Source organism: Marmota flaviventris, chromosome 1 (genome assembly GCF_047511675.1).
Source record: "Marmota flaviventris isolate mMarFla1 chromosome 1, mMarFla1.hap1, whole genome shotgun sequence".
NCBI classification, from domain to species: Eukaryota; Metazoa; Chordata; class Mammalia; order Rodentia; family Sciuridae; genus Marmota; species Marmota flaviventris.
The window spans coordinates 12232840-12304192 of NC_092498.1; the positions used below are offsets into that span (position 1 = coordinate 12232840).

Consider the following 71353-nt stretch of genomic DNA (forward strand, 5'->3'; position numbering starts at 1 on the left):
GTTTGTATGAAGTCCTCTGTGTAGCAACTGTTCCATGATAGGGACTGAGACAAATGTGGAAGGCCTGGCTTCCTAGTCCTTGCCTTGCATTGAAATCAGGAGTTCATTCAAGTTATTTTTATGTTATTTACTAGCTGTATGTCCTAGTGCATGTTTTATAACTCCTCTGACCCTTGAAACCCCATTTTTCAATGAGGGTAATAATACTTAATAAGGCTGAAAGCCTGAGAGAGCTAACAGAGGTAAGGCATTTGGAACAGATGGAAATATATCTGTCATTCAGATATTACTTTACTTCCTTCCTCAGCTTCTCTGGATTACCCCACCACCTCACCCTAATTTAACTCTGGAAATACTGGGCATGGGGCATGTCATAAAATGTTGCCAGAAGACTCAAATTCTGTTACCCATTTCTTCATTGGGAAAGGCTTACCATAGCCCGACTCCCCTCTGGATTCAAGTCCCCATTTTTGATGTCCAGGCAGAAATGCGGTTCCTGACACATGGTGGGCGCTGGGAAATGCTGGTCAAATGAATGAATGGGTCTGATGTAGAGCCATAAGTCCTGAGAGAGTTGCTTAGGGGAGTGTCCAGTTGTTTTCATAGAAAACATTATCATCATCAGGGTGAGCAAAGCAGACATCATAGGCAGGGGGTGGAGTAAGAGGCTCCCTTTTGGGGGTTGCCCTCAAGCTCTGCAGATCAGGAGCAGTGGATATGACCCGCGGTCCCCGAAGCCGAAGGCTGATCAGAACTCTTCCAGGGCTTCCTCCTGGGGTCATAGCCCCCTCTGAGCCCACTCGTCTTTCCAGTCTATGTGTCACGGGCCTTTCTGATTGGCTAGGTTGTCCCCCATCAAGTTCTGGGGGGATTACAACACTGCTGTAAGGGGGTGGTTGATCCAGCTGTTGGGGGTGGCTCTCTGATTCCAACACTACCATGGCCTCTTCATATGTTGGCACCTCAAAAGCTTCATTGTCCCTGAGGGAGAAGAAATAAGGTCATTAGTGGCTTCCTGAAAGGACCCCTTTTCCCCTTTCCTGTTTGCAATCCAGACCCCTCTACTGGTCCTTAACCCTTGCTCTCATTAGTACCAGTGAAGGAGGAAAGCAGAGTCTCTTAGAGTCTAAAGGTGTAGAGGAAGGATGGTCCCAGTGTGTATTCCTGTCATCCACCCACACCTTCACTCACCGTGCATTGCTTGGGGTCTCTGGGCTCTCTGTCTGCATTGATCGGAGCCCCCGTTCCAGAAAACAGGCCAGGAGGGAGGCAAACAAGAAGAAGCCAGCCAAGGTGAGAAAAAAATAAGCAACAGGGGCGATGTCTGGCCGTATGCTCAGTAAAGCCAGCCCCAGGAGTAGGGAGGCACAACTCAGGGAGAGAAGTGGTTTCTCCAGTCTCCCCCACAATTGGCTTGGCACCATGGCCCTGCCCAGAATGCCTGCAAAGAGATACACAGCTATGGTGTGTAACTAGAAATTGGGATCATGGCTGTACCAGGTAAACAAATTATATTCCTCGGGTGGGTTCCATGTGCTTCAATCTCAAATAATGACCTGCAGGATCCCCTCCAAGTCCACAGTTCTCTCTAGGTTATCATGTGGCAGGAAACCAGCCCAAGAGTTCTGACTTCCAGCATTCAAGTGAGTTTATTGTGTCTTGGCTCTGCCTGCATTCCTTTCTCCTTACCTGTAGTCTCCCTTCCATCTTCCCTGTAAACCATCCAGAATCCAGTGCAGGCCACCCTGCCACGGCCTCAGTGCACACCGGCATCTCTGGAATCCAGGTGATTCTGGAATCCAGGTGATGGGGCAGGCCTGCCTTTCTCCATTATTGCACCTGTTGGACCTCCACCCTTTCTTTGTTTCTCCAGCTAGAGGCTTTCAGTCTGATCCAGTTGGAAAGAGAAGGGGTATATCACTTACCCTGTCTGTCCCGGTTATCTTCCAATGTCCCCACAGTCAGCCATGCTCTAGTAAAGAGAGAAAGTACACATTGACGCAGCAGAGCCACAGGGACACAATTATGTGAGAAAGAATCTTACAAAGGCCTGGTAGGGGACAAGGCCCTGATCACTCTTGTCCTCTTTGACCCCATATCTGCCAGACACCACTCCATCCCCAACTCACTAAACTGGGGTTTCAAGTTTCTGCTAGGAGTCAGAACAGGGGCAGCAAGTTTAGCAGACAAGGGAAAACTTTTCTCTCACAGTAACAATCCTGAAGCAGTCCATATCCCCAAACCAGCCTGCCAATTTCCTGAAGTTTATATAGCAAAATGTTATAGACCCCCTCCTGACACACCAGTCCAATTCCTCAACCCCAGCCCCGCCCCCCAAGCGGCCTCAGGAGTTCCTGCTCACCTGTTTCCATAGACTGCAGGAAGCAGGTCTGTGTGTGGGGTGGGGGTGGGGCGGGGTGCTGGGGGAAGGAGGCGGAGTCCACTGGCCCCACCCTCTCTTCTGCCCCAATCCCTTTGTCCTGCCCAGTCTTCCTCCTCCCCTCTCCCACCAAGGCTGACCTCCTACTATCCCCACCTGGATTTCCTTTCCACCTATCCATACAAAGTCTTGATGAGCGGGCTCCCCCATCCTAGTGATCTTTGTACTTAGGACCCAAAGTAGAATTAACCTTTCTCTTCTTTTCAATGCACTGGAAGTTAATCAGCCTGGGCAGTTTGCCTTTTATTTAGGTAATTTATTTTCTGCCTGTCTTTCTGACCAGAGTGGTTGTTTTGTTTCTTATTTCACCTTTGTGGACCACAAGGTGCTTGGCACTTAGTGAGCCATGGTGTGTGCTTGGAGTGGGTGCATAGCTTCTGCTGTTGTTGCTGCAGACTGCCTCTTTCCTGCCAACCTGTCAGAGGGGGGTGTGTGTGTGTGTGTATGTGTGTGTGTTTCTTGGCCTGTTTAACTCTTGATTCTTCAAAATTCACTTAGGGGTGATACCTGCTTTGGAGCCTGTCTGCACTGTATAGCCACATCATTTTTTTATTCCTTTATCTGGGCCTTTTCCTGGTTATATACTTTTCTTCCACTGTTCCTTAAGGAGAGTTATTAGTTTCAGTCATCTTTGAAACCCTGAAACTAGTACAGTTCCTGTCACAGGGTAGGTATGAGCTCAGTAGAGTTGATTCCAGTATCAGAAGCCACCTTGCTTGAGGCCTCATGACACTCTGTGGATCCAAAGCCACTCCTTAGCTTTGGGTCAGGCAGCAAGTCTCTGTGAGGGAGGTGCTGGGAAATGGAGAGTGGCTGGAGCCTATAATGTCCTGGAGCCACTCAAGACTGGACTCTTTTCCTTCTGCCTGTTAGCTGGGAATAAAGGGGGAAGCTGCAGACAGAGGGGCACAAATATAATCCACAGCCCCCAGGGACAGTTGTGGGGGTCTAGCCAGGCTGCTGTAGCAGAGGGTACGTGGAGTGTTCACCCCAGGGCTGCAAATGTTCCAGCCTACTGTTTTCCAGTCCCAAAGAAAGAGTTTGGAAGACTCAACAGAGAGGTTTTGGACATTTTATAACTTACTCCTTAGCAGCGGCCATGGTGATGTAACGGAGGGATGCATGTGCCTACAGCCAGGGGAATATGCACGATAGGCTGCAGCCCACTGCACAGGTGGTTTTCCCCAGATGTATTATGAGTACATTCCTTTATTTCACAATCCTCTCTTCAGATGCTCTCCTAAAGATAGAAGATAAGAAAATGGCCAATTTCCCCCTGTCTATTTCCTGAGGTATCACATTCCTTAGAGACTTTATCTTACTGCAAGCTTTCCTGGGCACTGATCAGTGTTTAACCCAACAGTGGTGTTTGTTTGTTTGTTTGTGTGTGTGTGTGTGTGTGTGTGTGTGTGTGTGTGTGAGAGAGAGAGAGAGAGAGAGAGAGAGAGAGAGAGAGAGAGAATATGGATATGTGTGCAGTATTAGCTTCATTTCCTTTGTCTCAGATCATTATGGGAAGAGGGAAGAGACCACCAGACAATAAGGGAAGGTTAGGGACACATAAGGCAGGAGGGGAAGTTAAGACTGCAGCTGTGCACCAGGATGCTAACTTTCCATCATCTACTTAAGACCGAACAACCGGAGATCCTAATGCTGAGGCCACTGGCTTCTTCTGAAAGGATATTGGTGGTCATAGCTATTTATCTGTGTAGAAACAATTGATTGGACCCACATACGAAGATCCTTAATAATAAACATGAAGGGTAAGTCTGATCATCATTTTCATTTTACAGAGGAGGAAACCAGTTCAGAGAAAAATGCATGATTTATTTAGTTAGAACCAAATTCAGAGCCGTGACCTTTTAATTCAGACAGATTTTCTGCTCCACAATTATCTTATTTCTTCCAAAGAACCATAAATCCTCCAATAATGGAGGAAAACTGTGTGCCAGCGCCCTCACTACTAGTTTCAGTATCATACAATGCTCCCTAAGAGAAAATGTGAACAATGGTGTTTGGGCAGTTGCCTCAGCTCAGGTGTACAGTAGGACGTCACCAAAAGCTCTTCTGAAACTTGAGAAAGTGAGTGTGGTTGTTGCTGAGCAGCCGCAACAACAAAAGCACCATTTGTTAGAAATGCCTTCAGATGGTAGCAAAAGTCCCACATGTGTGCTCCCTAAAAATACCAGCAAACAGAAGGCATTGGGGTTAAGCACGTGTGTTTTGGAGATGGCCAAACCTGGTTTTAAACAGCTCATTTCTGCAAGTTGTGTGCCCTTGCTTAAGTTACATAACCTTTTGAGCTTCAGTTTCTAATCCCTAAATTGGGGAAATTAAGCCCAAGCTTACTGCCCCCTTTCTATTTGTATTCCTCACCTTGGTGAACTGCAGGTTTTTGGTTTGAATGTAAGGGGCACATCTGTATGAGACCAGGGTGGGGGACCATCCTGTGACTGGGCACCTGATGTCACATGGAACATTTGTTTGTTAACATTGCACATGACCTGGTGCTCACCTCCAAGAGTCCCTACCCAGGAAAGGTAACATTTGATCTTGATCTTTGGGGTTTTTGTGATGTGGGTAGGGAGATAAAACACCATATGAAAGAAATAATGATTGAGGACAGTATCGGAGATTGTATCTTGTGGATATTAATAAATCTTGAAGAACATAAAAGTTAGAGATTACTAAAATATAATTATTTTATTTAGTTAAAAATAATTTAAGTTGTAGTATAAAATTTAATAGTTAACAAGATTATAGTTGAAAGCAAGTCTCCTTATAGTGCTAAACTGGTCTCTTGGATCCCTTCCCCAGAGGAAGTTTCCTGGTGTTTTCTAGGTAACTGTGTTCACACTACCCTGACAGAGACCATGAGTATGCAAAAGCAATATGTAGATAGGAATGGCGGCACACATCTGTAATCTCAGCAGCTGGGTGGGGAGAATGGAGAGGTTTTGAACTAGCCTTAGCAACTTAATAAGGCCCTCAGCAACTTCTCAAGACCCTGTCTCAAAATAATAATAATACAAAAAAGAGGCTGGGGATATGGGCTCAGTGGTTGAGTGCCCCTGGGTACCAGGAAAAAAAAACACACACACACATACAGAAAAGAATTTTGTAGTGTATCCACGACCTAATCTTGCAATTAACATTATATGTACTTGCTTTATTATGTGTTTCTCCTTCTATCTATGCCTTTGTTCATTCATCAATGTATCTTTTTTTTTTGATGGGGGGAGTACTGGAGATTGAACTCTGAGGCACTCAATCACTGAGCAACATACCCAGCCCTATTTTGTATTTTATTTAGAGACAGGGTCTCACTGAGTTGCTTAACACCTCGCTTTTGCTGAGGTTGGCTTTGAACTCTCCATCCTCCTGTTTCAGCCTCCTGTGCCTCTGGGATTACAGGTGTATGCCACCACACCCGGCTCATCAATATATCTTAATCCTTAGTACATTTCAAAGAAGTCTGCAGACGTAAGCACACTTCTGCCTAAATACTTCAGCATGCACAAAAATTGAGTTCAATATTTGCTTTGAAGTAACATCAGTGTAGAACAAAGCATACAGATTTTAAGTAGCTCATGCTCCAAATTTTGACAAAGGCATACACTTGTGTGACCTCAACTCCATTTAAAATGTGAAACATTATTATTGCCCAGAAAGTTTCTTCATATCCCTTCCCAGTCAATTCCATATGCAAATATTATTTTTTCCAACTTTTGAAATACATTTTTATATTATAAAACATGTATTTGATTTTATTGTGTGTGTGTGTGTGTGTGTGTGTGTGTGTGTGGTGGGGGTTGAACCCAGGGCCTTGTGCTTGAGAGATTTTATTGTATTTTAGGAAACATCTATTAATGTGTTTAATGACTTTCCAGCTGATAACCATTTAGATTGTTTTCAGGATTCTGCAATTAATATTTTTCTCCATTTGTCTTTATTTACATGTATATATAAGAAACATTTCTCAAAGTGAGGCTTTTGATAGGTATGACCAAATTCAAAGAAGGTGTAGCTGGCCACACTTCTGCTGCTGGGGCCCTGCTTCCTCATGCTCTGAGGGAAGGAGTTGACAAATTTTTATCCTGCACTGGCGATGTGGACAATCTAAGGGGTGCATTCAAGAGGCAGCTCAGAGAGGAATCTCACTCACTGGGAGCTACAGACCAGAGAGGACAGATGCCTGTACAACTAACTGTAAGACAAAGTTCCAAGTGACCGGGGCTGGGAGTGAGGCACAGGTGCTACTGGGATTCAGAGAGGACACTGAGTGCTGGGAAGGGTGGGGATGGGGAATGTGCCAGGGAGGAAGCAGGGTTTGTCCACACTCCTTTTATGCATGGCTCGGTAATAGGCATGGGGCAGGGAATAAATACTTGTCAAATATTTTATTGGTAATTAGTGAATACTTACTGATTTAATGAGTCATGATCTTCTGATCCCTTGGTTTCCCCTTAATTGACACACACCCTATTCAAATCTTTTCCAGTCTGGCACAAGCTAAAGCCAGCCACACCCTTGAACATGGGCTTGGCTATAAAAAGGAGTTAGGATTATTTCTTTAGAGGTGGTAACCTAGGAAAATATCAAATAATGATTAAAAACAGACTTACATATTAGTGATTTATTTAAACTGAGATTCAAATTTTTTAAAAAAATATAGATTTTGAACTGTGGACTGAGTCTGGAGTACTCTACCACTGAGCTATATCCCTGGTCCTTTTTATTTTTTATTTTGAGACAATGTCTCCCTAAGTTGCTGAGACTGGCCTTGAACTTGCAATCATCCTACCTCAGCCTCCTGGGATTGCAGGCATGTGCTACCGCGCCTAGCTGAAATAAATAAAAATTTCTTATTTATAGTACATATTTTATTCATTTATTTAAAACATATAGTACATGTTTTAGTTAGCTTTTTTGTTGCTGCAACTGAAAGACCCAACTAGAACAACTGTAGAGGACAAAAAGTTTATTTGGGGGCTCACAGTTTCAGAGGTCTTAGTCCACAGAAGTCCTGTGCTATTCCTCGGGGCTTGAGGTGAGGAAGAACATCATGGTGAAAGAGTGTGGGAGGAAGCAGCTCACATGGTGATCAGGAAGTAGAGAGAGATTACACTCTCCACATACAAAATATATACCCCAAAGCCACGTCCCAATCCCTACCTCCTCCAGCGACAACCACCACTTCAGTTGCCACTGTTAGTCTCTATCAGAAGATTAATTCACTGATTAGGTTAAGGCTCACATAACCCAATTATTTCTCCTCTGAACCTTCTTGCATTGTCTCACTTGGAAGCTTTTGAGGGACACCTCACATCCAAACCATAACAGTAGAAAAACATCACTGTTCAAATGGCAGCACATGAAGCCAGCTGCCCATTCCATTGCAGTTCTCTAGATTTGTATCATGTAAATGCTTTCCATGCCTTTATAATAAATTAGTGATATTTAAACAATTAAATGATATTTAAAAAATTCAAAAGGTGTGTGTCTGATCCAAGCCAAGGTTTTACTTTTCCCCAAGATTAAAGAGACTCTCTTAGCTGGGATTAAGGGGATGGGACAATTAAGCAATGGTCCAGTTGGCCTCCCAGCCTCTGCTGGCCTCTGGCCACCTTTCAGTGCTTCTACTTTTGCTTGTGCATAGGAATAGCAGTTGAATGAAACTCCTTCGAGAAGGAAAATGATGGGTAATGGGTGTCCAATGCTTACTTCCACACAGACTCCCACTATCACTCATCTGCCCTGCTTTCCCAGCAGCAGCATTTCCGGCACTCTCCATTTGACTTTTCAACTTTGTAACTTCATCCTCCTCTCCTGCGACCTTGCAGTCTCCTCCTCCTTGCTACCTCCATCTCTGTTTTGCTTCTCTCCCTGACTCTCTTCCCTCTTCTTTGCTCCATTTATTCAGGAAGCATTTTCTCAGCATGTATGATGTGCTTACAGGATCAGCTACAGCCACAGAATGTGTGAGATTTAGTGCAAAATGAAAAATTCAGGACTGCATGTTAAAAATTATGAAGAATTTCAAGACAGTGACTGCAAGGGTAAAGCCACTTGCAAGGCCATGTGAATGTGTAGGCTGCAAGCCTGTGAAGCTGGTCTGTGCGCATAATACTGTGGGGATAAGGCAAAACATGGAGCATCACAAAATTATAATCTCATTACATCCTTTTTTTTTCCTGACAGTACTTATGTAACATTTTAATACCTTTAATTATGTTGCAAATTGTTGTGTGTATTTATAAGGCACAATGTGATATTTTAATATAGTACATTATTCCATATCTTGGCAAACTGGTTAGTTACAAAGTTTATGTGGCTTCGTCCTCTGTCCCTGACAGAGACAAACAGGCGACTGACTAAGGAAAGGAGGGGATTGTTTCCCCAGGTCTGCCCCACAACTGTCCAACAGGAGGCTAAAGAGCAGGGTGGGTTGTCCTGAAAGAGCTCTTTTTGCTCCACTCCTACAGTAGACAGGATGTGATTGTAGGACTGAGGGTATGGCAACACCACCAGCAGACTCAGACATAGAAAGGTTTTGCCTGATGGTATTAGGTTTATTTTGTGGGATAGCAGAATTTGGGGCTTTCATAAGGCACTTATAAGGCATAGAATTAAAGGTAACCACAGCTAAGGAGAGGCCCACTCCCCATTATCCCTGGGGACAGGTGTAAGAGAGCACCTTTGGGGCCACAGAGGACACCCTGCCAGAGAGAGAAATCCAAGTCCAGTGCTCCAATAGTGTGGCAGGAGAGAGGTGTGACAATAGGCCTGCTTGTTGATACCAAGAGCCTGCAGGACAATCTTAAAGTCTGGCATTCAGGGTTGGAGGCACAGGGCCCATCCACTTCTCTCCTGCATGAAGAAAATCACAGATGTCTACACCCTATTTTCAAGTGAGTTGGCAGAGAAGTTGGCCCACGGGGGTTTTCCAGGAAGCCAAAAGGCTTCCTTCTCTTCCATGGGGGGTGGTGGTGGCACCTCCCACCCCGTTTGACCTTGAGCAGCACTGACTATCCAAGGCTTCCTGTTGGATGTGCCAAGAATATTTTGCTCTGAACCCTTCTGTCTAGTCAACTGATATAACAGAAGTGGGGCTGGAATCAAAGGCTGCGGGAACTTGAACTTACCCAGCAGGTATGCCAGCAACTCCATTCGGTCAGAGCCAAATAGCACGTGAGTTTGGCCATCCACATGGGCCACGGTGACAGGCAGTCCGAAGGCCTGAGAAAGCAGTTAGTAGTGCAGGGGGCAAGGTGGACCAGGTGTTTATTAGTCTGGGGTGGAAGGCTATAGTAACTTTTATTAGGGACCATAGAAGCAAAGCCACCAAACAAATGTTTGAAAAGAGGCTCCATGATGCAAGGCACCTTCTCTGCTTCTATAGCACAGAGGCTCTGAATTTCTCTCAACATGTTCCTTCCCCACCTATCTTGGGCTCAGGCAGAGGAAGAGAGGAAAGGATTGCCTGGGAGAGCTAAGAAGGACTCATGAGGACAGGGGGCTTTTGGGTAGGAACCCCATGCTCAGAGATTCTCAGGCTGTACCTTCAGGATGGGGCTTGGGAACACACAGTCACTCACCCCATATTTACAGGCCACCTCTGTGACCTCCCTGAGCTTCTTTTTCACCTCGGCTGTGGAGATCATCTCCAGAAGGCCTTGGGCTTGCTCTGCAGATAGACCTGCCTTCTCTGCAGCCTGAGGGGACATGAGGGAATATAACTGTTGGCACTATGAAGGTGAAGCTCCATAGAAAATTCTGGTTGTTCTTTTTCTTCCTCCAAGCTTTCCTGGCAATGTCTTGACCCACCCATCAGTGGTGGTCAATTCTTGTCAAGAGAAACTCTTCTTTCTCTAAAATCTTCACAAAAGTGAAAAGAGCAGAGGGCACAGAATCATACTCACAGAAACTAAATGCCAGAGAGCATCTTAGAAATCAACTAATCCTACCTCTTCCCTTCAGGAATGAATTACAAATTACTAGCTCAGAGGCAGAGGCTGTTGGCAGCAACACTAGATTCCAAGTCCCTAGAATTTAAGTCCTGTCACCATGGCCCATGTGGTTCCTTCCTTTCTTGGATTTCCTGAATATCTCATGCTGCTTTTTTGTTTGTTTTGCAGTGCAGGGGATGGAAGCCTGGGCCTGAAGCATGCTAGACAACTGCTCTACCACCAAGGTACACACTCAGCTCTCATGCTGTTTTGAATCAGTGGCTGGATTCTAATTCCCATGGAACTATTCAGAACTCTGGAATAAGGTCATGGCTACAGCTACGTACTTGGCTTCAAGAGAATGATAAAGACTTCAGTTTAAGGGTGGTTGTTAAGGTTTGGGATCAGTGATTCTTACCTCTTGAGCTGCACATTAAAATCTCCTGGGAGTTTAAAAAAAATTCTAATGTATAATCCATCCCCCAGTCTCTATTGGAATTTCTGGGAATAGGGTGGCACTCAGTTGTTCTATGTATTGTTAATGTACTGCTTAGGTTGAGAAGCACTGCAACCTGACTTCACGAAGTCCATGCTAAAGACTCATCATCTTTGACAGGTTAAATAAGAGAACGTGTCCAGGACCAAACAAATGTTCAACAATAAGGGAATGGATAAGTAAACAGAAAGGTCACTGGGTGGAATGCTAGAGACAATAAACAACACCTTCAAAAAGTTAAGGTTGGAGCAGAAAATGATAAGTAAAAAAAGCAGGTTAAAAATATGCATATACTTTTCAGGAACAAAGAAAGACATCAGCAGATGTATTGACTGATCTTTGTTACATTTAACTGGTATGATTCACCACCATTTGTTAGGTATGAATATGCATCATCTATCTTCTGTAAGCTGGAGGAAAAATACTGTTCTGAATTTCCTGACTTAATCCTAAAGAACATTTTACTTTAAAGCCCCTGTGTCTGTCTGGCATCGATGCTTCAAGCTCTTCACTCAGTGTCTATATAATTCTGGCACTTGTCAGTTATCCCTTTTTGTCTTTTTAAAGTCTCCTGCTTTCTACTCTGCATGTATTGGGGTCCTTGGAGATTTGTGAATACTCCATCCTTCCCCATCTGGAATTCTAATACTGATCATCTCTTTCCCACTGACTTCTTTCATCAAATACATTATATCCACGGTTGCCCATTTTGCATTTCCTCTTGCAACCATGAGAATTTTTTCTGTTTTGGTGCAGATTGAACCCAGGGCCTCAAGCAGGCTAAGCACACATTCTACTACTGAGCTATACCCAGCCTCTGAGACATTCTTTTAAGAATCCTCCTCATTCCAGCTTTCTGGTAATTTGTTCCCTTAAACACAGATACTCTTTCTCTCCAAACCTCTCGGGCCTTTCCCATGCAGTATGAAAAATACTGTGTTCTTCCCTCTCAAGTGCCAGCTGTTCTCAGGTTCTCTACAATTGTACTGGGGATGGAGTCAGGGTACTCACAGCCAGGATGCTCTGGGGCTCTGAGATGTCTTGGTCCTAGGAAGAAGAGAATACTCAGCAGGAAGCAGTGTGGCAGGAGAGAGGTGTGACAACAGGGAAGGGCACGATCAGAATTCAAGAAATGGGCCTCAAAAGGGTCAGATCCTCCAGAGTTCCTCCACCCCCCACCCCCAGTGAATTCCCAGATTCCTGCCCTCACCCGTGACCAGACTCGCATCCATAGCTCCCTGGACACCTTCTCCAGCATCTCTGGGTTCTCCATTTTCACAGCAGTAAGGAATCGCATGGCAGATACACTTCCTGTGGGCAGAGGCATTCAGAGATAGGGCTCCTCTCCTTTGTATCAGGATGGAGGACCAGCTATTCTGATGTCCCCAAGGCTCTATCACCTGCAGCCTTTCACCAAGTTTCCCATGACCAACTTGCCCTGCTCAGTCTAAGTCCCCATGACCTTTAGCTCACCCTGCTCTGATCCTGAAGTTTCCTAAGGATGCTTCACTTAAGTTAGTCTCCAGAGTCCCTCCTTCCTGGCCCTCTGATCTCCAGCTGCTCTGCTCTCCACTTGATTCCCCACATGCAGCCCACTCTTGTTACCTTTTTCAATAATCACAGAGAAGAAATCCTTGGGGAATCTGAGGGGAACCTGGAAATGCTGTTTCAGGAGACTGAGTTCACTTTTCAAGTACTGTCCTTTGCGAGGAAGCAGACCTGGGGGCTTGTTTCCTGGCAGTGGAGAATTGTACATGCTGAGAGAAGACCTAAGAGTCCCAGGCTTGGAGGATCCCTCCCTGGGTGAAGGGCAGAGGGTAAATTACTAGCTGCAGGTGCCAATATAAAGATTTGGTTGAGGACAGCTCCTCCAGACCACTGAGATCAGCCCTCCTGCAACACCCCCGCCCAGCCTACCCCAAATGCTTCTCCTTTCCTACCGCTGTCTTTCATGATTCCTGCAATGAGAGTGGGCTGCAACTGTAGCTTGATGTTCCAGATCTTCTGATACCTGCACAGGACCTACTGGTGCAGAGGAGGTGAGCCAGTGTGACCACAGAAAAAGTGACATGCTGAAGGAAAGGGATGGGGCTGGCTCAGTGCAACCAACTAACGGGCAGAGCAATGGTGTTAAGAGCACTGAATTGTTTGGTGATAAGATCAAAACACTCTCCAGTCCTAGAAATCCATTCCATGATCTTTGTTCCTGTGGATGGTTTCCATCCCGTTCTTGATTATTTGGAGTTTGCCCCCGTTCTTTCTCACTATTGTGGAAAGCAACTGTACCATCTTAGGAAATAAAGACTCCACTTGGAAATTAGGACTGCGACTCTATTTAAAAGCACACAGTGAACTTCAATCAGGTGCGCTCTCTGTCCTAACCCCAAGGGCAGTTCCAGGAATTTTTGGAGGCCTCTGCTCCACTGCTCTGCGCTCGCGCTACCCCCTGCCCTCGCCCTTCAGGCTCTCCCACTGTCACCTCGAAGCACAGCCAGGAGTACGGGGACAGGACATCGTAGAAGAGCTCCAGGGTGCGCGGCAAGGGCCCCATGCTGCAGCGAAGGAGACCAAAAGCGAGGCGGACTGCAGCTGGAGTAAAGGCTGCGAGAGAGCACCTTTGCTCCTTGGCCCCAGGCTCCGCCCGCTTTGCTTTTTTGGGCCCGCCCTTCGACCCGCCCACCGCGGTGGAGAGACGTTCCTGGGGCCCAATGGGGCGAATCGCGAAGGATTTCGCCTCGGCTTCGTGCAGAGTGCACCCGAAGAAGACCCGCGCGAGGATTGAGAGGGGTGGGGCTGGCACCTGCAGTCTCCGCCCCGTATGAGGTGGAGGCCGGGGCGCAGAGGGTGGTGTGAGACGTTTGTGGGGTCGCCCAATTACCTGTGCTCATTTAGCGAACCACTAGACCCCTCCGAACCTCATTCCTCCAGCAAATGGGATCTACTTAATGACTTAAGAGTTGTGAGAAATGAAGGCATGCCAATAAACGTTAGCTGTATATTGTTACATGGCAGTTGCATGAACATCTTAGGACTGGTGCCTTGTAGAAGTTCCCCGTTACACATTTTCTTGTGTTGCCTTTATCAAAAATTAGCACAATGGCTAGAACATAATTGACAACATAATAGTCCTCTCTTATCCACCCTCCCAATACATTTAAGATCCCCAGGGAAATAACTGAAATCGAAGGTGCAGATTGAAGGTCACTGTGTGCTTTTAAATGGGATAGAGTACCAAAACCTATCTGTTTTTTCCTGTACAAACATAATTATGATTTTAATTTGTAACTTAGGCACAGAAATTAGCAGCAATAATAGAATAATCAAAACAAAATACTGCACTAAAAGTATGCACTTTGGAACCATTATTAAGTAAAATAAGTATTACTTGAACTTAAGCACTTCAGTACTACAACCTAGATGGCTAAGTGACCAAGAGGTGGGTGATATATACAGTGGGGATACCATGGACAAAGAAAGGGATGATTCACATCAAAGTGGGAAAGGTGCATGATTTTATCAAGCTACTCAGAAAGACTGGCCATATAAAACTTATGAATTTTATTTGTTTCTAGATTTTCCCCTTAGTATTTTTGGACACCAGTAGACTATGGCAGAAATGAAACTCTAGAAAATGAAACTATGGATAAGAGAAGGAGGACTCTGCAGGCCCAATTAGCCCACCTAAGTGGCCTGGGAAAGAAAATATAATTACAGCTTCCAGAAGACCCCAGCAGATTTTGAGAATATAAATTGCAGAGTTGAAACTCTGTGTGTCAAGAACCTGGTATCTTTGATCATAAGATCATTGAAAAGCTCACTAAATGAGCAGCAAAAAAATGAAGGGAATTTTTACATTCTTCTGAGTGTGTAACAGAGAGACTGGTAGGGGATGAGGAAGACTCACTCATTATCCCACAGTAATTATAGGGACAATGGGGAATGATCTGCCCTATTTTTATCAGCTAACATGTCATGTCTTAAATGAGAATTTCATATACTGCATTGAAACAGCATTTTAAAAAAATCTTATTTAACTTTATTAAAACTATTTTGAACATTACTAATTTAGAAATTAGAGCACACACAGTAAAAATACAGCTTCTCGTGTATTCATTAGCACATAACTACAGCCTATCAGAATCCAAAAAGCCAATCTCTACTTCTATATGAAATATGTTATAATTTGTATCTGGAATGTCTTCCAAAGGTCCATGTGCTCAAAGTGTGGTAACTAGCTTAGCACTATTGAGAGGTGGTATTCTGAGTGCTGAGGAATATAAGCACCTGGCTAATTATTTGATGTGGGAGTGAAAAAACAAAACAAAAAAAAAAGTTGCTCATTTTAGTCCTTTAGATATAAAACAAAGAATAGGATAACTGGGTCAAATGGTGGTTCCATTCCAAGTTTTGTTTTTTTTTTTTTTTTTTTTTTTGAATCTCCATATTGCTTTCCAGAGTGGTTGCACCAGTTTGCAGTCTCAACAGCAATGTATTAGTGTACTTTTTCCCTCACATCCACACCAATATTTATTGTTACTTGTATTTATTTATTTTTCTTTTTATTTTGTGGTGCTGGGGATTGAACCCAGGGCCTTGTGCATGCTAGGCAAGCACTCTACCAACTGAGCTACATCCCCAGCCTGTTACTTGTATTCTTGATAATGGCCATTCCGACTGGAGTGAGATGGAATCTCAGTGTAGTTTAATTTGCATTTCTGATTGCTAGAGATGTTGAACATTTTTTTCATATATTTGATGACCAATCATGTTTCTTCTTCTGTGAAGAGCCTGTTAAGTTCCTTTGCCCATTTATTGATTGGATCATTTGTTTTTTGATGTTAAGTTTTTTGAGTTCTTTGTATATCCTGTTGATTAATGCTCTTTCTGAGGTGCAGATGGCAAAGATTTTCTCCCATTTTGTAGGCTCTCTCAGTTCTTGATTATTTCCTTTGCTGTGAAGAAGTTTTTTAGTTTGATACTATCCCATTTACTGGTTTTTAATATACAGTGGTGCAGCCATATCAATGTTTATAGCAGCTCAATTCACAATAGCTAAGCTATGGAATCAACCTAGGTGCCCTTCAACAAAAGAATTAATAAAGAAAATGTGGTATATATACACAATGGATTATTATATAGCCATAAAGAAGAATGAAATTGTGGCATTTGCTGGTAAATGGATGGAACTGGAGACTATCATGCTAAGTGAAATAAGTCAATCTTCCCAAACCAAAGGCTAAATGTTCTCTCTGCTATGTGGATTCTAACACACAATAGGGCAGGGGAATAGAAGTTCATTGGATTAGACAAAGGGGAATGAAAGGAAGGGGGGATGGGATTAGGAAAGACAGTAGAATGAATCAGTCATGACTTTCCTATGTATATGAATACATGACCAGTGTAACTCCTTATCATGTATAGCCACAAGAATGGGATCCTATTTAGGATAAGTTATACTCCACATATGTATAATATGCCAAAATACACTCTACTATCATGCATACATAAAAACAATAAATAAAAAATTTTTTTTTCTAAGTTGGTTGGCAAATCCAATATAAAGTGTGTGTATGTGTACTGAAGAGAGGGTTTAAGACAACGAGAATAAACCCAGGAACAGCTCCCCAGAGAAAGTGACCAAACGAAGAGTTGAATGGTAGGTGGGAGATAGACCGTTGAATGTAAGTTAGGTATGCTGCAAATATAGGATAGTATAGACTGGAAAGTTATAAATTACAAAATTTATTTTTTTATAGTTCTAGAGGTTGGGAATTCAAGATCAAGACACCAGCAGATTTGGTGTCCAGTGAGAACCCGCCTTCCGGTTCTCATTTTGTTCTCACATGGAGGAAGGGAAAAGGAAGCTCTCCAGGGTCTCCTAATCACACTCATCCCATTCCTGAGAGGTCCTCATGGCCCAGTCACCTCCCAAAGCCCTCACTTCCCGATGCCAGCACCTGGGGAATGAGGATTTCAACATAACAAAATTTGGGGCAGGGGACACAAACATCCATGACAGAAAGAGTGTGTGTGTGGTGGGGGGAGCAGGTGAACATCCCACATAGAGCCAGCAACATGTGCAAAAACCCATTTCTGGGGTCTGGAGGAACTGACAAGGGCTCTTTAGCTGCAGGACTGAGAGGGCAGTACAGGAGATGAGGCTGGACCCGGGGCAGGTAAAGGGTGGTCATGTGACAGAGTCTCTGGTTGAATGACCTCAAGCTTCGTGATTTTATAAACATTTCACAGAAAAGAAGGAATTCCATTGCTTAAGTTGTTAGAAGTGCTTCCTGTGGAGCAGAAAAACATACAGGAACTGTTAGTAATGTATTCCTGTGATGAATCACACCACCACAAATATATATATATATATATATATATATTATTTAGCAAACATACACAGAGTTTGCTACATTTAAGACACTGTTCCAAGTGCTTTGTAAATAACAAGCTTATGAGATAGGTACTACTTTTTGTCAGCAGCTTTATTTCTTTATTGTGGTACTGGGTATGGAGCCTAGGGTCTCATACATGCTAGAAAAGTGCTCTATCACTGAGCTACATGTCCAGCCCTTTAGCAGCTATATTTATTTACTGTAAACACTTCCATTCAATGGATTTTAGTATACTGATACATTTGTGCAGCCTTCGCCACAATTTAATCTTAGGATATTTCCATCAACCCCCAAGTCCCCTGTGCCAGCTTGCATTCAATCCCACTCCCAGCCCCAGCCCCAGGAAATCACTGATTTGCTGTTTCTATAGATTTGCCTTTTGTAGCCATTTCATATAAATATATTTAAATTTCATATATTAAATTTCACATAAATATACAGTTTTTGCATCTGGCTTCTTTCACTTAGCAATATTGCTTTTGAAATTCATCAGTGTGGAAGCATACACCAGTTGTTATTTATTTATTTATTTACATTTTATTGGTGAAAAATATCCCATTGTATTAATTTATTCATCTACTAGCCAGAGGATGGACATTTTAGTGTTCTAGTTATTGACCATTATGAACAATGCTGTGAATATTTGCATACAAATCTCGGTGTGGGCATATGTTTGTATTTTTCTGGATAGATACCTAGGAGTGGGATTAGCAAGCAGATTTGATGATAGGTTTGTCTTAATTAAAAAAACAACAAAAGGATAGACTTCTCCAAAGTCTCTGTTCAGATAGTTAGCATCACCATCATCTCCACTTTATGGATGGGGAAATTATGAGACCTTAAAGCCTGTGAGTGATGAGGGTGTGAACTGAATCTTTGAGATCCTGATTCAACCTCTGCCGATTTAACACAAAACTTTGGTGACCACTTCCTTTGTTTGGAATTTTCAATTTCTAAGAACAAATCTTGTCTTCTTCCCTCATCTCATCTTGGTTTCAGAAGTGTTAAAGAACATGTCATTCAGTTCTGTCTTGGGGGTGGGGATTGTGCCTGTAGGAATTCCTGCTGTGTTTGTTTTCTTCTTTGGTCCCAATGTGGATTCCTACGCAAATTTCAGGCCACTTGAGAATTTTTATTTTCATGCTCTTTCCAGGAGGAAAATGAACAAACCTAGCAAGTGTTTTCCATTTGATCACTCCAGTGATCAAATCCCCCTTCTTGTATCAAGAACAATCTTCTTGGGGCAAAATAAATAACATTCTAGGTGCTGACTTAGTGTGGTTTCTTTCCAATGCAGCAGCTGGTGGCCTGTGGTGCTCATGCCAAGGACAGCATGTGGGCTGACTGTCAGGGGCCCATGAACCAGTTGCTCAAAGGACATTTTGCCTCTGGCTGGTAATTACCTCCTCATGATTTTAAAGGTTGCATCAGCCACCTTCTGCTTTCAAGATTTGAGCTGATTACCATGCTCACATCCTCATTTTGCTGAGGATTGCAGAAGAGTGAGGCAGCTCCACTCTCCAGGTTCTGAACAAAGCAGCCAGGAAATACATTTTCAGGCCTTTAGCTCAACTTTCACATGACCCATGGATGATATGCAGGGGAATTGCTTTTGCAGAGACAGGGCTACCTGCAGAGAAGGCTCAGGCAAGGCCCCTGCAGAGGCCCCACTGGGGTCTTTGAGTTTCAGTTGTATATTCTTAGGGCCTGGGTGTTTTTTAGGTATCCAGACTCTGAGAGTATAACTTGCCACAAATTACACAGGCTAGGAACACAACTGGGATCCTGATTCGGGCTCCAAATCTTAAGCTGTGAATCAAGCTGCTTCCAAGATTCTTGCTCTCCAGAACGCCTTTGTGAGTCTCCAGGCTAGCTGTAGGGCCCTCTCTTGTGTTTTCTTGCCATCTGTGCCTTCTCTTATGACAGACCTTGCCATATGATATTGAAATTGTCAGCATCCTCCACTGTACTATAAACTTGGGTAGGGGGGATGACAGGCACGTGTGTTATTGACCTGTAGTACAGAGTTTGGTTATTCATTCCCTTTAATTCACAGCTCGTATGATACAGGTCTGTACCCTTTTAAAAATCTTTTCCTTTACACTGTGATATCCCCCTTATATTATTATCAATAACAACAAAGACACAGGCATAGTTTAAGCAACTTCTATTAGCTCAGTTGGTCCTTCAAGGGTCCCATAAAGTAGTTGCCATGATTAACTCCCATTTTTCAGTCAATGGAACTGATTTATAGAAAGGTTAAGGAATTTGTACATGGTGTCAGAGTGAGTTGGCAGGGCCAGGATCTGAATTCAAGTGGTCCCTCTCTGGAAGCCACACTTCTACCTTCTATGCTGTATCATGACATAGATGCTGTTGCGTGTGATTGGTGACAACCTTGGGCATGATCATTACCTCCTAAAATGCACTGTGAGAAGCTGTCTATAAATACAGATGGCACTGGACTTCAGGTCTTGTTCTGCCTCTTGTGTTTTTCACTTGACACTTTCACCTCATTGCTATTGACACGTTTATCTCACTATTTCTGACTGTTATGTCCTATTTTATCCTGGCCATGAGCTTCAACTCACTTCCTCCACAAAGAACAATGCAAGGAGATCCCCTCATGAACCTGTGCTGGATTTTCTTCTGGGAGCACATTCAGGAGTGGATCTCTGAGTTAAGATCTATGTGAATACATTATTTCACCAGTGCTGATAAGTCGCTGCCAGAACTATGGTACTGTGTGGCACTCTGGTCAGAAACACCAAGGTTTTCCTTTCTTCCCATTCTCACCAACACTTGGTAATTTCTGGCTATTCTGAGGAATGTAAAATGGTACAGTAGTCCCTTCTCATCCACAGAGGATATATACCAGGACTCCCAAATGGGCGTCTGAAACTGCAAATAGTCCTGAGCCTTATATATACTATTCTTTTTCCTAATGGACATATCTATGATAAAGTTTAACTTACAATTTAGATGCAGTATGAGATTAGCAACCATAAGTGATGATAAAATAGAATAATTATAAAAATATACCATAATAAAAGTTATGTGAACATTCTCTCTCTCTCAGAATCTCTTACTATACTGTTCTCAACCTTGACTGGGAGTAATGAAACTTTAGAAAATGAAACCCTGGATAAAAGGTGATGACTGTATCTTATTGTTGTTTTAATTTGCATATTTCTGGTTACAAGTAGGCATGAACACTTCTTCTGTTTGCTGGTCAACTGGGTTTCCTCTGCCTACTTATGCGTGTGCGTGCACGCGCGCGTGCATGCACACCACACCCCCCCCCACTATTTTCCTTGTATAGCCTAGCTGGTGGTTTCATAGAGTTCAGATATCATTATGTCTTCTTCCTCTCCTTTCACTGAATGGAAATCCAGTCTTTGCCTTATGATGAGCACTTTTGGGATTTTTATTTTGTTTTGCTTTTGTTTTTTTGATTTTTTAAATTGTAGATTGACATGATACTTTTAATTAATTAATTAATTAATTTTTATGTGGCGCTGAGGATCGAACCCAGTGCCTCACATGTGCTAGGCAAGCACTCCATCACTGATCCACAATCCCAGTCCACTTTTGGGATTTGGTACAGTAAGTCATTCCCAACCCCTTGGTTACAAAGTTATTTATGTTTTCTTCTATTAGTTTATAACTTTGTTCTTTACATTTAGATCTTTTATTTATTTGGATTTACCTCTGCATAAAGTTCAAGGATGAGATCCAGCTTGGTCTCTTTCTAAATAGTGAGCCCCAGTGCTCAGTCCCACTTAGCAATTTGTCCTTTATCCACTTTTATGGGCGACATATCTTCAGTTCTCATGGATAAGTGAGTCAGTCTATATACCTACTTTCTTGTTATCTTTGTTTATAATTTGCTGTATCTTAATATCTGGTAGTGATATTCACTATTCAAGAACTCCTATTCTTCTACGTAAGTTTTAGAGTAGGTTGTTGGGTTCATCAAAAAGTAAATATTTTATTTCTAGGAAGATTGAGTAGATTTTTTGATAGGAAATTCCTTGCTTCTTTATGATTCTTATTTGCCTTTATGTCCTCTATGCCTGTATCCAACATTATATCTCAGACATACAGTTGCTTAATAAATATTTATAGAATTGGACTATTGTTGAACTGATTGATGATGTCCTTTCAGTGGCTAGTGAGAAATGTAATAATGCAAATCAGCATTGAAGCCATCTTGTTTTCTTTTGAGGAAGGGGAACCAGAGGAGGAGAGCAAAGCCAGGAAGTGGACCCCTTGAGGAATGAATATGGCTTTGGTTTTAATTTTTATTATAACTCAAGGAGACCAGCGATTTTTGATTGAAAATAGCTTTTGCTTAGAGATTTAGAAGTGGCCATATGAAAGGGCCAGTAGCACATAACTTTCCTATGTTCACTTCAATTATTACAGAGGGAAAATGTTGTGAGTTAATTCATATAATCAAATCGTGGCTTGTTAAAAAGTTGAGTTGCTGATACCTCTACAGAAAAGATCATAAATCAGTTCAACAATAGTTCAGAGGTGGGCGCCATCTAGTGGCTATGAGCCCAAACACTACCACTGGCTCCTCAGTACTGAATAACAGGATGCATTTTAAAATACTTCCTAATTGCAGGGCACTATTCTAAGAATTTTTCGCATTACCATTACCCTGTAAAACATTGTTTATTATTATCCCTATTTTAAAAATGAGGAAGTTTAGACTTAGAAGAGTTAGGCAACTTGCCAGGATCACAGAGCTATGATCTGTGATTTAGATTGTTGAAATCTAGACAGTGTAGCTCTAGAATAAATATGTTCAAGGTTTCTGCCATTGTGTCTGGAAAAGAGACAGTGGTGTGTTGGAGTTGACTCCGACCATCTAGAGAGAGATGACTGGTGTGATTTCTTCCAATTCCCTAATCAGCACCGTCGTGTGGGTAGTTTGAATTCCGACATGGTAGAATTATTTACACAGTGGAAATCAGAAAACTTTACACATTGGAAAGTCTCAAACTAAAGGCAAGAGGGAAATATAAGCAATCATGAGGGTAATGAACATCTTTCCAATGAAAGGTGGTTTGAAGAGAGGATCCCAGAACAGATGTGCCGAGAGATGCAGAAAAATAGAACTGATAAGTGAGAGAGTTGATGGAGAGAAGGGAGACGGAGGAAGAAAAGAAAAGCTGGGGGAAGAGGAGAGGAGGAGACTCTCTGATGGTTGTCCAGTTTTCATGAATCTCAGTCTTATTTCCTGAAATTTCCTAGATGAGGTTCCATGAAATCCTCGGAATGACATTGGTAATCCATGCTTTTGCTGCTCTGCATTGATTTCTATTTTTTTGCAACCAAATGATCCACATTAAAGACATTGCTGAATTTGAGGAAATGTATAGATCTTTCCATCACAAGGATGGTACATATCAGATAGTGTGTGTTTCAAAGACGGATCTCAGCATCTAATTAACTGTGATAGGAACTAAAATTTAACTGGAAGCAAAAGAAGCCACAAAATCTTTTGGGCTAGAGCTACTAGAAATATTTGAAACATATAATAACCCTTATAGAAAGCCTTCAGTACTTAGTACTGGCTAAGTGTTGATGGGTGTTAAGCTGAGTAACAGATACATAGGGATCAGTGCACAATTTCTTCTGTTTTGTGTATGTTTGAAAATTTCCAAGATTAAAATAAAGAAAAAAATGATTATATTCAGTCGAGTGGATAAAATAAAAAATCAAGACCTGTCAGCAAAGGTAGACCAGAAATGCATGTGGAGGGCTTTGCATGCTAGTGGGAAGGTCTATGGGTAGTAGGAAGTCTTCAGAAGATTTTGAGCAGGTGGTATGTGGGTGAGTGTAGGTGAGTGTGCAAGTGTGAGTGTATAGTCCAAATTCTTTTTTTTGTGTGCACATCTCCTGCTCTTAAAAAAATGGATCTGGGATGAAGTTCATAGCTGCAGTTGAAAGGTCATACTTGAATCTGAACATAGCTTCAGTTATCTGAATGGTGCTAGGGTGACCAACTGTCCTGGGTGGTCCAGCACAGAGGGGTTTACTGGGACATAGAACCAACTTCTTCAGATCAGGACTTTGTCTGACATATTGTTTAGCTACTTAGCCATTAAAACCAAAATCAAAACAAAAAATGGAAACAAAAATTTCTGCTATCCAGTGCAGTTATATGAAAAATACCAAATATATAAATTGAATTCATATTCTTGGATATTAGAATACAGGCATAAGAATGAATTGTTTAAAAAACCCATGAGGGCTGGGGTTGTGGCTCAGCGGTAGATCGCTTGTCTAGCGCATGTGGGGTTCTAGGTTTGATTCTCAGCACCACATAAAAATAATAAATAAATAAAATAAAGGTATTGTATCCAGATACAACTAAAAAATTTTAAAAATAAAAAAAGTCCACAAAAGGTAAAATGTAAAGGCAAAGGCATTCTAATTGTTTAACTTTTTTTTATTGTTAGTTAAGGAAAAGGTTAAAACAATCTCTTACTCTTTGGAGATAGCTTTTATTCTGACATTTCACAAAACATCCAAGAAATCTTAATCAAAACACATAAATATCAAACACAAATACATAGCTGACTTAATATACTCCAGAGAAAATCATTTTAGCCAACTTACTCATCTTGTGATCTTAATTAATGTACTAATCTCCCTTGGCATTTGTTATGCTGTGCTGAGCAAGGTCCTGGGCTAAGGCTGTGGAGACTCGAAAAGCTGAGATAAATAGTCTTCCAAGGAGATAGTGAACAGTTTCTTTTTGTCTGAAGGATGCAGATCTGTAGAGCAGATCTTGGGCTGCTGGGACTTTAAGGCTCATTCATCAAGGTGCTTTGGGCACTGACTGACCTGAGCGTTGTTTTGTCTTCTCCAGGAAACCTCAGTCAGAGCTGGAACAGTCACGTGGCTTTTCTTGTCTTGTACCGCATCACCTTATGGCCCTGCTTACCTTGGGCTTAGCCATCTCCTGTTGCTATTGTCACACATTCAACAAAGGCAGAGAAATACTCACCCACTTTTCCCCGCGGAGCTACTGCAGTGGAGTGGGCCATCTTGATGGGTCCAAGAAGGGCAGGGGTTGGGGTGAGGGGATAAGACATGGCTCCACTTAACTCCAACCTCTGCAAAGGATACAAAATCCAGCCTCCCTCATCCACACCCCTGCAGAATCCCTCTGACAGATATTCCATTGTTCCTGGGGAGCAGATTAAGGCTGCGAGGAAAAGCTGGGAGGAGGCCCCAGAGCCCTGTGCAGATCTGACCTCCAAGGGACTGGTCTGATTTACCAAGGCATTTTCTGGGCCTTTGAATCCAAAGGTGAGCAAATTATCCTTACTGCATATGAGCAGAGTATGAGTATGAGGGGCTATTCCACTGAGAAGGGAGGAGGGAGCAGTGGCCCTTGGGGCCTTGATCTGTCCAGGAGTCTCACTGGTGCCTCCTCCCCCCGTAAACGTTGTTTCACTCTTGGTCCCAGATGCACTCAGGCCCACCAGCTGCAATCAATCTATCATCCAGCAACTGGTTTGAATAATCCACAGGTTCATTTGCAGTCCCTGAGGGCTCCAGGCAGGAGATGCAAAGGGCAGCTTTCCCTAGAGAGGTCTGACTGTAATGGGACCCTTTTCTGTTTTGCATCCTCAGGCTCCAGTGAGAGTCTCTGAAGATGCTCAGTGGAAATTTTTTCTCACATTCCCTACCTCTTCTGACTGGTTCAGTAAGAAGAAGAGATTCTGCCCTGAGTTCTCCCCTCCCCACCATGAAGGAGCTAAAGGAAAAAGACCAGGACGAGGGAAAAAAAAATTTTTTTTTTGAGGTTAAACATTTTTATGTGAGCATTTTTTGCAGTTTAAGATACATCTCTGACTCCATAGCACAAAATTTGGAATATTTCCTACTTTGTAATTTTATCAGTTGCTGTTCCCCACACTATGTACGTAGTCTTGGAGGGAGAAATTTTGGTTGATTTAATCTTTGAATGAACACATCCACTTTTGTGTTGATGAATGAATACATGCACTAATCTTTGTATGATGGTCTGTAGTTTATTATACACTTCTATATCGTTACCTTTAAGCCTCACAGAAACCTTGTGAATGGATGTTATTTTCTTGCACTTGACATAAAGGATTTGCTGAACCTCTTGACCATGTTCTGCCACCAAATCTACAGGACTGTAAAAGTCCAGCTCTTTGTGTGCCTCTGCCCAGTCTGGGTGGGCTCTGGCCTTTTCACATTTGGCTTACTTTGAATGTCCTCAGTTTCCCTTTAGAGTCCAAACACTAACATTTATTGACAGTTTCCTCTGGGCCAGACACTGTGTACTAAATGCTTTAGCTCACTCATCTCTTGGACTGAGATTACCTTAGGAGGTAGACATTAGTATCATTGTGATTTTCATTTTACAGATGTAGAAACTGAGGCTCAAGGAGATGCAATATCACGCCCATGACTCAGAGCCAGGACTCAAACCTAGGGACTGCATAGAGTTGAGGGTAGGGAGGAGCAGCTACCCAAGGAGCCTGTGGGTTTTCCCTTTGATCTTTCACTTTAGAGAGTTCTTCCCTGAATGGCCTCTCCCTGTCAAGTCACAGACAAACCCATAATGGTTGTGGATTCTTGTTCTCTTTGAATTGTCTTTAAGACCACTTTTCTCTTATTTTCCTCTAAAGCAACTGAGAGAAGGTCGAAAATTCATAGGACATCTTATTAAGAGAAATGAAAATCAAGTGAGAGATCAACCAGAACATTTAAAAAAGGCTATTTTTCTCTCATGGAAGTTGATTGACAGGTGAGTGTCCCAAGATGGAGCACCTTTGCAATGCCACATCCCAAACTGGTAAAGGTCGCACCCAGAAATGTTCCCCTTGAAGGCTCTCGTATGACCTTTTGTTTCCATGTGTGTAGAGATAATGCCCAAAGGACTAGGACCAGTGTCAGTAGAGAGTTTCTGACAAACAGCCAAGAGTGACGTCAGCACTTAATACCTGATACCTTCCCTTTCTGTTTCTTCTGCTCCAACCTCTCTCTCCCAACCTTGCTGCCACTTCCTGCCATTTCCTGTCCAGACCTGCCCTTCCTGGGCCACATCCCAGGCTCTAGAATGCTCCTGTTCTCCTTCCATCAACAGAAACTGTGTCAGTGTCTGTAACATCTTACTTTTTCCCAGAGCACGCTTGAAGTGAGCATTTCCCCCAAACTCTTGCCTCTCTTACATTAGGTAACTCTTCCCCAGTTTAGAAAGGGGTGCAGAGAGCTCCTGCAGCTTCTAATCAATCAGGACTGGCTCCTCGGCCTTTCTATCCTCCATTCTGCTCCTATAAACCAATCTTTCTTAGTAGGTAAGAAATTTCCATTCCTCTCAGATCGCTCCTAAAAATTCTTCTCTCCAGAGTGTCTGGGAAAACCCAGTCAGAACGGAAGTGTTCCTCTCTTAGTGTCTCTTTTTCCTTCCCCTCCATCATTTGCTTCTGACTCCTGCCCTTGGTTACTCTTCCCCTCCCCTAACACAAGATTTGTTTTAGGTGGGCTGACCTGGTAGCCCCAAGTAAAGGACAATTGGGAAAATTGAAAAAGAGATGTCATGCAGAGGAAACTCAAAGACAAGCAGAAATCACAGTGACATTTTATCAGACACTGGGATAATTAGAAGGGGAAGGTGATGTTGGATTGGAGGTTTACCTAGTGCCCCTCAAGTCACAGGTCTTAGATCAGCTCTGGCTGCCCTCACCTGTGGGAGTTCCACCAGGTGGACCTCTACACTGCATCTTCAGCAACCAAGAGTCCCTCAGCTTGTCCACATGGAGTACAGATGTACAGAGAGACTTCATCAGTGAATCGTCCTTCACGCTAGAAACTTCACCTTCCCTGGGTGTTGAGGGAGTCTCCTGCAAGGATCCTGGGTCCACAGCAAGCCAGGCTTTTCATTTGGTTATGAACTTTCATCCAAAAAAATCTGAGTTTTGTTTTCATTTAGGACTTCTGATTTCTATTTAAAGTCAATGAATTTGGAGACCAAGTATTCTGGCCTTTTCTGGACACTTAGTTGGGCTTTACAGAAAGGAAGAAAGAGAATTGGAGAGAACTTCATCTAGCTGAAGGCAGGGTGACCACAGTGACAATGAGAATGTTGTCCTTGAAGCTCTTGTCAGTTCTCTCTTCGATGCCTTAGGCTGTTGCAAACAATGGGATGATATTTCTTCATAATAAACACAGAGAGGGATTATCCATTTTCTCATCTTGGCAGGGGTCTCATTAAAGTAATGGCAACTTCAAACCAATTTTCTGTTTTTCTCTGTGCTGCATTAGATACTCTTAGTGAGGATGGATGCTCTTTTGTCAGCAGGTGTTGTTAGGAAAAAAAAGCATATTTCTGTATTCTTTAGGAATTGGAATGAAACTTCAAAATCTAATTTGTCTTACTGTAATAGCTATACTAACCTTAAATAGTCACATAAATAAGTATCATTTTATGAAAACTATATGTTTTCACAAATACTTTACTTTCCAATTAAAAAGTCTCAGGGCATTTGAATTATAAAGGGATGTATGTGTGTGAGACAGGGGGAGAAAGACAAATGGAGAAGAGACAGAGTGTGGTATGTGTGAGTTATTTTTGCAATTTATGGATGTAAAGAAGTCTCTTAAATACATGCTTGGGGACTCAGGAGCTCAAAACTTAGTCTTTTTGCTTCCAAGCTCATATTTTCTTTAGGGAACTGCCTTAGCCTGTTATGAGGGTAGCTTTCTTTTTACATTTTCTTTAGTAATTATGAGTTGTAAAAATACCTAATAAAAGAAGTGCTAGAGTTCCTAGTTTTTGAGTTCCAAGATATCTAGGGTTGAGTGTCTTATTTTGTGAATGACCCTTTGAGACAATGCTGATGATCCCTCATTCTGAAGAGTGACAGTAAAGAAGAAAGTTTTCCTTCTGCTCCAAAGGCCGCTCCCAGGGAAGCTGCCCTGACCCCATCAACTATTTCAAAGTGACCCAGAGCCAGTCACCTGGAGGCACAGGTGCCCCTTCATTGCCACAGACTCAGGTGCTGAGCACAGTAGACACTCATGCTCTGGCCTCTTTCTGCTCACTTCATTCTTTCCCCTTCATTCTTCTTTTCCTCTCTTCTCACTTTGACATTTCCATGGAAAAATGAAATGTTCAGTTGACCCTCCACTTCCCCACCTGCCATCTTTCATTTTGCCTTGGTCTCCAAGCACCTTCCCTCCATCATTGGTCTCTACACGCTTGCTCATCACTATCTCTGGAAACTCCTGGGATCCAAATGCTACCCTGTCACTCCACTGACAGTGTGCATGGCCTCTGCTTCAGTCAGATCCAAAGCCTCTTTCTGCACTCTGCACTCTCCTTGGAGCCTCTGCACCCTTGGTGGTCTTGGCCAGCCTTTCTTCCCTGGATCCCATTTCTCTGTAGTTTTCTAGTTTCTCTTCTACCTCTTGGACTGCATGCGGTCCCCTTCACTAGTCCCCTTGTCCCTATCTGTGGGTTAGTCAGTGGTCTACAGTAGGTTGACCACATACTTTTTCATCCAGATCAAAATGTCCTTGACAATTAAATGGTGTTCAATGGACAGCACACCACAGAACGTGTTCCAAGTGGATTGAAATGTCTGCTTGCCCACTCCTTAAGGCTTAGAGGAGGGGACAGTGAAGAGCTGAGGGCAGGATGCCAACGGACCCCATTAGGCACTTTCAGAAGTCCACCATTGCATGGCTTAGCTCCTTCTGCTTAGAGTCTCAATTCAGCTTTACATTCACAAGATAATTCAGTTACCCGAGAAGAAGTGTCAGCAGGTTTGGGGGATAAAAAATGGGAGAGAGAGAGATCTAGGCGAGGAAAAGGCAGAGCTCATTGGGCCAGAACTTGTCATCTCTCTGGGCTCTGGTCACTGGGGCTACCCTTTAAAGTAAAGATGAATTTGGTGCTGAAACCGCCTCCAGGCTCTTCTCAGCCCAGGGTTGCCCAAGATCAGTTGCACTGAGTGGCTAGCGGGATAGGCAGCCAGGATACATTTACACAAAATATTCCCAGAGTTGTAGGTGTTAAAGATGTTGGACATGGAAATAAACAGAACGACTGCATTGATGATGTAGAAGATGAGAAAGAAGCTGGTTGATTTAATGGCCCCCAAGTGAGCCTCCATGCTGGGGTCCCTAGAGCCCGTGGCATTGCTTTTCATGTGTAAGGTGTGTCTCTTGAGAGAGATGATCAGCAGAGTGGCTGCCAGGATGAACATGATCAAAGGAACCAAGATTCCCAAGTAATAGAAAAAAGCCAAGTAGACAATATTGGTCTCAGAGACATACTTGTTCTTAGTGGAATTGGAGGAAGGGGTATGAAAGGACATACTCACATACGCATTGAAGGTGTCTTTACAGAAGAGAGAGGTCAAGCCCAGGGACACCAGCACGGAGAGACTCACAAGCCAAGGCAGCAGCACCGTGATTCTCCTCTTCATCATAAGGAACAAAGGCTGAGTAAAGTTTGCAATTTTGAGACAATAGAAGACGTTGAGCCAGGCACCAAACCAGAGGTTGGCATAGTTCAGAAACAGCATGACGATTTTGAAGAATATGAACACTGTCTTTTGGTTATAAATGACTGGGAATACTTGACTGTAAGTAATGTCCAGCATCACCCAAATCTGTAGAAAGATCCTGGAACAACTCAGCATGAACATAAGGTAGTCCCCACAAGGGAGTCTCTTGTCCCTAACCCACTCAATCCCATAGATGGCCACGATGAAGCCATTCCCAAGTACACCAATGGCGCACAGGATTCCAGAGATCACCAACATGAAGGGGACTTTAGGCCCAGAAATGTCTTTGTCTGTGGCATCTGTATTCATCACTACCATTTCTTCTGACTCTGCCTTTCGGGGTTTCACACAAAGAACTGGTACCTACTCTGCAGCCTTCTGACCCTCACCCAATGTTATTGTAATTTCCCCCTTAGTTAATGGTTATTTCCAGTTTTTCTTCATTTGCTTGTCACATGACTGCAAGTTAGAGGCTTGCCATGCAAATTATGAGAGGATCTAGTTACTGGTTCTGTCTCCATTATTCATAATGGCCCATTTGTTTTGGGCTTTCAGAAGCTCATCAAATAGAATTTGCAATGTGTGTTCAGCTCAGCACCTTCTTATTTTATATTCTGTCCATATTCACCTGACAAGACAAGAATCCCAAGTGAGGAGTCTTAGGGTCTCCTGGCCTTTTTACTTGTCTTACAAGACCTGTGTTACTTCTGAAATCATCTGTCAAAATGCACACTGCTTCTTTTACGTGCTTTCTTCCTCCTTTCTTATCTCCCTTATGATGGGAGAGGATTTTTTCCCCTATGGTTACTGTGAGTGTGAATAAGAACTTACCATACACTCACGCATGAGCCTCTTTACTTAGTGTCTTTCAGAAGGGCCAGCTACAACAAGGACCTCAGAGAAGCCAACATTGGGTGCTATCTGGGGGAACTAGAGATTAGAGAATCTTCATGACCTTTGTTTTCATTGTCACCAAAAACAACTGACTAACCTCTGCATGACTTTGGGCTCAGGAGTAGGTAGATTTAGGCTGGGAAGGTTTTGCAGTGTTCTTAACATGGTGTTGAAATTGGGAAATGTACAAACACTGCAACTCAAAAATTCTGACTTCTTACCTCTCACTGTGAATCACAGTGAACTCTGGAGTAATTTAAAAGACATGTGGGTCCAGGATTCATCACAACTCTACTAAATCAGAATCTTGGGTAGGACTGGCCTATATTTTTATGAAGCTAAAAGAGCATGCTGCTCATAGGTAACATGAAGTACCAAAGTTTTAGCTAGAAGCGAAAGTGCCTGGGCCAAATTTGGCCTGCACTTGTGTTTTATCTTGAATGGTATAGCCCTGCACAGTGAGAGTCTACCAGTGATTAACTTTTTTTTTTTTGTAATTGGCCAATATTTGAATTTAAAAGATTGCATACATGTGTACACAAACACACACACAAAATCTTCTCTTGAAAAATTAGAAGAATTTGGCAATATTTGATCTGCATGGTTAATTGCTTGAAGCTGGGCACTGTCTGTTTATTTTAAGCAATATATATACTTTTCAGTATGTTATCAATATCCCCTAGTTCCTAAGGCTTTTTTTTTTTTTTTTGGCATGGGAGATTGAAGCCAGGGGGACTTAACTACTGAGCCATATCCCCAGCCCTTTGTTTTTTTTTTGTTGTTGTTGTTGTTTTTTTCAGAGACAGGGTTTCATAAAGTTGATTAGGTCCTTGCTAAGTTGCTGAGGCTGGCATTGAACTTGGAATCCTCCCGCCTCAGCCTCCTGAGACACGGGGATTACAGGTGTGCATCACCATGCCCAGCTTCCTAATGCCTTATTTTTTATTTTTTAAATTGTTGATAGAACTTTATTTTTCTTTATTTATATGTGGTGATGAGAACCCAGTGCCTCACACATGCTAGGCAAGCGCTTTACCACTGAGCTACAACCTGAGCTCCCCTAATGCCTTCTTGACACTCAGTTTTGGTGCCACATGCTGTTTGCTTGTGTGCTTTCCCTATTCTATTGGGCAATTTGTATATGTTAGGCATTTGTACTATATATGGAGGAATGATAAAAATTAATTTTATTTAAAATAAAGAAGTCAGAAATTTATTATTATAAAATTTTACTGTTGTTAGATCATATTTGTATAAAATAGCACCAAAATAATACATTGCAAAACTAAGAAAGCATTGTTAAAAGAAATTAAAAAAAAAAAAAAACACCTGTCAGAAGAGTAGCTGGCAAAGATTTTCTCCCATTCTTTAGGCTCTTTCTTGTTTCCTTTGCTCTTCAGAAGCTTTTTAATTTGAAACCATCTCTATTGATTCTTGGTTGTATTTCTTGAGCTTTAGGAGTCTTATTAAGGAAGTTGGTGCCTGAACCAATATATTGGAGTGTTGACCCTATGTTTTCTTTTAGCAGTTGCAGTGTTTTTGGTTTAATTCCTGGGTCTTTGATGCACTTTGAGTTGATTTTTGAACAAGATGAGAAATAGGGATCTTGTTTTATTCTTCTACATATGACTATTCAGTTTTCCCATCACAATTTGTTAAAAGACTGCCTTTTCTCCAATATATGTTTTTGGCACCTTTATCAAGGATCAGATGATTGTATCTGTGTGGGTTTTTTTTTGTCTTAAGGAAATTTATTATTTTATGTCTTTGGAAGTCCTGAGAAAGAACGAAGGAACAGCACATTCCATGCCTAAAAGATAGCTCCTTATCTTTTCTGTGTGGGTTTGTGTTTGTGTCTTCAGCTCTTTGCCAGCTACTCTTCTCACAGGGGATTAATTTATAGAATATATAAAGAAATAAAAAAGCCTTGACATAAAAAAAAAAGAAAAGAAAAAAACAAATAACCCAATCAATAAAGGGGTGAATGCACTCAAACAGACATTTCTCAAAAGAATAAATACAAATGGTCAACACATATATGAAAAAGCGTTCAACATCTTTAGCAATCAGGGAAATGCAAATAAAAGATATATGAAGATTTCATCTCACTGCAGTGAACACAAATAACAAATGTTTGTGAGGGTATGGAGGATAAAAGTACACTCATAAATTGTTGGTGGGACTGCAAATTAGTACTACAATTTTGGAAAGCAGAATGGAGATTCCTCAAAAGATTAAGAATGGAACCACCATATGACCCAGCTATCCCACTCCTTGGTATTTATCCAAGGGAACTAAAATCAGCATACTGTAGTGATACATGCATACCAATGTTTATAGCAGTTCAGTTCACAATAGACAGGTTATGAAAGAGAATGTTATTTGGGCTGGGGATGTGGCTCAAGTGGTAGCGTGCTCGCTTGGCATGCGTGCGGCCCGGGTTCGATCCTCAGCACCACATACAAACAAAGATGTTGTGTCCGCCGAAAACTAAAAAAAATAAAATAAAATATTAAAATTCTCTCTCTATCTCTCTTAAAAAAAAAAAAGAGAATGTTATTTGTCCACAGTGGAGTTTTACTCGGCCATAACAAGAATGAAATTATGTCATTCTCAGAAATGGATAGAACTGAAGAACATCATGCTAAGTGAAATAAGCCAGACTTGGAAAGTCAAGGGTTGAATGTTTTGCCTCATATGTGGTAATTAGAGAGAGATGAGGAATTGAAAAGCAGGGTTGGGGGGGCTCTCATAAAAATAGAAGGGAGAATGGTGGAGTAGAATAAGGGAATTGAAGGGGAGGAAGAAGTGATGGAAAAAGAAAGAAATTGAAAAATGAAGCTGACCACATTATGCTATGAGCATGTATGAAGATATTACAATGAATTTTACTTTTATGTATATCTAAAATACACTGATTAAAACAAAACAATAAGTAGAAGGAAGATCAATAGAGTTGGAGGAAAGGGGAAACACTGGGGTTTGAAATGGAGCGAATAACTTGCATACATGAATATGTTAAAATGAACCCCCTATTGTGTATAACTCTCATGTACTAATAAAAACATCTAAAAATTAAATAAAAACTCATGTCAACCCAGAGACTTTTATAAGCATGCTCATAGCAACTCTTCTCTTTCTAGCTGGAAACCAGAAACAATGTATGCTGACAAGTTTTGCCTCTCCTGTAAGAGGCCCACTAGATTCTGTAGCTTCTCCTGATGGAGCAGAGTGGTATTTGTCAGCAGCTCCACATGTTCCAAAGTGCCATAGACATGAGCAAGAGGGGCAAGGAGGAGAGCAGCTGTGAGGGGTGGGGATGGATGCTGAGGCTCCACACAGACTGACGAATCCAAGCTACTCATAGTGCTATGTTTGTGTGGTTCATTTTTTGTTCTGTGATACTTTCTCATCTGGGGAGCTAGGACAGAGGTGCTGTGGTTTGAGTGTGTGGCCCAAATTTCATGTGTTGGAAATTCAATCCCCAGTGCAATAATGTTGACAGGTATGAACTTTAAGAGATGATTAGGTCATGAGGGCTCTGCCTTCATGAATGGATTCATGGCATTATCTCAAGAGCACATTTATCTTAAAAGTGAGTTTGACTCCCTCTTGCTCTCTTGTGCCTTCTTGCCTTCTGTCAGGGAATGATGCAGTAATAAGGTCTTGCCAGATATAGGACACTGGACCTTGAAATTCCCAGGCTCCAGGACCATAAGAAATAAATCTTTTTTTTTTTTAAAAGTAAATTACCACAATATGGTATTCTGTTATGAGTATACGATGAACTAAAATAGAAAGCATCTCTACTTTAGCTAAGATTTCATGAAGGAACCAAAGGTGTCAAACATTTGGTTGTTGGGTTCAAAATCTTTGGTCCAGGTATAAGATAGAACAGATTTAGAAGAACATGGGATTAGGGGAGTCATTTTTCTCTCACTTCTTTTCCCACTACCATTAGGACTAGAAAATGTCTTTCTAAGTTGAAGAGGAATATAAGAGAAGGCAGGGAGGAGTAGAGAAGGGGAAGGCCTCTGCGAAAGGGTCCTATGTCTTGGCCCAGTCCTTATGACTGTGTAGGGGTGTCAAGGCAGTTAGGGCTGCAAGACAGCTCTCAAGTGTCTCACTTGGGAAAACTGCTAAACCCTCAGTATGCCCACAAAAAGGATTTGGAAATCTCCTAGGGGAGTTGATGGATCTAGTGGTTGGATCTAGTAGTTAGATCCAGGAGACTTTATAACCTGAGTTCAGATGAAGTGTGGACTCTTTAGTTGAAGCCGATGTAAAGGCTGAGGGACAGACCCACACTCCACCACCATGTTTGTATGATCTCAAAGAACATGGATTTTGCCTTAGGAAGGAAAAACCCACCTGTATCCAGCAAGGCTGGTGTTTTAGCCTGGTATGACTGAGAAGACATTAAAATCTATTTAGTTGATGGAGCAGTGACAGCTCTATGAAGGGTACAAACACGAGTTTTCCCCAACACAGTGCTCAGCTCTGTGGTGGTAATCTCCCTTTCCCTTCCCAGAGTGGTATCTTGAGCAGATTTCATATTTTTCAGTCTTTTTTTTGTTATTTATTAATATTCTGCTTAGTTTAGTTTCTGATTTGATTTAAATATCACCTCCTCCCTTTGTTTAGAATAGTTTGGGCTAAGACCCCACCTGGTTGGTATGGCAGGAATAGAATGGGTCACGAGACATGCGTCTTTCCCTCTTCTTGTCTTGGCTGGTGTGGGGAGAGGGGCCAGAAGACAGAGTCTCTCTGTTTTACCAACTGCCATGTAAATGTGCTCTTAGTGGTTGCCGTTGCTTCCCTGGCCAACAACAGCTGGCCATGAGTGTCTTCTGGGAGCCAGGCAGCCTCTGTCGGCTGTCTTGTGAGAGCCTCTGTGAGTTCTCGAGGGGACTCTGCAGCACCTCTCCTCTCTGCAGCCCAGGACTCCAGTAACCCTCCCCTTCTCTCCCTTCCCTAATCTTTTTATATAAATAGACTTAGAAGGAGGGATGTTATTGGAACCATTCCTCACGGTAGTAGGACTGGCATTGCAACCTCTTAGTAAGCTTTGCAGTGGGCATCTGGCCTCAGCTATTGGCTGCCTTCTTTCAATCTGTCCTTCTTCACCATGTGAATATGCCGGCATTGGCCAAATTACCTAAAGGTCTCTTAAAAGACATCCATACCCCCTCCCACCCTCAAAGGTTCTGAAGAGTTGTCAGAGAAAAGCCAAGCAGCCATATTTTCAAATCTCTCAATTTTCATTCTACTATGGAGTGGGAAGTGTTGGGAATCACTGTCCTTTAGGGAGACTTACCCTATCACTTCATAATGTGAGCTCTTGGGTCAATTCTGAGACAACAGAAGTGCTGCTGAATCTCCTGGTGCAAAAGTCTGAATGATTTTTTAGAGAAGACTAAATGGATGTGTGTCCCTATCAAACAGAAGGAGACGAGATTGAGAAGTCTAATTATAGGAAATAATTATAATATTTTGCAGACCTGAGCTCTTGGCTTAGGGAAGTTGTATTAACAGTGGTAGAAAAGCAACATATTTCTTGGACCCATAGCTCTATAAAAAGTAGGAAAGGAGAGATAGACTGAGAGGGTGATAGGTTCCACTTGATAAATTGAAGAACATTCTTATATGCTTATTTGACAAAGAACACGATGAAAGAAAACAGCCTAGATGTCCTTATGAAATAAACCACTGAAGTAACAAAGGATAGAGACATAGAAAAATGTGTGATCAAAACCTAAATGAATTGAAAAGAGAATTGAAAAGTCAACAAGGTTTATGTTTGTTGTTTATAAAACAAACGGTTATATATTTAAGTGAAAAATCTGCCAGGGGCATCAAATTCTTCCCAGATAGCAAATTGTAAAAGATTGTCTACTGAATGTAGTGGAAATTCTGTGTGTCCTGAAAAAGATGTAAGCACCTACTAATGTAAAAGTAATCGGAAATACCATTGTTCAATGCAATGAAAATACAGCTGAGAGACTGAAAGAAAAATTATGCAAAAACACTTTAAAATGGTGACGTTTTGCTGTTTCAGCTGACCAGGATGCATAGTTTGTAATCCGTGTAATAATTAGCTCATTTACTCATTGTGGTGTTGAGAATTTTTACATGAATGAAAGTATTTTGGAAAGCATGCCCCAAAGTAATTAAGAAATTAATTTTTGTGAAGAGAGGAAGCTTTTGCACAATCGAATGTGGAAGATTTGTATGTCTGTCTGATGCTGTTCCTGGGATGGATGGTGTTAACATTAGACTTGCAATAAGACTTAAGTTCCATGTGGCAAGTTATGTAAGGATACAGCTTTACATATACTCATTTGCATTATTCAGCAGGAATTGTTTTCTGCTAGAAGTTAAAAATAGAAGACATCTTGGACACAGTGCTCAACATTTGAGCTGGATCTCTTGGTGGGGTTTGAGGCAGAGTGTTGATGAGTTGGACGCATAGCATCACAGTCTGCTCACTGCACAGAGGGCGGGTGGCTTAGTCACGGCGGAACACAGAGGAGCATTGTTGAGCTATTGTGAGAAATGAGCTTATATCATCTAAGGAAAAAAAATCCTTGCTTATGCTAAGCAGTAAAGATTGTTATCATATAACTGGTTCTGGGTGGACAAACACTTTAAATATTTTCCTGCAAAGACATGCACAAGTAGTCATAAAACATTACGGGGAATTATATCTGGCATTACACCACTGGGTGCTCTTTTCTGTTCTAAAAATGTAACTGATGGCCTCAACCACATGATGAAATTGTGATACACTCAAAACTGACTTCACCAAATGGTTTATTGATTTCAGATCTTGTGAAGATAGCATCCATCATTCAGTGCATCTTCATCAATTTTTACCTTCACCATGAAGAATGATCCATGGTGGGGTATATGATAGAAAGTGCAGTCCAAAGATATTGGAAGGCTAAGCTACCATAGATACCTTAGCAATTCTGCAAAGATTCGCATTTGATAGTACCTACCACTCCTAGTCAAGGGCTCCTAGCAGAGGCTGAATTCTGTTCACATTGCAATTAGACACAAGATGTGTTGGTGCCAAAGAAAAAGTGGCAAATTTCTGATTCTAAAACAAAGGCTAACAAATAGTGAAAGAAAACATTAAAACTATTTCCATTTCTAATTGTTTTTTAAATTATGAATTTAAGACACACTCTTCATATGTATATATGTAAACATTATGTGGTGTGGTAAAATGGTTCTTTTCCAGGAAGCTGATTTGTTTTTTCTTACATCTGATCTGTTTGTCCGTAGACTTTTTTTTTTTAATACATTTATTTATTTTTCTGTGGTGCCGAGGATCAAACCCAGTGCGCAAGTGCTCCACCACTGAACCATAACCCCAGCCCCTATTTGTCTGTAGACTTTTATGTCCTTGATTCCTGTAGACCCTGGAATCTTCAGTGGCCTCTGAAGCACGCCTTGCATCATCAGCGAATGATGCACTAGGTTTAAAGATTAGCTAACAGTTTTCACCACAAGATGGAGTTTACCAATTTCTCTTAGAAAGTCTTTAGAACAATACCTGAATTCATCCGCTAGTGAGCAGTCATGCTCTTTCTAAACAAGAGCCTCAGGGAAATCTTTGAAAGTCTTTTCTGTTGGAGGCAGTGGCTAAGAGTTTTGCCAACCCACTTTTTAGGGAGATTTCTGATTGTTCCCATGGTCAGGGTTGTCTGTCCTTCAAGTATTCTTTTAGCAACAGATTAGTTGTATTTATTTTTAAAAGGTAAATTGCAAATAAAATCTGTATTCTTTAAATAGACAATTTTAGAGCACTACAGAGCCTAAATTGTATGTTTTTAAAGCATACAAATATCAGAATAACAGAATAACAATACTGCAAGTGATCTGAGGACCGGCGTGGCAACTGAGCTGCCCAAGTAGAAAAGAGTCAATTAAGAAAGAAGCAAAGGGCATTCATTGTTCCAAGGCCATACACCTGTTGAGGTCATTATTGGACTATCAAAGAATGAGTTTTGAATAGTCCTTTTAAACTTGCATTTGGGTTTCTATTAAAGTTTTTTGCTGATTTTTTTTTTTTTTTACTGTTGGGAAATTACTTACCTAATCTGATTCTTCTCATCCAATCCAGGAAATGCTCATGAAATTTCATCTAAACAGTGTTCAAACATAATTTTTGCCCTCAATAGATTAGCTGCACTTAGCTGTTGATACATAGAATAGCCATTGTTTCTCAACAATAGAACAGGTGTTTCCTTCGTTTATTCAACAGATAACCTAGTAAGTGTCTACTATGTCACTGGAGAGAAATAGTAAATGAGACAAGTTTCATATAAAATGTACAGTTTAATCTATGTGTGTTGGGGGTGATGTGGGAGGGAGGGGGATGAGGGAGTTTGAGAATGACAGATAACAAATAAAGAAAAATGATACAATTTATTTGTTTGAAGAGCACACACAGTATCAAAAAGAAAACGAAGTATCAGTTTTCAACAAGGGTGCCAAGACTACTCAATGGGAAAAGGAAGAGCCCTCAAAAATGTTCCTGAAATAACTGAATATCCATGTCAAAAAAATGAAGTTAGCCTGCATCTCACAGGACATGAAAAAATCTACTCAGGGTGGATCAAAGTCTTAAATGTAAGAGGATATAAATGTATATCTTTGTGACCTTGAATTAGGCAGTGATTTTTTTTTAGCTATGACGCCTAAAGCACAAGCAATCAAAAGCAAAACAAGATAAGTTGAACTTCATCAAAATCTAAAAAAAAAAAAAATTGTGTTTGAAAGGGCACAATCAGGAGAGTGAGAAGACAACCCATCTAATGGGAGAAAACACCTGCAAGCCATATACTGATAAGGGAGTATTCCCAATATATAAAGAACTCTCACAACTGAACAATAAAAAGATAACCCATTTAAAAATGGGCAGAAGATTTGAATAAGCATTTTTTTTCCCAAGGAAGATATACAAATGGTCAATAAGCACATAAAAAAAAATGCTCAGCATCATCCTCCATTGGAGAAATGCACATAAAGAAATCACAAGCTATCATCCATTAGGATGGAGGAATAACAGGACAATGATGAGTGTTGGCAAGGACATATAACAATTGGAACGCCCATATGTTGATGGTGGTGGAAAGGTAAGATGGTGCAGCCCCTTTGGGAAATAGCTCAGTAGGTTCTCAAAAAGTAGAAGATGAAGTAGGGTGAGAGGACAAAGAGAGGAAGTGGGCATAGGGGTGGTGGTGGGTTGTTTTAAACCTTGTGGTCAGGAAAAATCTTGGTAAGGAAGGAGCATGTGAACAGAGTATCTGTTCAAATTAAGGACCACGGAAATCACACAATCCCTGTTCTGCTTCCTGTCCTCTCTTCCTTTGGTTCTATGTATCCTTTCTCTGATACACACATCAGAATATGTCCTATGTACTCCAGTTCTGAAATTTGTGTGAAAGACACATTCAGAAAATGAAAATCATTATTGGATGTAAGTGTTAACCTATACAGGTTTCCCCACAGAATTAGTTAACAGGGCATTTCTAGAACCTAACAATGCCTTATAGATCTCAGGGGAGATATGGAAGAGGACATTCAATAGGGCTTTTGAAGTGTTTGCTAAGTGCTCTAAGTGGAAATCAATGGTGAAAAGGGGTCCCACAATCTAGAGGAAGGATCCTACTGTTATCTCCCACCTCCATCTATATAAGAGAGAATTTTTGAGGGGAATTTGCAAAATAGGAGAGTGGCAGTTTTCCAGTTCTTTCCCTACAATGTTCTCCCCCGACTCTTACCCCAAAAGACAAGTGAGGTTAGGAATGTCCAGGGAATCACCGGTAGTGTTGAGACCCTTGGTAGGACCAGCACCTTCCTCAGGCTTGCCTAGGCTGCTACTGAGTGGAGTGCAGGAGAGTCTCTGGGAGAAGTGAACCTGCTAGACCTCAACATTATGATCATCTGGGGCTGGGTGAATCTCTGTTGTAGGAAGCTGTTCTGTGCATCTTAAGCTCTTATTAGCATCCACAGCCTCTACCCACTAGAGGCTAGTAGCAACTCCCCTTCTTCCATACCCTGCCCAAATTCTGAAAACCAAAAATGTTTCCAAACATTGCCAAATGTCCACTGTGGAAGAAAAGTACCCTGGATGAGCACTTAGTTCTGGAGGGCAATGCCAATATAGAGATTGATGCCTGGCTCTTATCTGGTGAAACCTGAGGGCAAGGGACTTCCCGCAGCTGCCTCTAATTACAGAGCAAAGAGAATGGGCACATTGTGATATCCTGACACATGTATATCATGTGTCATGGTCAAATTAGGGTCATTAGCATATCTGTCATTAAACATTTATCATTTCTTTGCGATGATCAATGTTGCATAAATTGCAAATAATTGATTGCACACATAAAGTACACTCTAAAATATAGTAACAAAGGTGCCTAGAAAACCATAAGGACTTTTGAAATAATCACATTTCTATATAGCCCAAGAGATGAGGAAGACACCTTCGGAGAGATGAGAGAGAGATAGAGAGAGGGAGCAGAATATGATGGTGGTGGTGCTTCCTGAACTTCTAGTGCTTGGTGCAGTGAAGAAGGGTAATGCTTCCCTTCCAGATACCCTCAGAGTTAACCAGGCTCAGGTTATTTTGAAGGATACTGCCTGCTAGACAGGAAACAGATAAAGTGTCAAAGGGTTCATTGTTTGTTTTAGATAAGTTTTTTTTTTTTTTCCCAAACTTGGCACTATTGACATTTTGGACCAGACAATTGTTTGCTCTGGGGCTCTCTGTGCCTCATAGGTCGTTTAGCATCTCTGACTTCAACCCACTGGATGCCAGGAGCATCCCCTAGTCACTATGACCTCTACTGTCTCCAGACATTATCCAATGCTTCCTGGGTAACATTTCCCATGGTTAAGAAACAGTGCTTTTGACATAGCTGCATCGCAAGAATCCTGCTACCAAGGTCCAGAAAACCCACAAGGGGGTCAATGTATTGGTTTCCTGTGGCTGGTGTAATAACATGCTATAGATTTAGCAGTACAAATCAGCATGAATTCATTAATTTGCAGTTTAGAGGTCAGGGTGTTGGCAGGGCTGCATTCCCTCTGGGAGTTCTCCAGAGAATCCCTTTGTTGACCTTTTCCAACTTTTCCAGGCTCCCCCCATTCCTCGATTGGGCTCCCTGTCATCAATGACATCGCTTGACCTTTGATTGCCACATCATCTTCTCTGACCCTGTTACCTCTCTTGTATGAAAACCTTTGATTAGATGAGGCCCACTTGGGTGGTCCAGGTAGCTCTCTCCATCACATGCTTTTGGACTTCATCACATCTGCAAAATCCCTTACCATGTCAGGTGACAGTTACAGGTGTCACAAAGTAGGAGGTGGACATCTTTGGGGCCATTATTCTGCTACCACAGTCAGTATTTGGGCACATGTCAGCTGTTGGCATAATCACAGCCATCTTCCTTTCCCCACCCCCACTTTATGAATACTGTTCTTATTCTCAAGAAATAGAAACTTGCCTGAGATAAAAACTTGCCGGTCTGGAGACATGCTGGTCTCTCTGTTCTCTTCTTGAGAGATAAAAGATCTGCCCATCTCTGTTCCCAAGGAACAGAAATTGCCTTCCGCAAAATCAGGTGATGCTTGCTATGCCAGTTACAAAGGCTAAACCTACCCCTGACTGCAGCCATGATTCTGGCCTATAAAAGGTAATACTCAAGGAGTTGCTGCTACTCTCCCTCTTCTGCTCTCTCCCTCTCCTGCTTGTGCTCTCTCTCTCTGCACAGATCAGCCTGCCAGGGGCCAGACAATAAATCTGCTTTATCCCTCTCTCCTTGGAGTATGCCTGTGTGATCAGTCCTGTGCCAGATTTCTTTCATCAGCCAGTGGGCACTGAGTACTCACCGTTGTTCCAGGACCAGTTAAATAATTTCCTATGTTTTGTACTTCCTTCTCTACCCTGCCTCCCCCCAGGGACTGGCAACAGCTGAGCAAGCAGGAGAAGAGGAAGAAAAACACATCCCACTTGACCCTTTCTTATGGCTGTAGCTCTGTGGCTCAAGTCTAGCTGGAGAGAAACTTTAAATTAGATGGGGGATAATGGTTTTTATTAAAATAGCACTAGATTTTTTTTTATTACTTTTTTTAGTTGTAGATGGACACAATACCTTATTATTTAGTTTTATGTGGTGCTGGGGATTGAACCCAGCTAGGCAAGTACTCTACCACTGAGCTACAACCCCAGCCCCTAGATTATTATTATTATTTTTTTAAACCTTAAAACAATGCTGCTTTAATTCCTGATCTATCTGGAGAGCCCTGGGCACTACCTGGAAGGTTGCTCCTGACTGGAGAAAGGAGCTATTAGATCAAAAAAAAAAAAAAAAACAAAGACAAGGATGGAGACAGAGGAAGTCATTCTTCTTGGTGCCTCCCCAAATCCAGCTTGTCCAGCAAACCTGGAATGATGATGTAGGGAGAAAAGGCATTTAGACATTCCATCAAGCCACCCCACTGACTGAAAAGATCTTCCTAGAGAGGGGGAGTTTGCTGGGGTCTTGGGCAGCCCATCATTTCCTCTATTTACCTTGGAACACCGGAGATTTTTCCGTTATCTAGAAATTTGGGAAGAGAGATAGAGGAAGGAGAGAAGAGTGGGAGAACAGTGGGAAGACCTGGACTGAGGACTACATATGTTCAGAAAGGAAACACAAGTAGACAGTGTTTCAAATCTGTGCTGGCAGAAAGCGCTGGGGCATATGGCCACCAAAGGAGGGAGCTATAGCTTGCATCTCTGCAGCTCACAATGAGATTTCAAAATGCTTTCCAACGTGTAAATGGCTGGCTGGCCTAAACTCTAAATCTATAACCACAAAACTTTTGTGGGTTTCCTGAGGATACCAATTAGACATCAAAATCCAAGCTTCTCCCCTTGTGGCTGGATGGGCCAGCTCCAACCCACAGGAGCCAGGAACTCAGGAAGAGTGGGTTGCAGGCTACTCAATGGCTAAAAGCTGTGTGGCAATCATGAGGCTAAAACCCAAATTACCTATGGTTTTTATTACATGTGGTGTGTTTATATGTAATTATAAAGACCATTTTAAGAATTTGAAGATTAGAAATATCTTACATAAATAGTTTTTTTTTTCCCCAGAGAGAGAGAGAGAGAGAGAGAGAGAGAAAGAGAATATTTTATTATTTAGGTGTTTTTTTCCTTCTTCTTTATTTTGGTGGTGGTGGGGAATATACAGCACCAAAAATGAGTGTCCATCCCACACAGGACACAAAACCTTGGCACGTCCGTTTGAACAGAGTGGAGCAGTCAGGATAAAGTGCAGCGAGTCATGAAGATAATGCAATAAAACAGTTCTGTGCTTTCCACTTGAGTTCAGGACCTGAGGGAAATGTGGAGCACAAGAGAGCTCCGTCCCAGCAGAGCTTCAGGTCCAGAGAGAAGAACCGCATATAAGAGAACGAGGAGAGTTAAGAAGAAATAACTGGACTTCAGGACCCCTGTTGGAATGAACGTTTAAAACTGAATTCCAGGTGCATTGCAGCTTCTTCAACAAAGGCATTGCTTCCGTCTAGAGTATATGCTGTCTTCCTTTCCAAAATCTCACACAGGATGTTCTTGCTAAGAAAAGAGCCTGGGGTAGAGATTTTGTTCAGGTGGGTGGTGGAAGTATCCAAGTGAAGCTGGGCTCTGTCTCACTCAAGGTATTTCTTAACGTCCAGCTGAGAGCAGGTGACTTTACTTTTAGATTGTGTATAGCAAACTCTTATTATCCAAATGAAGGAGATGTGCCTGACCCCATGTCAGCCTATGGATAAATAGTTTGTTGAAGGAAGGAAGGAAAGAGATGAAATGTTCCTTTGTTCGCGTGCTAGTATGTACGATGAGTTTACCTCTAGAAGTAGCTTCCAAGAATATGGAGGAAGTTGGACCTGTGAAGGAACTGTGATGCTCTGGGTTGTGACAGAGATAGTAGGAGGGCTACTTAGGATCCTGACTTCTGAGAGGCTGCTGGAGGTGGAAAATGTAACTGTGATTCTGTGAGTGAGGGTCAGAAAAATTACCATGCAGAGGGTATGCGTGGTTGCTTACCAGTTGGAATGTAGATTCTTCCTCCCCATCGAGCTGCCAAGTGGCTTTTCTGAGTGTTAGTTTAATGTACTGCTTTCCTCAGTATCATTTTCTCTGTCTTTTTTCTGGAGGAAAGTTCTTTATTTGATGTCTTCAGCCTGTGCCCCATAGTTGTATGTTTTGAAGGAGCAGTGTAGTTTTCCAGTTTTGTGATCCTCAGGAGAGATTGCTGCTCACTTCATACTTGTCTTTGGGCTGCACTGTGGTTTGCAAAGGTATCCAGAATTAAGGTGCCTGGAGCTTGGGTGGGCCTGGTGAATACTGAACACAAAGAGTCTAGGTATCCTATTGAGCAGGTGTTGATTAATGTTTATGGAATTTAAAAATGCTTGAAATTTATTCTTAACTATTTGTCTTTCTTTTATGAAATAAATATAAAAGTATTAAGGGTAAAAATGAAATTGCTGGAGTCAATCCTAACCAAAAAATAAATAAAGGCTGGAGAGAATTAAGGAGTTCTTATGCATCACTGCCTGCTAGTAATTATCACAAGACTGCCAGAATGTGACTTTGCCCAGAGGCCACCATAACCTTACACCAAAAGTGCTTCTCCAAGGACATCTGCCCAGACATTGTTTGTTCAACCTTGAGCTAACACTACTCTTGTTATTCATTACTGTGCCCAGGGATCATTGTTTCAAAATATCTGATGTAATCCTCTTTATTTTTGCTTTAAAACTTCCCCTTGCCCCAACCAACTGCTTTGAATATGCTGGTATTTTGCTATTGCACGTATACCCCAACTGCAAGGCCCTGCCATTCCCAGTAAACATTGTTATTCTTGGTGGACTCTTGGTTCTCAACACTCTGTTCCTTTGTTTTCTAATCAAGACTGAAAGTTGATAATGATCAAAAGGATTACTTTAGGGGCTGGGGATGTGGCTCAAGCGGTTGCGCGCTAGCCTGGCATGTGCTCGGCGCTGGGTTTGATCCTCAGCACCACCTACGAATAAAGATGTTATGTCCGACGAAAACTAAAAAATAAAAATATTAAGAAAAAAAGGATTACTTTAGTTTTTTTTTGGAACTGGGAATTGAACTCAGGGACACTCAACCACTGAGTCACATCCTCAGCATTTTCTTGTATTTTATTTAGAGGCAGGTTCTCACTGAGTTGCTTTTGGGGCCTTGCTAAGTTGCTGAGGCTGGCTTTGAACTTGCAGTCCTTCTGCCTCTGCCTCCCGAGCTACTGGGTTTACAAGTGTGCCTCACTGCACCTGTTTTGTTTTAGTTTTTGACAAATGTAACCACTATGTTTCTGAGAAGGGGGTGGTGGCATACATGGACCATCCTTCCTGCTATTTTGATCTGGGTTTAGGTAGAGGATCTTCTAGAGAGTTGGGAAGCTGGTTACAAGAGACATGAAGGAATCTAGTAAGCAGGTACCTCTCTTCTTTTCCTCCAGATATCTTGAAAAAGAGTTTTGATTTTAGCAGAATGGGAACTTTAAATGGGAACTTTAGAGACCCTAGGCAGAGACAGGAATGCTCCATAGACCTGGCTAGGAATTCCTTGTATGTCTCATCCTTGGTTCAACTAAAGGAGTTGCTGTTGATAGAAATCAGCATGGGGTTACACCCATGTGCATGTGTTGCCCATCCTTCCGTTCTGACAGTGACGTAGACTCTTTTGCCCCAATTTCCAGGGCTGAGTTCTTTTTATTCTTCTTTCCAAATCCACCTCCACTCAAGCTTTCAATCTGTGCTGCAGTTCTGGTTTGAATGAGCCACTCATTTATTTACAGCCTTTGGGATCTGGAGTGCAGATGCAAATGGCAGTTTTCCCTGGTAAGTGTTGGAAGCAATTGGATCACGTTCTGGTTTGCATTCCGGAGGCCTGCAGGATCTAAGGAAACCATATTTTACAGGCTGTTTAGTGGGGATTATTTTTCATCTCAGCTACAAATATCTATAGTAGTTCATAGAACTCAAAAGAATTTTCCTTTGCAAGGCAGAGGATAGAGACAGAATCATTAAATGCTTAGCAAAAATCTGGGTCCAAATAAAAGGCAACTTTTACCATCAGTATTTCTTTTTCCTTGCACTGTCTTTTCTCCCTTGCTAGTAGCTCTGTCCCTGTGCTCAGCTGGGTCCATGGATGGCAACCTCCCTCCTTAGAATGCCTTCATTTTGTGGCCAGAGAAGGGTCTCCATGGTGACACAGGTGCAAGTGTTCCCAGAGAATCTGCCACCATTTTTTTTTCTTTTTTTTTAAAATATTTATCTTTTAGTTTTAGGGGGACACAATATCATCATTTTACATTTATGTGGTGCTGAGAATCGAACCCAGTGCCTCATGCATGCTAGGCGAGTGCTCTACCACTGAGCCACAACCCCAGCCCCCACCATTTTTTTTTTTTAACTTTTTTGGCAGGCAAGTCAAAGTTGATTAAAGTAGCCCAAACTCTGATTTTACCTTTTCTGTGTTTGTTTTTATGCTATTATGGAAAAAAAAATTCCTGAGCTAACAGCGAGGGACTTGCATGTAGCTGCACAGAATGTGTGCTGAGAGCTCTCTTATAGGTGCTTTTCTTTATTTTAATTTTTCTAATCAATTAAAATACTGATGAAAACTTCCCATTTGCAAAACTCCAATCAGCTTCCATCCACATAAACTTTCTGGAAATTTTTTATGAAACTGATTGTTGCCAATAAGAAAAAGAAGTTGGGAGTCGCTCCTGTGTAATCAATTTGAAGGTTTGAAAAACTTTCCCAAACAGTCACATAATGGAATTAACAATTTTTTTTTTAATAAGTGAGAAGCATCAAATGAAAATAAGCCAGTTACCAATGGAGTTATTGCTCCAGATTCAAAATTTCCTTAGGGAAGTCAGTGTGCGGGTTTTATGACCCCATGTTAAGATTTGTACAACACAAGATTGTCTATGATGAAACTCTTTGGCCCCCAAAGACTAAATTTTTGAAATAGAGATAGGTGTGAGAATTAAAGTTGTAACCAGAGGCATTGCAGGATTTCTGTCTGCCATACAGCAACAGCATCCGTCCTTTTAATTCCTTCCCCACTGCTATACACAGAACCATGGATGGGCCCCACAGGGATGATTGTTTTCTAGAGAAATTGAAAGTGCTGCCAAGGACAAACTAAAGTTTCTAATGCAGATATTTACACATAGATTAAATTCTTTCTTGTTAGGGCATTTTAAGATTCCCTGGCTAATGTCAGATTCCACACCCACATACCTAAAGGTTGAGCCAGCCCATCAGATGACCCAGGTACAAAACAAAGCTCTCAATCAGCCTTGGCATTCAAGCAAGTGGCCTACTGGGAAACAATACCTGCTTACCCAACGTGGTGGTCTTCTGTTTTTCTTCGTGAATTAGTGATCAAGGCTTTTCAGAAATGGAACAAAATTCACAGCCTAAAAGAATAACCAAGAAAAACACTAAGAATAAATGAACCATGAAGAAATAAAGATCAAAGAGGAACCCTTAAAAAAAATTCAAACTTGTATGCTTAGGGAAGGCAGAGAAGTTATTGTACATATAAAACAAGAAAGAAAAAAGTACTAAAAACAAGCAATTAAGAAACAAGAACCTTCTGGAAATTTAAAGTATGATTTATTAACTCAAAGAGAATCAAAGACCTAGGAATTGGACCAGAAGCTCTGCAAATGCTAGAAGAAAACATAGAGTCAACACTGCAACATATTGGCACAAACACCAACTTCTTAAACAAGAGCCCTAAAGCTCAGCAAATAAAACCAAGAATCAATAGGTGGGATGCCATCAAATTAAAAAGGTTCTGCACAGCAAAGTTAAGAGCATGAACAGAAAGCCTCCAGAATGTTAGAAAAATCTTTGCCACCAACAATGTATCTGCCATCAACAATGTATTGATATGCAGAAGATACAAAGAACTCAAAAAACTTAATATGAAAAAGAAAAAACAAAAAATTAATAAATGGACAAAATAACTAAATGAACACTTTTTAAAAGAAGAAATACAAATGACCCCAAAAGTATGACAAAAAATGTTCAACATTCTTAGCAATCAGGGAAATGAGAATCAAAACTACACTGACTTTTCATCAAATTCCAGTCATAATGACAATGATCAATAACATAAATAATAATAAATGCTGGCGAGGATGTGGGGGGAAAGGTACACTTATATATTGTTGGTGAGGCTTCAAATTAGTATGACAACTTTGAAAAGCACTATGGAGATTTCTAAGTGGAACCACCATATGACCCAACTGTCTCAGTCCTTGCTATTTATCCTAAACAACTAAAATAAGCATACTTATTAAAATAATGCTTATTTTAGTTGTTTAGGATAAATAGCACATCAATGTTTATAACACAATTCACAATAGCCAAGTTATGGAACCAACCCAGGTGCCTGTTAACAGATGAATGGATAGAGAAAATATGGTATATATACACAATGGAGTTCTACTCAGCCATAAAGAGGAATGAAATTGTGTAATTTCCTGGTAAATGAATGAAAATGGAGAAAATCATGCTAACTGAAATAAGTCAGTTAGGATTAAATATCCTCTCTCATATGTGAAAACTGGAGCAAAGTAAAGGATAAAAGGGAAGGACACCATGAAAATGAAAGGAAACAGAGTAGAGTGGAGAGGAGGGATTGAGGAGTGGAAAAAGGAGGAACTGCAAAATGAGGTCGATCAAATTATGCTAAGTGCATGTGTAAACGTACCATGGTGAGTTCCACCTTCATATATACCAAATACCAGTTTATAAAAACAATAAATAAGAGCGGGTTGGGGAGGTCAGTGGAGTAGAAGAAGGGGAACGGAAGAGGGAGGAGGGCAGGGAGGGAGGAGCTACTGGGGACTGAAATGGAGCAAATTATGTTCCATGAATGTGTGATTATGTTAAAATGAACCCCATTATTATGCAAAAACACTCATAAAAACATAAAAAAGTACGATTTAAAATTATATTCCATTAATACATGATCACAATAAGATGAGTTCAAGGTAGTTTCTCACTATTCAGATAAAAAATAATCAATGACAAAATAGAGAAAAAGCTAGGCACAATTGTTTCATCCAGGAAGTGAACCATTTGAATGAAAGGAGTTTCAGATGGCAAGATTAGAGAAAATGGAGAGGAAGAAAAATTTTTTTTTTTCAAGTAGGAAAAAAAAAATCAGTGCTGAGGACAAGCTTGTTTATAGGGTTGATGAGCCCTGGGTTAGGCTTGTACCCTTATCATCAAGGGTGGGTTCATGTCTAGTGACTAAGCCATGCCCCTTTCCCCCTTTCTCTTTGTGAGGACCCTGGTTTTGTTTATCATGGAAATATGCTTGACTAAAAATTAAAATGACTTTCTTTAAAGATTTCTTGCAGGAGTGTCCTTGTGACCCCATTCTGCCTGGATTGTGGGTACGATGCCTTCATGTGCAGAAGCCATCCTGTGACAATGACCAAGAATGAAACAGGAAAAGTCTGGGTGCAGAACAGGAAGCCAAAAGAACCTGGTCCTTAGTGAGTTTCTGGAGCATTTTCTCCAGCTTCTAGGCTGAATAGTACATTATAATGTTAACAAGACATGAGATCTGTCGGAAATAGTTGATGGATATAATCCAAACGTTCAGTGGAGGAATTTCCAGAGGTGAATCCAGGTTGGGACCCAATTGGTGCTGTTAGAATAGGAGTATGAAGGGCTTTGAGAAAGTGGCTTCTGGGGGACTAACTACATCTAATTGGTAATAGCATAATTTAAAAAGCTGAGTTCCTTTGAGGAGGTTCACATATATATAGGGTATATATGTGTGATATACATATACATTGAGAAATGATTATCAATGATATACATATACATTGAGAAATGATTATCATGATCAAGCTAGGTAACATCCATCATATAGCTACTGTTTTTGTGTGTGAGTGTGATAACTACTGAATAAAGGATCAGGGGAAACATATTCTTTTTATAATGTTGGGTTTCAAAGGCATCGATTCTAAATAGTTCAATAAGAAGCTGAAACTTAAAATCAGCATTCAATAAGGTGAAAATAATGAGAAGAAGAGCTAAACACAGTAAGGTAACTTGACTTGAGAGCCATGTAAGGGATACTCAAGTCCTCTTGTTTTACATTGGTTCAATGAATCCTGTTTACAGATGGGCAAGAAGCAATGCATGTGTGTATGTGGTGTATTGTACCTAGAACAACAAGAGGAATCACCACAAAAACAAAAGCCAGAGACTGATACAGGTGCTGCTTCTGGGGAATACTAACCTTGATGATGCAGGAGACTGGTGCTGTTCATAAAACATAATTTTTAGCATTGGACTTTTTTGGGGCCAAAATCCAGTATTACTTTGATAGTTATAATAAAAAGTAATATTGAACTAGTTCTAATTTTACTTCTGTAATTTTTGGGGGTAGATTTAAAAATGAGTAACATTGTATTTTTCAGTGTTGATAATCTCATTTACAAAAAGCCATACATAAGCATTTTGAGTGTTTTTTTTTGTTGTTGTTGTTGTCGTTTTATTTTTTGTACCAGAGATTGAACCCAGGGGTGTTTAATCACTGAGCCACACCCCCAGCCTTTTAAAATATTTTATTTGTAGACAGGGTCTCACTAAGTTGCTTAGGGCTTTGTTAAGTTGCTGAGGCTGGCTTTGAACCCACAATCCTTGTTCCTCAGCCTCCTAAGCTGCTCACACACAAAAGTGAACTTCCCTCCCCCCATTTCCTGGGCCGATCCACAGGAACACCTCCTGTGGTGTTACTACACCCAGCAGAATTTTGAGTTTTGTGTTTTGATGCTTTTCATAGACAACTTTCCGGTAACCAGGCTATATCACATGAAACCTCTCAACATTACCTGAAAATAGTGACCAACAATCATAACATGTGACATGTACTCCCCTGATTACCTCTGACCAGGATGGCTGGGAGTAGCTTCATGAGGAATCTCACTGTTTCTCATGCTTTTTTTTTTTTTTTTTCCCTGATGGTTTTGATGTTCCAGTTTGAGCTGCCCATGGCTATGTTTTTGATAGCTGCTGACTTAATGTCTTCAGCCCCTGAGAATGATGAGATTGGAAAAGGCATTGGTTAAAAAATGCCTACCAATTTCCTCAGCCTCCAGTATATTATTCAAAACCCATTTCATTAAGATACAAGGAAGCATGCCATCAGTTTTGAATGCCAAATACTTTGTGTTTTTAAACAGCAAAATCCTCAGTGGGGATCAAATGACAAATAATGATGTTTGTCTAACATTCACACCTGGAACACTCATCATCTTCCTAGAAGACGAGGTAACATGTCAATAGAGCTGTACTGCCTGTTGGTAACTTTTAAGGACAGCACATGAGAGGAACACTGGTGAACCCCGCTGTCTTTGGCCCAGTGAGGACCCCTCTGGAGGTGTTCCTGTGGATCGGCCCAGGAAATGGGGGGAGGGAAGTTCACCTTTTCCCTTTCAGGATGGGTTACATTCTGGGGCCCTGTCCACTCCAGGTCATGAGCCTGGTGTCCAGGATCTGCTCACAGTAGATTAAAGTCATGTGCAACATCTCTTTCCTGACCTGAGAGTTTGAGGGTTGCTGTTACCTTCTGTATTTGTACTTTTATCTCTTCTTAGAGGTTCAAGAACGCTGAAGTTCAGAAAATGAGACCTTTAGGAAGAGCCACTGCATTTTCCTCAAAAAACCAAAAAAAAAAAAGCCTGCCTTTATTTCAGAAGGAGTTCCACTGAGCTCTTTGCACACAGAAGGTGGGATCATTTTTATCTGTAGAGTTTATCACAGGTGAATTTCTGGACATTGCTGATTCCACATTCGTCACTATCCCCTCATTCAACCCCTTTCAACAATGAGTGTGGCCATCAGGTGTCATGCACAGTGTTACCACATGCACATTATTTTAGTTATTGCTCTAAACTTTCTTGTGAAATCTGCACTCTTACTCCCCCCGCCCCTCATTTTATAGGTGAGAGAACTAAAATTTGGAAAGTTTGTTATTTGCTCAAGGGAGCAAGGCAGTGACTTGGACTTTGATCTTGAACTTAGTTGTTCTATCGACATTCTTGCCATTCCTTGTGTATAGACTGTGCACTCATCCCTCATGGTTTTTTCATTGCTCTTGCTACTTTTGTTGTTAATTCAATTTCCTTGAGATTGGGCTTAATTTTCTTCATGGAGTAATCTTTTAATTACTGTTTCCTCAGCATTTTGTTTCCGTATTTTAAATTTTCTGCAAATATGTCTATCAGGCATTTTTTAACTCAACTGAAGCTTACTCATGTTCCCAATTCTGTTAGCTTGACAGATAGTGATATGGAGGATGCTATTTTATCACTCATGTAATAGAAATGAAAAGGAAGTCTTGTTAGGATTCATACCAATGATGACAGTGAACTAGAAACATTGATCAACATGTGGAAAGCAAAGGTCTCAACCAGAGAGAGATTTGTCAACATTTTAGATTTAAAAGCAAATGCTAAATGAACAGACTTTACATTGCTTGAAGTGCCAATGAATATGCTTCAGCATGAAAAGTTTTACCTAAAAAGTGTTTTTCATCCAGAAAGAAAGGAAATAAAGCAAATCAACAAAACATTCTTGAACCATTTTAGAAAAGTAAATGTATGGGAGAAAGTATGAGATGAGAAAGCTCAAAAGGAGGGATGTTCAATAACAATGCTGATGCAGATGCTTCTCAGTGGGATGACATTCTAGTAAACTCATCATAAATTGATGATAGTGTAAGTTGAAAATACTTTATTCCCCTGAGAAAAATCATAACAAAGTTGAAGAATCACGAGTAGAACCACTGGAAATTGGGGACCATCTGTATATATGTCTTGGATAAATTATTGCAATTAAGAAAATAGGAAGTCGAAACTTATTCTAAAATTTCCAATGGGGTTTCACAATGTGTATTGGCAAATCAAAGGCTCTGAGGCCAGCTAGGTGAAAAATCTGTTTACTAGGTACCATGTTTTGACTGTGTCCCCCAAATCCATGTGTTGGAAACTAAAATTCAAATTCAACAGGCCAGAGAGGTGGGGGCTTGAAGAGGCAGGTGATCAGAACATGAGGGTGCAGCAATCCTAAATGGATTAAGGCTGCTATGGGAGACAGGGTTCCTTATAAAAGGATGAGTTCCATTCCCCTCCTTTATTTCTCTCTCCACATGCTCCTTTCCCCTGTGCCTTCAGCCATTGGATGACACAGCAAAATGGCCCTCACCAGAGCAATCTCCAGGGTAGGACTGCCCAGCCTCCAGAATAGTAGGCCAAATAAGTTTCTGTTCATTGTAAATCCCCCGGTCCATGGTATTCTGGTATGGCAGCACAAAACAAACTAAGATACTTAAGACACTGAGGTTTAACAGAGTATTCAAATATTATGAAAGTTTATAAAAACTTTATATTTAACTGAGACAAACTTTGTTAAATGACACATATGCTTTTTAAAAATGTTAATAAAAGTTGTCCTGGGTTGGAAGATAATGGGTAAATTAAAATGTTTATTCTTTAGGTTTTTTTTACACTTAAGAGGTACCTTTATTTCATTTCTGTAATGGCCAGTTCATATTCCTTGCTTTAAAATTCAGTAATTGGACTTACTGATTTGTATGAATTCTTAATATATTAGGAAATTAGCCTTTATCTGGGATGTGAATGGCAGATATTATTTTTCAGTTTCTTATTTGTTTTTGACTTTGTGTTTACTTTTTCTTCTATCGTATTTAGAAAGGTCATTTTGAAATCTCCAAGATTTCTTCTAGTACTTCATTTATTAGCCTTATGTCTTTGATCCATTTGCTTTGTATCTGGTATAAGATGTAGGAGTGGCATCCAAATTTATCTTTACATACTTGGCTATTTAGGTATTCAAATATCATTTATTGAGTAATACATAATTTATTACTGTTTTGCAATACAGACTTTTATCATACACAAGATTCTCCTTTTCCTGGATACTAATCCTGTTTTTCTGGCTATTCATTTTTTAACATCACAATATTTTGTATATATTAGGTTGGAAATATATCTGCTATTTGTTAATTCTCCTCATTCATTACTTTTTTATTTTAAAAATCTTTGTAGAGATTTTGTTTTATTTTACAGATAATTTATGAGCAGTTTCCCAATCTCGGGGGGCATTTTTGTCAAAATCACATGAAACATAAGTTCATTAACAAAATCTGATATTTATTGACATTGACCCTTTCCACTTAACAACATGGGTGGCCTTTCTGCTATTTCAAGTCTTCTGTTGTGTTCCTCAGAAGTGCTTTATTTATTTATTTTTATTTTCTGTGTATTATAATTTTACATAATGGGTTCATTTTGACACATTTATAAATGCAAATGACATAGTGTTCTCTTGAATTTAATAGAAATAATAGTATTTCCTCTTTGAAAAATGATGCTGGCTAAGAAGTTGAGACAGATAAATTTTATCATGTTAAGAACTCATGGGGCTGGGAATGTGGCTCAAGTGGTAGCGCGCTTGCCTGGCATGTGTGCGGCCTGGGTTCAATCCTCAGCACCACATACAAAGATGTTGTGTCCACCGAAAACTAATAAATAAATAAATAAATAAATATTAAAAAAAGAACTCATTCATCTATTCTTATTTAAAAATTTAAAAAAATAATTAGGAATAAATGTTGGATTTTATTCTACTTTAGCATTTATGAACATTATTATATGATTTCTCTCTAAATTGTGTTGAAATATTTTCTAATACTAATTCTCTTTACTTTTATGGGATAAACTTATGTTCTGATTCTGTTAAATTTTACTTAGTAGTTTTGCATAAATATTGACAAGTGAATTTGCTTTCTAGTTTTCAGTGAGATAATTATTGTTGGTTTTTTTTAATATTGAGTGGAACCTTTTGTTGGGTTTTGATATAAATTAATTTCATAAAAAATTTGGAAGTTTCCTTTAACTTTTATTCTATGAAGCAAATTTGCTTGAAATGATGTGTTCTTAAAAAGTTGGCAAAATTTCCTTGTGAATATCCAGTCCTGGCAATTTGGGGGAAGTGTCACTTTATCACTTTCCCAGATCAATAATGCTGATTCTTTGTTTTGGATTTTCCACCTTCCTTAGGGTAAATTTTAGTAAAATACATTTTTCTGGGCACATCTACTTATCAAGGTTTTCAAAATCACATGAACAAAATAATTTCTGCAGAGTATTTAAATTTCTCCAATTTGTGGTTTGCTTTCTTTTATTTCATATTTTGTGTATTTATGCCTTTTGTCTTTCTTTCCAGAGTATGTATGCTGACAATACTAATTTTATTTTATTTTTCCAATGAACCAGTTCTTGTATTCATCTTAACTTGCCTTTTTGATCTTTATTAAATCAACATTTCAGGAACCAATTTTTCTTCGTGATTTCCTCATATTTATTTTGTAATGATTCTCCTGAATTCTTGCTTAGATTTATATTCTTTTATCATTATTTCTTCTTCAAAACATACTCTTCCAGGCTATTCCTGGCTGGGCACCTCTAACACTGCCACCACAATGTCCTCCTTGCCCTGCCAGACTACGAGATCTGTGATGACCAGCGTCCTCCCTGTTTTGCTCAGTACTGTACACACAGCACCTTGGATAGCATCTGCTGTTCAAGTCAGTGTTCAACCAGTGATTGCTGAGTTAACAAATGAATGACACCGGTGATGCCCATCACAGACAAGAACTGCATGAGGGACCATCTGATTCATCAGCAAGATGACCCAGGAATGACTCTTGACATTCCAGCTCCATCAACTGCAAGTGTTGTGACACCATTTAATGAGTTGGAGGAAACTGAAAGAGGAATGACTTTTGGGAGAAAAATTAAAAATCCAGCCTTGAATGCACTAATTTTGAAATACCTCTCACATTGAGATATCAATGCAATTTTTATACTGTAAAGTATTTTTAAGGGAAGGGAAGGAGGACGGGCATAGGAAAGACAATAGAATGAATCAGACATAACTTTCCTATTTTCATATATGAGTACACCACCAGTGAAACTCCACATCATGGACAACTGCAAGAATGGGATCCTAATTACAATAAGTTATACTCCATGTATGTATAACATGCCCAAATACACTCTACTGTCAACATATCTAAAAAAAATCAATAAAAATAAAATAAATTAAAATAAAAATAAAAATTAATTTTAAAATTTTGAATTAGTTCTTAGTGCTGACACTAAGGATTGCCAGATATTTGAAGAAAGACTCAATAGACTCAGTCTTAAAAAGAAAAGCAACTAAAGCACACAGAAAATGGAACTTGCAGGAAGAAGAAGTATAGTGGAAGGAGAAAACTAAAATATTTGAGTGGAACTTTTTATATTTTAGTGAAATATTGGAAATGTAGGGGGGAAATTGGTGGTTTAGTACATTTGCTAATGAAAAGAAGGAATATCCTTCCAATCACTTCTGTTAAATAATTTAGAGATTTCATCAGTTGAAAATGAGTGATTCTTTAGGAAAATACAGGGTATAAATGCTCACTGATTTTGCTCATGTGGGTGTATGGTATATATTTGTAGGAGCATAAGTTTTTCCAGTTATGAAATACTCTCAAGCAATTCGAGTTGCTTAGAAGAACATGAGAAGTGCTGGTTGGGTTAATCTAAGTGTGAAATCATCCCACACTGTGGGATTGAAGAGGGAGAAGGGCCAGGGAATTATAGTCTTTTATATAAAAATTATATTGGGGGGAAATTGGCAGTAGAGACAATTATACAAAGAAAAACCTTGTACCTGAAACCTGAAAAAGGATCATCAGCATATGACTGATTTAAACCTCCCTTCTTTCCACTAATTTGTCTTCTGCTGGACTCTTCAAAGAAAATCTGAAACATAGTCCATTTTGTCTGCAAATACTGAAAGTATTTTTAAGAAGGTTGTCATAATGATGACCAGTAACCCAAACTGAGCGTAAAAGAAAGTGAAGAGAGGAAGAACCAAGAGCATAGAAATACTAATGCAGAGTAAGACTATTATTTTTCTATGAGAGTCTCAGAGCAAATAAAGTGGGGAAATAAGAGGTAGTGAGTGATGGAAGAACGAGATGCTTCACTGGTGATTTTGAAGGTTTGAATTTTTTTCTTTAATAAAAACTCAACAGTGAGTACATTAATGAACTAAGGTGAACAACATCCTCATTCATATCTCTCCTACTTACCAAGTTTACTTCCTGATTAAAAAATCAATATAAAATTTATATTAGTGCATAAATGCTCTAGGTAGTTCAAACAATGCAGAGAAAAATAAAACAAATTACAAATGTTTCATGTGTTCCACACACAAAATGTCACTACTTGAGTTCTTTGTCAATAATTTTTGGTAGATTCTTTCAGAAATTTTATACATACATCTAAATACACACAAAACATATATTTCTGTAAAATCAGAAAGATAAATGGAGCAATACAGTATCTTCTTATATTTTGTACTTAACATATTGGAATCTACTAGTCTGTGTACATGCATTCATCACTTTTTCACAAGGTCAACACAATATTCCATTTAAGGCATACAACTCCTCTCATGAATGAACAATGCTACAAGGAAGATCTTCTTGCACATGTTTTTGCATACTTACACACTTATAAAATTGTAGCTACAGGAAAAAATTTAGACAGTAATTTCTAGTTGAAAAGAATTTTATGCACTGTTAATTTTGATAATGATTTCTGAATTATTCAGTTTATGTGTTTGGAGGAATGGAGCCAAAATGCATTTCCAGATTTTGTTTAGAAAGCTTCCCAAGGAACCTGAATGTGCTTAAAAGGCACATGGAAGGGGAAAGAGAGTTTTTAGGAACTCAAAATTCAGAACCTGCTCTCTTGGTGGCTATATCAACCCTGGCTGCAGCTCAGAATCACCTGAGAACTTAGACTACTATCTAAGTTTCAACACCAGAAATTCTGACTTAATTGATTACAAGGTCCAAGGCTGGACCTGAGGGTCATGGTGTTTTCAAGCCAACCATAGAGATTCTGATGTGTAGTCAGTGTCTAAAATCATTGCTTTAGATAGAGTAATAGATTGTGAGTTCAAAACCATCCTCAACAAAAGTGAAGCGCTAAGCAACTCAGTGAGACCCTGCCTCTAAATCAAATACAAAATAGGGCTGGGGATGTGGCTCAGTGGTTGAGTGTCCCTAAATTCAACTCCTGGTATCTGCTCCCCCCTCCAAAAACATATTGTGCCCATGAAGCAAAAGAAAACCAATATTAGATGAAAGGAATCAGATCAGGTTTGAGGGAGAAAGGAGGAGGGAAAGGAGAGAGAGGGAGTGAGAGAGGTAAGGGGAGCGAAGGTCTGGTTGGGTCAAGTTCTATGTTCTTCTTTAGGTGATGATCTCAGAATCTTCTCTTTGGGGTAAAGATGAATTTGAGAGCACAGCTGCTTCCAAGCTCTTCTTAACCCAGGGTTGTCCTGAATCAGTAGCATTGAGTGACCAGCTGGGTAGACAGCCATGATGATTTTGAACAAAATGTTCCAGGGACTACTGGCATCAAAGATGTTGGACACATAGAGAAATAGGGAAACGGCATTGAAAATGTAGAGAATGAGAAAGTAGCTGGTTGCTTTGATGGCCCCCATGTGAGCCTCCATGCTGGGGTCCCTGGAGCCAGTAGCACAATTTTTCATGTGAAGGGTGTGTCTCTTGAGAGAGACAATCAGCAGAGTGGCTGTCACGATGAATATGATCAGAGGAATAAGAATCCCCAGGTTAAAGAAAAAAGCCAGGTTGAGCACATTGGTCTCAGTGAAGTATACTTTCTTTGTGGAGTTGGAGAAGGGCACTGTAAAAGAATTGTTGCAATACACAGGGTAGATGTCCTTGCAGAAGAGCATGCTGGAGATGAAGGAAATAAACAAGGACAGCCACAGGAGCCAGGGTATCCATCCAGAAATTCTCCACTTCAGCTTAAGGAAAAGTGGGTGGGAGAAATTGGCAATCTTCACGAAGTAGAAGAAGCTGAGCCAGGCAGCAAACCAGAGGCTGCAATAATTTAAGAACATGAAACTTACTTTGAATGAATCATATAAAACATCTTTGTTAAGAAAAATTGGGGATGTATCGCTCAAGATAACTTCAAGCATCATGAAGCTTTGGAGAGCTATTCTGGATACACTCAGGAAAAGCAGGATCCTGCCATTGGTGGAAACTGCCTTTTTCTGAACCCATGCAGCTGCGTTTATAGCCATGATGAATCCATTTGCAATGATACCAATCATGCATTCAGCACCTATAATGGTAAAAATTAAGATGAAGGCAAATAGTGACAATTCATTTTCTGGGGAATTGCAGGGTTCAGCCATCCTGAGTTGTTGCTCCTCTCTGGAGTCTGGAAGAAAACGTCTCCTAAGCATTTGATGGGCAGATCCTTGATAACTGCCACTATTCATGTCATAGAAGGAAGCAGTTGATACATCATTTCCAAATTCACTCCATTTGTTTATCTCAGAATTCTTAGCTCTAAATGGGCCAATGCAAATAATGGGAAAATTTGGTTCCTAATCCTCTCCCTAATTTCAGGCATGTTGGTATTAGTTCAATCAAAGGGGCTCAGGGAGGCACTTGCTTAAGCTGTCTTTTATAACCCATTGATGTGGGAGTGAGAGCCATACCCTTTGGCAGGCTTGGTTAATTTGAAAATTGGCCTTCCAAACACCATGTAGCTTTGTTTCACTTGTGAGTTCAGAAAACTGACTGAAAATAATACTACAAAGACTCACGTGTTAAAGTCTTATAGGTATATTTTCCTATTTTGCACTAGGCAGTGTCCTCACAATTTATATGTTATCACATGAAAACCTCACAACAACCTTATGAGGCATGTGCTTTTGTCATTGCTAATTTGTGGATGAGGAATCTCAGGCATATAAAGGATGAATTACCTGTCCAAGGCATACTACTCGAGAGTGATAGAACTGGGATTCAAACCCAAATCACATGGCCCCAGAGTTCATATTCTTGCCCACTAAGGTAATACCACCTAGACCTGCGTGGATTCCTTTGTGTGTGCAAGGCTGACTCAACTGTGACATTTTTTGATGTTCTTACTATTAAAGGCGAATAATAAAGCAATAAGACACCAATTTTTAAGCAGTAGGACTTTGTTTGCAGAATTAATTACTTGAGGTAACACATTCCTTTAATTTCATGTAAGTGATTACACATGTACACACACACACATTTACATTTTATTTATTTATTTATTTTGGTACTGGAGATTAAACTCAGGGACACTCAACCATTGAGCCACATCCCCAGCCCTATTTTGTATTTTAGAGACAGGGTTTCACTGAGTTGCTTAGTGCCTGGCTAAATTGCTAAGGCTGGCTTTGAACTCGCGATCCTCCTGCCTCAGTCTCCTGAGCCATTAGGATTACAGGTGTGTGCCACTGTCCAGCTACCTTTTATTTTAATGAAACACTTGGAAAATAAAAGTTGAAGGAAAATTTCCCAGTTCCTTTACAGGGTAGGCTAATCTACCTGAGGGTAAAATAACACCTTGGACTTGACTATCATATTTTGGACTATTAAAGCTGAAACAGATGAAGGAAGAATCACTTTTCTCTTGAGGAGATTGTTTCTGGCTTTAAAATGTAAATACAGGACACAGAATGATAAAATGGATTTCCCAATTCAGAGTGAATTCACTTTTATGAACACATATCACTTTAACATAGTAATAATAAAGCAGGTTTGGTAGGTGACATGTCTCCAAAAATATTTATGACGTTGGTTTTTCCTTTACTCAAGGCTTCTTTCAAATAAGGCAAAACCTTATGAAGTTTTTTTTTTTTTTTTCCAGCATGAAATGGTAAGATGTTACCATTTCATTTAAAAATCTCTGTTTCTGAGCCCTAAACATTCTCCTTGAACACAGACTAATAAACAGCTGTTCTTCTCTGGTTGTTTCTCTCATAGAAGTTCTGGAATCTCTAGAAACTCTGATTTGTCAGGCTTTGCCCCACTTTTGCTGATCTAGGCTTCCAAGAGTATGAGGGGAAATGTCATGGTTCCTTCAATCTGACGCCACTCTCCTCACTTGCTTTGCTCATCATTGTATCCTACCCCTGGTTCCTGGTCCAGTGCCCACTACGGATACTTGGTGGGTTACTAAATGATTTACCAGTGCCTCTTAGCTCAGAGATGCCCTCTGTAAGAAGAAGCATGGAGAAATAGCACTTCCACCTCCCCCCGACTTTAAAAACTCACAGGGCCTACACTTAGATCAAGTGTGGGAGCATGAGCAGTGAGGTGGAGTGAGAATAAGAAGAGTTTGTAGAAACCATCTGCAGAAGAAACACTGGCAGGAGACAGGACAGAAGGAGACGCAAAAGCAGAGCTGCTGGACCAGTAATGGGAGGCTGCAGATAGGCAGTGGGCGGGAGCAGGGGCCACGATGTTCCTAAAGGCACTTTAGAAGATGCTCTGGTTGTCACAGCTCATGACAGAGTCACTTCCTGCAATGGAAAGAGGATTTTTTTTCTTTTGGTACCAGGGATTGAACCCAGAGATGCTTAACGACTGAGCCACATCCCCTGTCCTTTAATAATAATAATAATAATAATAATAATTATTATTATTATTATTTTTAATTTGAGACAGGGTCTGACTGCAATTACAGACAGGCACCGCCAAGCCTGGCTAAGAGGATTGTTTATAGGAGTTCCCAGGGCAATCTGAGGCGGGATGAAAGCACCCTTCAAGGTGAAGAGATGATTTTTTAAAAGTAAAACTGGGAACCCATACCTTAAGGGCATGTTCTATTTTTCTAAAATGCATCTTGGATATAGCCAAGTGTATTTCTAAACAAGGAAAATATAGCAAAAAGACTCCCATTAAGGACATAGGGATGACTTTTAAAATTCCCATATATTTGGATATATTTTTAGTTTATTATTTTGAAATAAGTTTTGACATTGAGATAAACTGTACAGAAAATTCCTCTCTCTTTACCCTTTATCCAGCTTCTATTGATGGTACAAATCAAACCCAAATTAGCACTGTTAAAATACTATTAGTTAAACTTTTGGCTTTATTTGGATTTTTCCAGTTTTTCCATTAATATCATTTCTATTCTAAAATCCAACCCAGGATGCCATGTGGCATTCTGTAATTATGTTTGCTTAATGTCCTTCAATCTGTGACAGATTGGTTTTTCTTTTCCTTTTATGACAGTTTTGAAAAGCAGTGGTCAGATATTTTGTAGACTGTTCCTGGGTTAATGCTTGTCTCATGATTTTACCGGTTTTGGATTTTGGGGAAAAATTATATACAATGTGCTATTCAGGGGCACATCATGTTAGTGTCTTATTGCTGGTGATGTTACATTAATCCCTTGGCTAAATGGTATCTGCCAGGTTTCTCCTCATGATGTTATCTTCTCACCTTCATACAGTCTTCATTAGAAGTGTGGCCCTATTCAAGGGGAGGTGAATTACACTTCACTTCCTGGAGAGAGAAATCTCAAAGAATTTGTGCTTTAAATATTTTAAACCACCACGATAAAACTCTGGAGGAGATACTTTGAAGCTATGCAAATACCTTGTTTTTCCTAAAACTCTTACCCACTAATTTGAGTATTCATCAGAGGATGTTGCTTATAGCAATTATTATACTACTGAAGTGCTCTAATTTTATATTTTCCTCTTTCCTTATATCTGTATTAATTATTGGTTTTATTTTTAAAATTTGTGTTGTGTCCATGGCACCAATTCCCACATCCTTGTGTGGTGGGTCCTGTGCTTTTTCCCCCAGTGTATGTTTGACTGTGCTTGTTTCTAGGGTCCTGTAAAAATATACTATGATATCCATTATCATTTTGATATTAGTCATGATTTTTTGGTATAAAAAAGGCTATTTAAAGTAAAAATTAAAGGACTAATAACCCACGACTCACTTATGGCTACTGTAATTAGTATTTTGCATTTTTGTCTAATTTTTACATAATTTATTTTAAATTATTTGTAAAAGCAATGAAAGATAAATAAATATTTTGTGCCTTTGGTTGTATTTTGTAAAGGATTTAGATGTTGTTTTTTAAGAGTGTTTTCTGACCCTTGCAGTTTTTAAAACCAATTCATCTCAATTTTTCACACAGCAACAACAGCAAATGGAAATAGTGCTTAAACAAAACAGAAGATTCACCTGTACTCTGTGGAAAGCTAGAAGCTGATTAATATGGGAACCTGGTTCTACAAAGTTCTTCAGGTGAAGTTTCTTCCAGCTCATTGCTCCACTACCTCTAGATGTGGCTCTCAGCCTCTCCCAAGATGACAACATCTGCATCATGGTGGTTGTAATGAAAATAAGATAGGAAAAGGAAGAGGCAACAGATCTTGATGTGACCTAGGTAAGACTCTCCTAAACTACAACGTGGCAATGCTTCTTGCCAACCACTGGCTGCCTAGTCACATTGCAATATTTTCCTGCAAGGGAGGCTTGGAAATGCAATCTCTGTAGATAATTATGTGTCTGGTTGAAAATTTGATGGATAAAGAGGAAAAAATAAATATTGAGGAAAAACTAGCAGTGTCTACTGGAATCATAACAGAATTTTTTGAAAAATATATTAATGAATGTAATTTGTTAATGTTTTATTTATAGATTTGCATCTATATATCTCAGTGGCATTTATTTTTAACTTTTTTTCTTGTACTATCATTGTGTAGAACAGGCTATAATTATTTCATAATTATGAGTTTTCTAAAGCTCATCTTAAGCTAAAAAGTAGCTTTCTCTGTTATGCTAGCCTCCAATATTGTTTTTCACTAAAGAAGCAATATCCTTTCCTTTGAAGATTTGATAAACTCACTTGGATTATCGTATGTTCTTATTTATATATTTATTTTTGGAGGGGAGATGGTAAGAGAAGGGAGATATTTGATCACAAATTCTATTTCTTTCATAATTATTTAGTTTGTCATAATTATTTAATTAGATATTTTTTTTTTTCCCCCCACAAATGGTTTTATCTCAAATAGGCTTTCAGCTTTCTTTGGCATAAAATTACTCATGGGTTTGGAATAAATCTGCACCGTGACTATGGTTAGTGCCCTTTCCTTTATTATATTGCTGGTGTCTTTTTCCATATTTGGCAGTTTGCTCATTTTTCTAGACTTTTCAACTTCTACTCTAAAGATTCAGTTCTGAATTTTGTTTATCCTCAATTATTTCTTTTGTTCTTTATTGCACTAATTTCTTCATTTATTTTTAATATATTTTCCATAGTCTTTTCTTCATTTTATTCTGTCATTTTTTTTTTTTTTAGCTTCTCGAGTTGGCCACCTAAAAAATAGATTTTTTGTTTAACTTTTTAAAAAAGAACTGGTATATTCATTTATTTTTATGTACCATGTCATGTGTACCCTATAAAATTTGATGTGAAGTACTTCCATTGTCATTTGTTTATAAATACTTTATAACTTTCTTTACATTTTCCCTCCTAAGATTTAAAAAAAATAAGTAAAAATAAGTGTGCACATGTACACGCATTTCTTTGCATACATATTATATGCCAGGCACTCAGGGTATAGATATGGGACACGTGGATCCTGCCCTCAAGAAACTTTGGAGGCTTACGTTGCTATATGCTACAGTTGTAAAATGTGTTTCCTTTCAGTGGTGTAGGGTCCGCTATATGTTGGGTAACTCTCAGTCTGAGTCAGCCTCTGTGTTTTCTGATTCTGTTGGCTAAGTGTAGGGTAGAAGATGCTGGCCTAATACAGCTAGGATTAGTGTCCATTATAGGTGCCTAAAATCAGCCTCTCTCGGCTCCTGGTACAGCTAATCTAATTAGTGATATCAGATTATTGTAAACAGATACCTCAGCACAGGAGGGAAACATGCATCTAGGCTAGATATTCTAGTTCCTTTAATGTACTCACAGTTTCAAACATCATTTGTATGTGAATTTCATTTAGAAGATAAAAACAAAGCCTTTTTCATTTTCCCCTTTCAATCTCATTTTCTTTCTTCAGTCGAAACTATTTTTAATTTCTTTATCCATTTCATTTGATAATTTTCTCCATGTTTCTAAGTAACAAAATATTCTGCTACCTGTTGATATTTTTCTCCCAATTTTGGGAATTATGTATTGATTTCAAACTATGAAAGGTGAAGATTTAAATCTATATTTTTCTCTGTATCCCAGCTAAGCGTGCGCACGCACACACACACACACACACACTCTACCATTTTCCTTGCCCATTCATAATGTAATATTGGTTAGAATGGGATTGTATTTACATTAGTGTGAGTCTGCAAATACAGTTTATAGTTGAATTTGATATTATATACTGTGTTTCATAGACAATTTTTATTTTGCTCTTATCTTTAATAACAGTTTGACTAGGCAAAAGATTCTAGGTTGAAACATCTTTTGGCCTAACACTTTTTTAAAATTTCAATTTCTTTATCTTTTGTTTCTGATGTTTGTTATTTTTGATTAGACATATAGTACCAGGCCAGGTGCCATTGTGCACGCCTGTAATCCCAGTGGCTCAGGAGGCTGAGTCAGGAGGATCTCAAGTTCAAAGGTGAGGCACTAAGCAATCCAGTGAGAACCTGTCTCCAAATAAAATACAAAATAGGGCTGGGGATGTGGCTCAGTAGTTGAGTGCCCCTGAGTTCAATCCCTGGTATCTGCGACCCCCAGTCCCCCCCTCCCCAAAGAAATACACTACCATTCTTTTGTATTTATCCTTTTTTAGATTTTTATTTAATTTTAATATTCTGCTTTTCTATAATTTTCTGCAGTTTTTCTACCATATTTCTAGTTTTACTTTTATTATTATCTTTAAATATTTCTTGCTTGGCATTCAGAATAGAATATAGATGTGATATTTTATATATATTTTAAAACTGGGAAACTTTCAGCAATTACATCTTTAAGTACGGTTTCTCAAACGTTCCTTTCATTTTTTTTCCCTGGAATTTCTATTCGATACAATTTCTCCTAATACTTAAAGATTTTAATGTTTTTGTCTCCTTATTCCATATTTCATGTAGGGTAGCCTTTTACTTATACGTGCAAATGGATCACTTTTGATAATGGGAAAAGGTGCTACAATGAATAAATTTATATAGTTATTTGATATAAAAATTTATTGACTAGGGCCTGGGGCTTAGCTCAGTGGTAACGTGCTTGCCTCACATGTGTGAGACACTGGGTTTGATTCTCAGCACCACATAAAAATAAATAAAGACACTGTGTGTTCATCTACAAGTAATACAACTAAATAAAAAATTATTTAGTTGTAGATGAAGTAAATAAAATTTTTTTTATTTAGATAAATTTTTACCTTCAAAAAAATTTATTGACTAAAATTTTTATTGGTTGGTACACTGATAAAATAGATTTATTCTAAAAATGTTTTACAAAATCCTTCTAAAACCACATCATTCCTTTCTAAAGTGAAGCAAAAGTTTCTTTGAACTGATTAACTGAACAGACAATATTTTTGTTACATATTGATATAATATAATGAGCTTTTTAGTTATATTTATTTCAAATACTGGGTCACTGATATATTTCTAAATAATGTATTTAAAAAGATATCTCTTTTTCTCTTGTCTTTATAAAATTGCCTGCAATAGTCTTCCAGGTTATATTTCGTGTCTGTTAACACTGCTAATGACCTCAATTGACCTGTCTCTGGGCACTGAAGAAGTAATATTTGTAGTTTGAGATAAATGGTTCAGGATAAGCAAATTCTTCTACATGGAGGGCATTTTCAATGCTAAACTTTTGCTTTTTGTACTGCATTATGTAAGTACTTAAGTTTCCATTCAGGAAAAAATGTTCTTAGAAATATTTTATAAAACAAAAATCAGCAAGTAAGTTTTCTTACTATTTAAAATATTTAAAAATATTTTGCTGAATTTAAGTTCTGAGAAATTTTAATCCTCAATTTGCTTCATTATAATGCAGCATACATATTTATCCAATTAAAAAATAGCTCTTCTTTCTGGTAGGTGGGTACTCAAAATTTTTTAAATTTGAAATTAAGTCTTTGACACCATTGAGCACCAGTGGCTTAATTCTTCAGTTTCTCCAGTGCTTTTGTAGGTGCAATGTCAATTCACCATCTAAGTTGTGGGTCAATTTTGCAAATTACTCAAAATTTCAAAACCTGAAACATTTTTTTTTCTTCATTGTTTAATACTTTAATTATATATTTCCCTCTGGTTTTCTACAAAACTAATAAAAATTTAGAGGAATTGTTTACTAAAATATTCAATGTAATTGTAGGAAATTTAAGGCCATTTTAAAAGTATTTTTGTAAAAACTCAATCATATCCAAAGCATGATTCATAAGTAGGAAGGGGAACTGTTATTACATGAAGAGTATTTTTGCTTTTAAATATGAGATTCATCATAAAAATTTGGTGGGTCAGTTGCTCTGCCTACAAAAAAATTTGCAAAGTTTATAAATTACAGCTTCTATTTTGATTGGTAAAGTATCTCAGATTATTTGAATGCTATTTTGAATTATATTTGTACCACCCAAAATTCCATTTGTCTTCATATTTCATAGATTTATCAATTTAGTAAAAACAAGTTTTTATGGTTACACTGGGCTCCATTGAATTTGTATTCACATTATTAATTGCAAAACAAACCATTTTTATCCTCAATGTTTGCCTTTTTAAATTAGTTTCAATAGCACATATCAGAATGTCGGCTATTTTGTCTTCCACAGAAAAAACTTCCAAAAGCCTTACTTTGACTTCATGAGTTGGATGAATGAAATGTTAAAGTCTGTAAACAAGTCTGGATGGCGCCTGGCAAAATGCCAGAGGGAGTGGTTTGTGAAGTAACACCAGCGAGCCATTAAGTGTGGAGATTCCTTATTGGTTGACTGATGTATCTAGTTTATGCTAATTAGATAAGCTGTGTGGAATGTATAAATACTGCTCCTGTCCTGCAATAAACGGCTTCCACTCCTGCTGTATCAATGCACACAAGTTGTTCGTTACCCCCCCTGATTATTTTGCTGCAGCTGGACTGCGGCAGATGAACACAATTGAACATTATTTCAATTAACCTTTGTAATATTTGACTATTATTTGATTCTTCTATTTGAAAGACTAATGAAAATGATATAAGACTGAGATTATGTTATATGTTACTGGGAGTTTTTTTTTTTCCTATTAATGGACCCAAAACATCAATAACTTTTAACTCCTTTTTTGTTCATACACACACACAGAGACACACACACACACACACACACACACACACAGAATTGAAAATGTACAACTTGGAATTTTACTTTTTCCTTTTCCACGTAGATTCCTTTTTTGTTGTTTGTTTGTTTGTTTTCTTTTTCTGTCTAGTTACCATTGCTAGGACTTCCATTATTATGTTGATCAGAAGTGGAAAGAGTGGGACTCTTTGTCTTACTCCTGATCTTAGGAAAAAGTCTCTTTCTCTCTCTCTCTTTTTTTTTTTTTTTTTTGGATCATGATGTTGGCTATGGGCTTGTCATATTTCGCCTGAATCATATTGAGGTACATTGAGGTACTTTTCCCTCATACCTTGATGGTTGAGACTTTTTATCATAAAGTTGTTGAATTTTGTAGAACATTTTTCGGCATCTATTGAGATACTCATGTGATTCTCGCTTTTTCATTCTGTTAATGTGGTGCATCATGTGTATTGATTTGCATCCTTGCACCCCCAGTGATATATTGGCTTGGTCATGATGTATGACTTGGATGTGCTGTTGAACTCTGCTTAAAGATTTTGTTGAGAATTTTTTCACAGGGATATTTTCATATGGTCTTCTTTCCTTGTAGTATCCATGTCTGGAGTTGATATTAAGGTCATTCTGGTGTTATGAGTTCAGAAATTCTTCCTTAATATTTTGGAAGCATTGAGAAGAATTGGTATTAATTCTTCTTTACATGTTTGAGAGAACTCACCAGTAATGCCATGGGGTTCTGGAATTTTCTTTTTGGGAGGTTTTTGATTTCCGATTCAGTCTCCTTACTCACTATTAGTCTGTTCAGATTTCTTGTTTCTTCACGATTCAGTATTGGTAAGTTGTATGCTTCTAGAAATTTATCCATTACTTTTGGGTTATCCAATTTGTTGGTGTATTAATTGTTCATAGAAGTTTCTCACGATTCTTTCCATTTGTATAGAGCCATCATAATATCTCCTCTTTCAGTTCTGATTTTATTTGTGTCTTCTCTCTTTTTCTTAGTTTAGATAAAATTATTTGGACAAATTAAAAACCACACTCAGAAATAGGAGTGAAAAATCTGTCTTCTGCAGATGCACATCTACGTCATGTTTGTGGTGTCTTCTCTAAATACCAATTCATCTTGCAGTAGATGCTGATGTTCCTGTAGCAGGTGTGAGTCCAAGGCTCTCAGCTGGTTGGTGATGTTATTAAAGCACATGATAAATGGTAAATGTCAACAAACATATTGTGGGAGATGTTGTAAACTTCATTATTCACTTCCTTGAGATTTGAAGATTCAGTAATTTTTCATTACCATATGCTAAGTTTTCCTGGGCTCACTGTGCCAAACGTTTTATTATGAATAAGTCAAATAATAAACTAAACAAGCAGTCAGATTTACACCCTATGAAAAAACAACAAAAAGCCATCCCTGGAGCGTTCTGACGGCTTCCTACTTGCTCTATCTACCTCAGCCTCTGATTTCTACATGCTTTTCACATCCTCCTAAGCGATGGTTTCTCATTTTTGCTACTGTTTTTTCCACCTGGTAGCCTGGAGGCTCCTTGTGGTTCTCAGGTTGCAGCCGGAACTGTGGCACAGCAGGTGAGCAGAGCTGCCAGGACAGCAGCAGCCTTCCTTTCCCAAACCATCTTGATTCTGCATTGAGTTCCCAAGACCAGGCTTCCCTGGGGCAAAAGGCTTGAATGTTACTCAGTTCACACGGGGCTCACAGATGGCCCCCAGCAATACAGAATGTTTAGTGAAAACTCAAGGCACAAACACAGGAAGGAGTCTGATGAGAATAGGAGATCAGATATATTTGATAGATTTTTCTTATGAAACTTCCAGTAAGCAAGAAGCTGAGCTAACTTCCTTTCTATGGATTGGTCCCCCTGGAAGACTTGGATTTATTTATATGTGTCAGAAATGTATCCTGAAGGTTTCCAGGGAAGGTCCTCTAAACCCAGTCCTCTGTTTCTCTCCCTTCAATCACTGATTAGCTTGCCTCTCCCACTTTTGGGGAATTCAGATGTGGGGGACAGATGTCAGACCCCCTCCTTGAAGGGCCTCTGTAATCATTTCCAACTATCTGTAAGAGAAGACTGGGCTGAAGAAGGAGAATGATGGTGAACAGGGAATTCATGGAACTGTCACCCTAACATCCAAGATGGAAAACCACTGAAGAGCTGGGCATCCTGTGTCAGAGGAGAGGGTGAACTCTGAGAATGGATGAGGTGGGATAGTTAAAAATGCCA

General features: G+C 39.9%; 4 protein-coding genes and 1 non-coding gene across 7 annotated transcripts; all 5 read right to left on the minus strand.

Annotated features, from left to right (window-relative positions):
* Window positions 1-398: 398 nt before the first annotated feature.
* Tmem139 (transmembrane protein 139) lies at window positions 399-8893 on the minus strand. Of its 2 annotated transcripts, XM_071611446.1 has the most exons (5): window positions 6866-8893; window positions 3525-3680; window positions 1926-1972; window positions 1192-1441; window positions 399-981 (listed from the first exon to the last, which is right to left on the minus strand). In XM_071611446.1, exons 2-5 carry the CDS (start codon window positions 3539-3541, stop codon window positions 579-581), a joined length of 717 nt encoding a protein of 238 aa, XP_071467547.1. In that variant the 5' UTR covers window positions 3542-3680; window positions 6866-8893; the 3' UTR covers window positions 399-578. The 2 variants fall into 2 exon arrangements, with proteins under 2 accessions (XP_071467547.1, XP_027799261.1); XM_027943460.2 differs by lacking the exon at window positions 6866-8893 and having other exon boundaries at window positions 3525-3839.
* A 94-nt stretch (window positions 8894-8987) lies between these two features.
* Window positions 8988-13520, minus strand: Gstk1 (glutathione S-transferase kappa 1). 2 transcript variants are annotated; one of them, XM_027943406.2, is made up of 8 exons: window positions 13365-13520; window positions 12826-12907; window positions 12491-12619; window positions 12096-12196; window positions 11897-11932; window positions 10039-10155; window positions 9586-9679; window positions 8988-9310 (listed from the first exon to the last, which is right to left on the minus strand). In XM_027943406.2, the coding sequence occupies exons 1-8, from the start codon at window positions 13434-13436 to the stop codon at window positions 9261-9263; spliced, it is 681 nt and encodes a 226-aa protein (XP_027799207.2). In that variant the 5' UTR covers window positions 13437-13520; the 3' UTR covers window positions 8988-9260. The 2 variants fall into 2 exon arrangements, with proteins under 2 accessions (XP_027799207.2, XP_071467561.1); XM_071611460.1 differs by lacking the exon at window positions 9586-9679.
* Window positions 13521-15449: 1929 nt separating this feature from the next.
* On the minus strand, window positions 15450-15523 carry Trnaa-agc (transfer RNA alanine (anticodon AGC)). Its single transcript has one exon. It is a non-coding gene; the product is annotated as a tRNA-Ala (tRNA).
* Window positions 15524-29207: 13684 nt separating this feature from the next.
* Tas2r40 (taste 2 receptor member 40) lies at window positions 29208-30170 on the minus strand. The gene has a single exon (XM_027943288.2). The coding sequence runs from the start codon at window positions 30168-30170 to the stop codon at window positions 29208-29210; it is 963 nt and encodes a 320-aa protein (XP_027799089.1).
* A 29040-nt stretch (window positions 30171-59210) lies between these two features.
* Tas2r39 (taste 2 receptor member 39) lies at window positions 59211-60260 on the minus strand. The gene has a single exon (XM_027943333.1). The coding sequence runs from the start codon at window positions 60258-60260 to the stop codon at window positions 59211-59213; it is 1050 nt and encodes a 349-aa protein (XP_027799134.1).
* Window positions 60261-71353: the final 11093 nt, after the last annotated feature.

What these genes read in the sequence shown, in the direction of transcription:
- Tmem139 (XM_071611446.1), bottom strand. An exon ending in AGATAACCGGGACAGACAGG is followed by an intron (nt 1,442 to 1,925) that starts GTAAGTGATATA and finishes ATCTCTTTGCAG; the next exon opens with GCATTCTGGGCAGGGCCATG. An exon ending in GAGACCCCAAGCAATGCACG is followed by an intron (nt 982 to 1,191) that starts GTGAGTGAAGGT and finishes CTTCTCCCTCAG; the next exon opens with GGACAATGAAGCTTTTGAGG.
- Gstk1 (XM_027943406.2), bottom strand. Translation starts at nt 13,436, where the DNA reads ATGGGGCCCTTGCCGCGCACCCTGGAGCTCTTCTACGATGTCCTGTCC. An exon ending in ACTCCTGGCTGTGCTTCGAG is followed by an intron (nt 12,908 to 13,364) that starts GTGACAGTGGGA and finishes CTGCACCAGTAG; the next exon opens with GTCCTGTGCAGGTATCAGAA. An exon ending in GGATGCGAGTCTGGTCACGG is followed by an intron (nt 11,933 to 12,095) that starts GTGAGGGCAGGA and finishes TCTTCTTCCTAG; the next exon opens with GACCAAGACATCTCAGAGCC.
- Tas2r40 (XM_027943288.2), bottom strand. Translation starts at nt 30,170, where the DNA reads ATGGTAGTGATGAATACAGATGCCACAGACAAAGACATTTCTGGGCCT.
- Tas2r39 (XM_027943333.1), bottom strand. Translation starts at nt 60,260, where the DNA reads ATGCTTAGGAGACGTTTTCTTCCAGACTCCAGAGAGGAGCAACAACTC.